The sequence below is a fragment of the Ambystoma mexicanum genome, chromosome 7q, assembly GCF_040938575.1.
Source record: "Ambystoma mexicanum isolate Mex_15411 chromosome 7q, UKY_AmexF1_1, whole genome shotgun sequence".
Lineage (NCBI taxonomy): Eukaryota > Metazoa > Chordata > Amphibia > Caudata > Ambystomatidae > Ambystoma > Ambystoma mexicanum.
In genome coordinates this window covers 697,278,175-697,350,263 of record NC_090941.1, presented here as the reverse complement: position 1 = coordinate 697,350,263, position 72,089 = coordinate 697,278,175, and positions in this window count along the sequence as shown.

Sequence of the window (72,089 nt, the reverse complement as noted above, 5' to 3'; positions counted from 1 at the left end):
AGTTTTACTATCAGAACTACAATGTCCTTTTGTTCTATATCCTTGACCACAGGATACCTCATTGAATGAGATACTGAAATCAGCTTCTGTCCTGATGTAGGCCGTTGAAATGAAAGCGCCTGTCAACTGCTCTATAGGCCGTAACCAGTTGTGTCGACAAGTCTATGAATGGCAGGGTTCATTTATAACTCTGTATAATTGACCAACCTATGTGGTAGTTACATTTACACAAACCCAAGACATTGAGAGTGATTATTTCACATTCACACGAGTCATATACGTTTTTTGATAATTGTTACTGTTATGTACATGTAATGCACTTATTTTTGTCCTATGTAAAATTCATCAATGTATTCATTTGTTTGGTGATTTCTCACTTTTGGTTGTAAATATGTGGTATATGTATTAAACCAGAGTGGGTCACTCTTTACCCGGGCTCGCCTTGCTCATTTTTCAAATATATAAATACATCATTATCTGGCTAGATCAGGGAGTTGCCAGGTGCCCTTTTATATATTCCATTACGGTCACCTGTACATACGTGTGTCTTTAACTTTATCCACATGCATGTACTATAGAACATTGTTGGGCTTCATCCTCGAAGACTTCTTTACAGCTCCTCACCCTTAGCACTGTGATGTGGTCTTCAAGTGCTTTATAAGCAACTAACATATCATACATGTATGTAATGAATGTCGTGACAAAGACTGCAGACTTCCTGTTTTTGCTTTCCAAATTCGTTTCTTTAAACTTTAACAAAACTGGCTAGAAAATGGCAATTACATTGAGTGTGTGTACAAATAAAAACATACAGCAAAAATGTAATCAAACTTGGAATACAACTTGACCTTTGATAAGATCTGATGTTTGCTACATTTGTTTTGAAAAAATGAAGACACAACGAGAAACATTTATATCAGTCCAAACTGACCAACGAACGTTCCTTGTGTTGAAGAGCCGAGTGGTCTGGCATTCCAATGACAGGCTTATTTTGTCCTTCAAGACATAATTAAGCAACCGACCTTTATATCACTACTGAGAACATCTATACACATGTTATGTCTCCCTAAGTACCTCCGCGCATATTGGAGCCTTTACAGAGGGATACCAGACCTCCTCCTTCTTCAATGTTCAAAACAGTCCAACTGAGGCCCTGATACAAAGGACCATTGTTGTAGCAATGTTGGGACTGTAGATACCATTGATCCTTTGAGGGGGTTAGTACCTGCACGTTGGTGACAGTAACGACAATCTCACTTCGTTTGACCTTTTTGTGTTACTAGAGTAAAGTGTGTGGATGGACACAGTTTCAGAAAGATTGACATATTTCATGTCAGATGCCTGTATTCTTTACAGGTGATAAGGAGGTTCCTTTCAAATCAAACTGACTTCTCGTTATATGACCCAGGAAGTTAAACATTCACTACTGGGATGTATGGCCAACCACAAGTCCATATTTAAATCATGGTAGCCATTAATTCTCAAGACGTTGATACATTGTAACACTGTCAATTGCGAAATAATATCACATGCTACTACAGAGCTACACAATGGCAGAAACTGTGGTAACACGCAATACATTAAAACCACATGTCATTATAACATTATTTCACATGGCAATCTCAGCTTTTTTGTAAGAGCATGGGACTGAACTGCTACTGGGGAGGAATTAGTACAAAGCCTTCAGCAGCAGTGGTAGATAGCTGTTCTGGTCAAGAAGAAAGGAATACCTGGCCCGATCAACCTTGTGAAGTCTCAGAGAGGGGGCTAGCAGAGATCCTTAAAACAAGGAGTCCTTTCCTGTAAGAGAAAATCCTAAATAGCTGTGACAAGACTGAGAGCAGCTGATGGGGTAAGAAGTGACTTGCACACCTTCACAAAATAACAGACCAAGGAAACCTTTGTCATTGCTCCTTCCGACCCGAACCAAGTCCACATAAGGCTCCTGCTGTGCCCACCTGTGACCTACTTCAGCTTGTGAGGCCATTCCTTGAGCCAGCCATCTGTGTAAGTACCAACCACAGGAAAGCCACAGAACCTACAGCAACACAACATACTTCTTATTATTCATACTGTTTCTAACCAGGAGCTTTTTTACCTCTCCATGAGTTTATTTCGCTGAGGCATTCTTTCAAGCCAATTGTAGGATGTGTTACATCTTAAGACACTGTGGAGGTTCAGAACACACTTGAGTGAAGTGCTGTCTTAACATTCTTCAAGTTTCAGGATAGCTTTGGTAAATCTTCCATCAACTCCCATCTGGCTTCTCAGGTGCCCTCACAACCCAACTTGGCTCTTGATCATGGTTCTGCTAAGAATACCAGACATAAAGACACTCTTATGTATGTATGAGATATAGAAAAAGAAAACAAGCCGGGAAGCAACAGAGTGCTATATGCAGGGAAGCAACATAGGGGTTACAAGGAGGGTGCAGCTGCAGTAAACATGATTGGATGATTAGAGAGAGTAGTGGTGGGATCAGCTTTACAGGGGAAGAAGCAACACATCTGGACAGTGTTCTTTGCTTTTAAGGAGTTACTTTGGTCCCTTATCCAAATGAAGCAGGCTCTCGGTAAGAGGCTGGTAACTGTTCCCAATGTATTCAGAGCTTATTCATTTATCCACAGTATGATGTGATTGTTAAACGCCGGGATTGCACTGTGCAGTTCAACATGGTCTTCCTGTGAGGAGATTCTGACCAAAATGATCAGGAATTTTGTTTTGAGAATCTATACTTCTTCTCTTCTACTCTTCTATGTTGGACCTGTCAAATGCTACAGTGGCTTCTACGTACTATAAGGATATTGTCAATTTCCTACAGAAATAATCAATTACTCACCTCTGGCAGGGTCAGGGACTCTCACAGTGATGGACATTGGGGGTCGTATGGCATTGGTCTCAGCTACAGATGGGACATGTTCATGCTGGAGCACCAGAGGAGATGGCTTGGCAATGCAAAGCTGACCTTCCAGTCTGGTGAAATGTAGCCCCAACAGCAGCCATCCCAGATTGGTGTGAGCATATCCAGATGTGGTGGAGATGGAAAGTAGGCAATGTCAAGAGTGTTGGCAACATGGTGAGGTGATTCCTGAAAGCAGGTTTGAAAAATGTATATAAACCTGCAGATTTCTGGCCCTGTCACTGAAAAGACATGTAGTCTTGCCTCCTTTTTGTGAGCAACAGTCTCATGTCTTTGACCTGGCGAGCTGAGACTCTGAGATCAAAATGGATGAGGCTTAGAACCGGGTTACTCTTGCAGAGTCAGCAACAGTGAACACCAGTGCTGCTCTCACTCGGATAGAAGCCTGATTCCACAAGCTCGGGTGAGGGTGAGGCTTTTAAACACCAATCAGAGGTTTGCATTTTGTCTTCCACTAATCAGTGGTGGTTGCCACATTTGAGATGTATAGTGTTCTTTCTGCAAAGACAATCAGACAATCAAGGATTGGATTTACTCAAGACTTCAGATATCCCAGTTACAGTGGACAGGTCTCAACTTGAGCTAAGCTAGCTATGGAAATCCCTGGCTTGCTATTTCATTTGACCATATAAGGCCCCATTCATGTCACATAAACTCTGTCCATCTAGAGGAGCAGGACTACACATTTGCAATGTAGGAGGGCCAGATCATAGTTGCATTCTCACACTACAGACTTGCTATCCCAGAACACTTCAACCATTGACTCTATATATGTTTTGGAGAACAGCTCCAATCAGCCATAGCCAGCATAGTCAGTGGTGAGGGAGCCAGGGAGCTGCACACCAAAAGATCTAGCGAGCTGCAGTTTGCAGACCCCAGAGCTATGCTCCCTGAAATTGAAAAGCCCTGCCGCCAACCAGAATGGGTTGCTTCACAGTCAGCTGGGTGAAATAATGCACTTGGGAAAGACCAGTTACATTATGTAACTTCTGCTTCCGCTATTTCTTGTTCTGGGCAAAAATTCCAGGTTTATGTCCTGGTCGAGCTCTACGTTCTACTGGAACAGGTCAGGATACAGACAAACCATACGGGGAAAAAGAAATAAATGCATAGATGCTTTGGCAGAGCTGTCACTTAGAATTCTAAAAGGAACCATTCATTGTTTTAATTATAAAACGCTGAAGTCTCTTTTTTTTTCATTTCGGTGGTCCTGTTTTCGTCCTAGTCTGTATTTCAGATTTGTTTTGTATTTTGATTGAGTGTTTTGTTGTATATCTCGGCTTCTTGGGCTTGAGAACCTTAGCTATAAGGTAGTCATCTTTAGCACACGGATTCTGTGTTTACCTAGGTGCATTAAAGATATTGGCAATGGTGACCCGAGGAGCTGAGGTAAAAGCACACTATGTGCCCGCATTATCTGTTCTTTGTACCGTCACACACTTGTTTGCTTGCACATTTTGACAATTAATTGGTCCACAATATTATGCATTTGAGCCTGTTTTATAAAAATAAAAAAAAATAAAAACATTAAACGAGGCTTGATTTAAATTTGGGAACAGAAGACCATGCTGCAAAAACGAAGGGATACGATAAGTATTTAAGTGACTTGCCCCTAATAACTATGTTGCAATAGTGGATGCCCTTCTTTTACAGAAGTTTATTTCTGATATGTATTTTTTATGAACTACTGTTTCCTTTCTCAGCTCCGAGTGTTGCAATGATTTGTATACACGTCGCCTAGCAGCAAAATATGGATAGATATTAAGAACTCCCATCCAGGGATAGCACACACTTGTGGCTAGTGGGTGTTAGGCATCCATGAGACATGTGCCCTCTACATGTACTGTAAGTGGGGGAAACAACGTGCACACGGAGTCGGGTTTCCCCTCATTTAAAAAAGGGGCAAACTGATATATATATTGTTTTTTATTTGTTACAAAAGCTGCTGCTTAGTTGGCAATTCTACCTTGTTCTTCTGGCTAGGTAAGGTTTGCAGTTATGTCTTTCAGGGATTGTAAAAAGATGTATATTGTTCTGTTTAGAAACAGTTTTGGGATTTTATTTCTCATTGACAATGTACGCAAATAAACCATTCAGAAACACATTTAATTTCTTGCTGTGAATTATAAGTGCGTCATGAGTCCCTGTGATGTGCAGCTTGACTACATAACCTCCAAAAATACCACAGCAACTGGATGATGCCGTTTCGAAAGGCCGAAGAATGTGTAAGTAATTGAATCTTTACCTAGTAGAAACCTGACGCACGGCATGGCACTTCTTTTTTTGTCAGTCGAATTTGCACCTTAAATATAAACTTTGACAGCTCTCGGCTGATAATCCTGCGTGGCCATTGGTTTTAAGCTTAACATTTGATGTCTTCAGTTAGAGTGGGGTGACTAACTGCTTGGGACGGAAGGTCATTTTTTAATAGCCTTAAACTCTCAGGAAAGAGAAATGTAGCACCAGGGCTCTATTCCAAGAACCGTCTCCATGTCTAGGAGGGGTGGCAGGGACAATAATATATGGTGATGGCAATATTTCAAAAGAAAAAGCACTACAGCTTCGTGTTTCCGTCATGACATTCTATTGTTCTTTAGATGATCAGAAACATGTTTTACTTGCATTAATTAATGTGTATAATTAGCGCATGTAGAATTACTAGGTCCTCCATTGTATCTTCCTTGGGCAAGCCGTGGTAGCAACCCACTGTCGCTGCCTGCTGGCATGGAGATCAGCAGACGACACGACACCATCAACTACAAATGAGGGTAACAGCAACTTACAAACCAACCACATGTAACCAGGCCTTGCATGCAACAAACACCGTAATTATTTGACAGATATGCAGATACAAATTTACCAATTACCAGGAAACACATCACAAACACATATCGGGAGGATAGCTCAGCGGCAACGTGTTCACTTTGGAAGCAAGACGACACAAAGCAACACAGGTTAGATCCCCGGGTCTGCGCTTAGAAACCTCTGGGTATTTAAGCGCGTTATATAAATACGCAACTAAGACAAAAAAAACAATTACACATTAAAAAAAAACACAATTCCTGAACATCGCCTCGATGCCTGCGGGCTGTGTGAGCGCTTTAAAAATTCAAATAAATAAATAAATGTTCGAAGAAAACAGAATTCTGAGTGCATCCCACTTCTTAAATCCATTCAAAATAGCGACACCATCCCTCAATGATCAGGTGCTCATAAAACCAGTCAATCCAGGCACAGTTCTCTGTCCTTCTTAGACAAGCTTGTGTAAAAGTTGTAAATAAATGTATGTGCACAATTCAGTCTGCCCCCACTTTCCTTAGAAACGAAGCCTCTCTGCCCTTTCCTCCTTTTGCAGCATAAATAACAGTTAATCGGCGAGGGGTTAACTTCCTGTCTGAAGGAGTCCCCTGTGGGGAACAGTTCTACACCTTGTGCATATGCTAATCCCTGACAGCCTCTCCCTTCCCTGGGAAGGACAGCCCTTGATATCTGGATGAATAAAGCATTGATGTTTTTGTTCTAGTTCCATTATTTAGCTGTGGCTCAAAGTCTTTCACAGACATCATCAGGAGACCCTTACCTAGCAAGGTGCCAGAGTGTCTGAAATCCCGAGGTTGCAGTGTTATTGGAATGTCCATCCATTTCGCCCTCACCCACCCACCCAAATCTCCTTTCTGTCACTTACAGCATGCTCCTCTTGACCTTCCTTCATCCACCACACAACATTTACGCCCAAGGTGCTGCACTTTCGAGGACTCCACATGCCACCTTCTACAATTTCTGTTCCTTGCTTCCTCATGGAGAACCCATTTCATCATTGCAGCATCACTTTGACACCTGAGTACTGGCACCGCCTCAAACCTGGTGATTTGGGGTGGGATGAATTTTGTTTTAACCCATGTGAGAAGAGTTTTGGGGCTTGTGGGAGACAGCAGGGTAGACCCTGAGGAAAATTTACATGGATTCTGTGCCTGCCCTGACCCGAACAAGCAGGGATTCTAGCCTGCCCCAACCAACACCTTATAAATGCCATCTTGAAATGCCCATGTTTGACCCTGCTCTTGATGGGCTTAATTGCTAGCAGGTGACTGAACGTAGCAACTGAGTATGCTAGAGTGAGGTTTGAGAAGTCTCTCAACCTGTCAATAAGCATACTATTCAAGGTGAAATGGCTGACTGCAGCTGACACATTTCAATTAGTCTTCTTTCTGAACCAATGGTTCTTGCCTGATTTAACCCTTAGCAAGTGGATTATGGTAATTGAATGGAGTTTCCGGCCTTCCCATTCCCTTCATCTGCCAGCTCACGGATGTTTGTTTTGTTGCACATGGGATAAAAAGTATCTTTTTGAGAGAGTGAGATTGACAGTGACAATGTGAGGTTGTTTTGCCCTGTAAGGCCTACTCTCCCATCTCCCTACTAACAAACTCTAAGATCTCCTATCACATGACACCACACAGACATACCCCCACATACCACTGTCCCAGGCCTAGCCATTAGCACATCGACTCTAGCAGAATCATGACTATTCAGTCCCCTATTGCCCTTTCAAACTCTCCCACATCAGCAGCTAACCAGGCTCAAAGTGCTATATTCTTTCATGGATGACATACTCCCATATTTTCAGCCAAACCCATAGAAAGCAGATTGGCATGCATTAACCAAGCACTTCCTACCTGCACCAATCAACTCTGCATCTTTCAAATCTGCCTCTCCCACTGTTCCACTATCGACTGCCCCTTTTCTTACATAGCCAAGCACAGCAAGGCCAACACAAGTGGCAGAAGGGCCCTATACAAGGTCACTTACATTATGTTAAATATTATGGATGGACACTCATTCTTTAAATCCAATGAATTAAGAACAATGTGTGAATCAATGGGGGCGTATATATTTACATCCTAAAATCCATCTTTATTTATAACAAAAATTTCTAATAAAAATCACCTTACTTTAAAATTTGTGCACACGTGAGTAGTATACGTACACATTCAAAAACAACACATTTCATCACTGAAATGATCAAGAATTCATCTAGATTCTCACACCATTGGTTCTCATGGAATATTTAACAATAGAGTATCCTGTAAACGATTGAATAGATCATAACCATGTAAACAGACAAGAAGAGAGCTCAGACTCCCCCACCCTAGCAGGCACAATCCGGTGGAATACAGCTTTGGTCAAAAACAGAGAAAAATTACTCAACAAAGCAAGTTAAACGCATTTTATTTAAGAAATAAACACATCATTCCGGTAACATAAAACACATAACCTCCATAAGATGGATGGACTATGGTACACAAAATAGCCACTCCGAATGACTAGACTATGAGAGTTATATGTTTCTTGATACCGCAAGGATGCGTTTGTTTCTTAAATAAAATGTTTTTAACTTGCTTTGACCATGTATACTGTTGAGTAATTTCCCTCAATTTTTGACCAAAGCTGTGTTCCACCCAATTATGCGTGTAAGGGCAGGATAGCCTGACCTCTCTTCTTGTCTGTTAACATAGTCTACTCCCACAGGAGTCAGGCCCCCCTGGCAACAAAAAAGAGGCAATCCACCCACTTTATATTAGATGGATCATAACCAGTGATCAAACATATAAAAGCATCGATAGAATGCGTTTCATTTAACACATTTCGACATTTAAATTTAAATAATCAATGGTGGAAAACCTTCTGCATATAATTAGCACGCGGGGTGGGAAGGTAATAGCGAATGAGATGCCTTGTATTGCGGGCCAACACTGCTAATCTCATCCAGAATTCCATGGAACCCGAAATCTGCTACCCCGTTTACCTCTTCTCTTCAGTGGCGGCAGCACCCTCTGCCACCTCTGCCATTCTTCTGCTGCCGATCCATGGCCGCCATAGAAATGGAATAGGGGTTCCGTATGGGGCCCCACCTTCCATATCCATGGTGGCCACCTTGAGACAGACAGTGTTTTCATTCAATGAATGGGAAACTTGGGGTGTAACAGTGTTGAGCACCTGTTCCAACAGCTGGAATGGGTTTTAACATCCTGGGGCCTCCTAAATGCCTAGTGAGCTCAGCATGCTAGCCTTACCCAATGGCAATTGGACTGCAGGGGAATGGGGAAATTGAAGCACCAGCACAGTTGTTAATAGTGTCAGTGTTTCAGTGAAAACATTGCCGGTAGGGGCCTGAACTCCTGGCAGGTTAGGCCTGCCAGGAGTACTGTGCCCCTGCCGGCTAACTCGTAGTTAGGCGGTCCAGAAAGAGTGCTGGTACGTTACTATCAGCACTCTTATTTCCAGACCGCCAAACTTATAATGAAGCCCATTATTGTGATGAACAAAACTGACAGAACAAAAATGCCCATGAACCACCTCAACACACCAGCTCTAAACCGAAACAGAGTATACTCAATGAGTACACTACAACCATTGGTTCAAAAAAAGGAGCAACACACCTGAGAAGGCCAACAATGTACTTCCTTTCCACAGTACATAAAAGGTATGAAGGAGTACCAGAAGGAAGACCTTTCCAGTGCCATAGGAGGATTCACTGATTCCGACTCGAAATATATCAACAACATCATACAGAAAGAATCTGCAAGCGTACCTTCATATTTAACGGATACAATGCACACCCTACATATCTTTGAAAACATAATCTGGGAGCCAGACTTCTTATTGGTCACCTTAGATGTCAAAGTGCTGTATACATACATTGAGCACAAATTGGCCCTAGATTCCATTGATTTCATTTCTTAAGTAAATCGGCTTCATATTATAGTCACTTACAGATGACTAATCAACTACTCTGATTTTTTTCTTTGGCAAACAATGGGCCTCATTACAAGTTTTCCGGTCCGGTAATAAGTGTACCAGTAAGCTTGCTGGTACCATTCTTACCAGACCGGCAAACTGTGAGTTCTGCTCGTGGGTGCCTTCCCGCCTGCCAGGTCTGACGTGGCGGCATACCGGCACCCACGAGCAGACCATGTCGGATGCAACGGCACCATTCACAAATGGTGCCGGTGCATCCAACCTCCCCATTCCCATTGAGCCCTATGGGAGAATTTGCAAGTTCAGCAGCAGCCTGCTGGTTTTACCAGCAAGGCTACCGCTGAACTTTTAATGAGGCCCAATGTGTTCCTATAAATTGGGGACTTTTTCTATCAGACAAAAGAAATGGCGATGGGTTCTAACTATGCACCAGCTCTAGCAAACATCTTCATGCATCAGTATGAAAGCACACTCACCCTCTCGAACAGGGAATTTGAAAAGAATATCAAACACTGGCATTGATCTATTGATGCTATTATCATTGGCTGGCAAGAAACTCAAGAGAACCTTGAAAAGTTTGTGATGTATTTAAATACCGACCAATTTGCATTGAGCTCACCAGCAGCTCAAGTGCCACTTAAATCCAGTTACCAGACATTACCTTTCAGGTCTCAGATCATGGCCTACTAACACAAACCTACAGAAAACCGACTGAAGACAAATCTGTGTTACACACCTCCAGCTGTCATAGAAGCACAGTAATTAAAAACCTACAAAATGTGAGTTCATAAGAGCGCACAGAATCTGCTACAAACCAGAAGCTTTTAGTAAAGAATGTAAACTGCTTAACCAATGTTTTCAGGATCAGGAATTCAAGTAAACCATCCGTGAGCAGGCAGAGGAAGCAGCATCTACTCTAACAAGACAATCCTTGCCAACCCTGAAACAGAAGACGACATCCAAGGAGAATGTCAGATTCATGACACAATACGATTCAGACAGTTTTAAAATCACAAAAATTCTGATAAAACATTTGCCATTTCTTCTGATGGATAAAGACATCAAAACACAACTTAACCAACATTCATCGCTGTCATTCCACAGAGCACTGACATTACAATCCATACCGAGTCCCTCATTCATGCCACCAGACCCTAGCCCACAATTATGAACAGCTTACAAATGCCCAATTTGTGGGTTTTTCAAAGTGTGGTTCATGCTCAATGTGCAAATTTGCGATGAGTACATAGAAAGTGCATTTATTTATTTATTTTAATGTGATACAGTTTTTAAAACAAAAACTTTACACATAAATCAACAGAATAATATTTTCTTCTTATAATTTAAACAGCAGTTCAATATTTAAAAGTGGAAAAACACTTAAAATCATATTCAGTTTTATTACAAATTTCATAGGCCAATGCATATAAAGTGCATTTTAAAAACTGTAACCAGTTTACCCTCAAGGAACACATACTTTGTCGCACAAAGTATGTGATTTATGATATTGTGTGCGTATGTGAAAAGATATGTGTGGGGAGCACCATAAGTGAACTCAGAATATGAATCCGTAAACATTTGAGCATGCTAGGATCACAGGACTCCAGACTCCCACTTGCAACACACTGGCAAAAAGAACACCAGCTACATGAGAAAAAAAGACATCCGTTTTGTCAGATTTTCCCCTCTGCACTTGCACATTCTGAACACTCACAAGGCATAGTAGGTTTGTCTCCCCTCCCTTTTATTATCATTATTTGTTTATAGTATTACCTCAATTATTCATCTTGCTGTAATTCATTATCTACCTTCCCCTGTTCCCACTCTTTTTGACCTGTGGGCGCCTTGAAACAGTTTTGCTAATTGTATAAGCACCTAACAAGTGACCAATAAATAAATACATAAATTACAGTCACCTGTGGCACCAGAGGGGAAAACCGGGAACTAAAACTCAGACAACAGGAAGCAAGAATAATTAGCTGTATCAGATGTATGACCAACGGCTTGAACTCTGATCATGAAATCAATGTATTTCTATAACATGTATATCAGAATAGGAAGGAGATCTAAATCCCAGGAATGGAATCACCTCCTCTACATTTTCCCCACTTCCATGCCAGCATACATGCCTCCTAAACATTCCACCCCGTCTGTCTCCGCAATCACCCTTAAGTGTGACAACCCCATTATGCAATAATTTGCATGCCCCGACTTCTATTCAGAAGTGTGTGCACCCACCCAATGCTAACCGGACAGTTCAACAATGGAAACAGGTCTCACGATTGACCTCACCCACCCATCTAACTTTCGACAACCAACAGTGCAAACCCACACTCCTCTCTACATCAAGGTGCATGCCCCCCTCTTATTCTGAACAGTCTGCATCGACCATGTGCCAAACTGTATGCCTCAACTCCTGACACATGTTCTACTAACGATCCCTAAGACTGTGGGGCACCACACAGTGCTTCCAAGAGATTTGTGATCCAGACCAGATATGTATTTAGGCACAATTGCACCGTTACCAGCATCCCCAAGCCTTAGCGCTGAATACGTGGTGACATCAGTGGCCCTTCACACGCCATAACATGTATAACATGGAGCAACCAAGTGCACCATCTTTTATCTGCTTATAGAATCAGACACTGACAACTTAGTCAAAACGTCAGTGACACATCAATTCCCTTAAACAATGGACACAAAAGGACAACACAGATAAATGTTAATAGAGATACATGAAGTAAATATACATCTTGGACACAATAAAAGCAGTGCTTTATTGCATAAGAGCATAGATTGGTAAGGACTTTGCAAATTAGCCACACTAGAGAGATCTGAATCTCTCCATCTGTGAGCGCATGTGCACAATCCAGTGACTACTCCCTGAGTCACCATCCGAAAATCAGCCAACATCCATGTGCACCACCCTTAACACTAGTCTCAACACTAGTCTCCTTCACGCATGCACGAGAGAATAGTATCTCACCACGGAACAAGCAGCCAGCCCACAAGGCAAGCTTATAATGACTTTGCAATCTTCCTCTGTGTCATTATCCAGAGACCAGCTGAGGAGACTGTGAGCCGAAAGGCACAGGTAAGCAGACAGCAGAGGCTTTATAAACACTCCATATACCCCAATGACATTAACAAGAAAATTATGGACAGTAGACTGAGACTAACAAGATTTATTTTATTCACAGTTCAGCCAAACCCACTGGGGCCAGTACTTATAGGATTGCCAAGCCACAGATACCAGTGGCTAACCTGATTAACCAAACTGAGTAAAGGAATCCAGCTCTGCTTATGCCAGTCAGGGTAAACCCTCCAATCTCCCTCCTTTCCACGGGGACATATGACTCCAACCACCCACCATTATTAATATAACAGGGGCTTTAACACCAGGTGTAATCACAATAATTACTAGAAACACTAAGCACCCCAGCAACACACAGCCATTACAACCTCTGCAACCTTGTTGCTGAGAGGCACACCAGCCCATATGTAATTCACAGGCAACCTAAATTCAGAAATTCAGTAATCTAACCAAAGCACCCCATGAGGAACAGATCCCACTGCCACCCCCAGACCTCCCGGGGAACGCAGCTGGTTTCTAGCTCTTACAGTCAACAATGAAACATGTATGTAAACAATTTATTTCTACATAGATTATCCCATCGGCAAGCCAACCCACCCAACAACCACAACAGCCAAGAATACATTTAGGCAAGGCACTTTCTGTGCCAGGGCTCTCAGCCTCCTTCTCAAAAAGAAGCAGAAATTGTAACAAATAATTCTAACGAGCTGTCTTTCTCTCTCCTTCTCCACACTCTCGTTCTCTCGTTCTGTTTTTGACACACCTAACTTGTACTCCATATGGATGAAGCAGCCACGTTCTCATTGTGTGCCACAAATTCAAGTGTATTCCAAATGGACATGGGCACATGTAATCAATGTCTTTATCCTCTGTTGTGTATCATTATAACATCACGCATATGTTTTGGCCACCTTATAAATCATGTATTGGATTGTGATGTAAGAAACTTACATTTCTATCTTCTATCAAAATTCTTAAAAATATCTCCTTTTTAAATTGTATTTCAACGACTCATGTATTGATTCAGCTTTGAGAAAGACCTGCATGGGTCGAGACATATGTCGGCTGGCCTACCTAAACCACCAATTAAACCTTTTATATGAACATTTGAAAAACGTTGTTTACTTTGTTACACTTGCCAGCACAAGATGTTCATGGTTCAACCCCTATATGCTAACACCTCTCAATCCTGTTAGCTTGCTGCTAATTCAATTGACCAAAACAATGATTTAAAATAGACCATATTCCTAATCACCCAGTGCTGCGCGAGTTGATTCACCCTTTAGTGCCCACTTCTGTATCTTCTCGCCAATTTATAAGCACGTATCCTGAATAAGTTGATTGTTTTTTGCAAATATGTATTTTAGTATTTACCATGACGTTATTTTCATAAGGATATATTTCATTAATAATTTAATGTTTTGTAAATTACCTCTATCGCTGCTCTTTTGGGTATGCTTTTGGATAGGCAGCCTACCACGCACTATAAAGCAAAGGGACGGCCTAGTGATTCAATCAGAAAGTATGTACAAAAGGACAATAAGACTGAGCGGAGCAGTCCCATCAGTGATGCTTTAAAAAGGGCAACATGGGAGTTGAACAGGTTGATATGTAAGCGCAAGAGGGGAAACATTTATGTTGGAACATTGATTTGTAACATCACAGTCTAACAAAAGTGTGTGTGTGTGTGTGTGTGTGTGTCATTCAGTGAAAAACACTTAATGAAATCATGCTAAGGTGTCAGTGCAACTCAACAAACCCCCTGAACTCCATCAGGTGTTGGACGCTATGCCACCCTAACTGTGAGCCCCAATTGCACAGCACACACAAATGACATAAAGTATGGCATAATCAATGGGCCTCATTACAAGTCCGGCGATAGCCATGCCGGTAAAACTGGCAGGCTGCCGCCAGATTTGTGATTTTTTCCGGCGCCTGGCTTCCCTGAATAACCAGGGGATTACGACCCTGGTGGTCCGGGAAGTCAGGCATGGGAAAAATTAAATAAAAACAGTGCCGGTGCTTCTGTGAGAATCTGCGAATGGGTGCCAAATCAGGCCCGCCAGGTCAGGCCCAATGGGCGGGAGACCTGGCGGGACGGCAGCCGCTCGCAGACTCGTAATGTGCCAGTCCGGTAACAATGGTGTCAGTAGGCTTACGGGCACTGTTGTTACCTGACCGGCACACATGTAATGAGGCCCATTGACATCATTGGAAACTAGAACACACTGATAACACAGATATAACCACTGATGACATTACACATGGCATCACTTATGCCATCACTTATGCTGTCATCGATCACACCAGTCAAGGTGAAACATGTTCATGGTCCAGTCCAAGATATATGGAGCATATGAACAAAGATGTAACATATTCTGTGATTCATTTCATGCATACTTAATTGAATGTCAGAAAATATGTGTCAGCATCATACGTAATGATGGAATAACTTTAGAATGGAGTTCATGTTCATGCAATTCTAAAATGACATATACTCTAGCTAGAAAGATTACAACTTTGGGCATTACAGTATGCTATCTACTGTTGTCCTGATAACGCGTGTCCTTGATATTTAACTGTATTTCCTCCTGGCTGATAATTTCAGGCTACCTTTCACAAGCTTTATTCTTTGTCATATTTAGGGTCTGCCCTTTGCTTGGTTCAACTGAGCGTTAGCTTGTTGTGACATGAAAAAGAAAGGAATTTGGAAAACTGTTAGTTCTCATTTATGTTCCTAACCTTTTCTGTACTGCTGCAAAGTCATTTATTTAAGTGTGCCGGTCTGGAAACAACGGTGCTGGTAAGCTGACCGGCACCGTTGTTTCCGGACCAGCATACTATGGGTTTGCCTGCCAGAGCTGCTGTTCCTGACAGGGCTGACCCTGCTGGGCACAGCGGCCACGGTAGGCAAAGCCATCACGAAAGCACTGGCACCCTTAACAACGGTGCCGGTGCTTCTTTGGTCCTATGGGAATGGGGACTTGCAATTTTCCCGTTCCTAACTTCCCGGACCGCCGGGGTTGTAATGCCCTGGTGTTACCGGGAAGTCAGGTGCCGGTAAATCATTATGGGTCTGGCGGCAATCTGCCGGTAGCAACAGCATGGTTACCACCAGACCAGTAATGAGGCCCAGTGTCTATTTAGTTCTTCACCTGTCGTCCTTGAAAGACTATAATGTTCTCTTTTTAACATTTTACGTCATCCACACAGACCACCTTTCATTATGTCCTAAAAGTTGGAATTACTACTTTGAGAATCTAACCTTCTAGAATTGGTGTCATGCAAAGGGTTCTGATTTAAGGACAGCATGATGAAAATATTTGATTCTCTTTTCATTTTAAATTGTTCATTTTAAATACTCATTCAATACTATCTGACTCTGGTGTACAAGTATACCATTGTTGTAAATTGAGAGTATTTTTTAATGTGATCTCCGACCCAAACTTTGCACTCCCTATGCCCTATTTTAATTCCAACAATACACGTTTTAAATGTTGCATCCTTCATGAATTCAGGTGTGATTACCTGCACCAGTGTGAAATGGTGAGATTAAGCCTTTAGAATACAACATTACAGTTTAAATAGACACTTCTGTCATAGATATATTTTGCATATCTGTGTACCGGATTGGTAATGTAGTGATGATTGTTCTAGTGCAAATAGTGGGAGACAGGTGTAGGCAGGCATATCAATAGACATTTTCTACCACTTTTTCTTATTGTAAATATGTAACCCACCTCTTACCTTTGTCCAACCCCCCACTTACCAGAGCTCATGAAAACTGTAGGTGCACCTCTGTGGGAATCGGACGTGGATAGGGAAAGGCAAAGGTCAGGATTCCCCAAACTCCAAGGAAAGAAATACGAGGATCTAATAACTTTAAACCACACCCAAGGAATGGCAATTAACTAACAAGAGACCTTAAAAAAGAAGAGGTTTTTAAAAATTATGAAGATAAAGTCTTTCCAAAAAAATACAAAATAGTCCTTCAAAATATAAATAGTTCGTATGAAGTACTTTTTAAAACTATATACCAACCCCCTACTTGTCTATAGGTCGTTCTTGGTGCAGTTCTTGTTTTTTCTGATCCAGGTGGTCAGAGGGTCCAAAGTCTTTGTAGGCTGGGCTGAGTATGTCAGGAGAAGTCCAGCAGCTTAGCAGCGTACAGCCTCCTTCTTTAATTTCAAGTGAGGCTGCGTATTCCAGGTGCTGACTGGTGAGAATTGCAACGGGATGCAGGGGGCAGATACTTCTATTCTCCAGACCGCCTCTACCAGCAGGGCCACCTTGACAGGGGGTTTGGCACAGAATCATTCACACAGTGTTCCCCTTCCTCTCATAGTGTGTGGAGCGTCTAACAGATGCAGCCTGGGTGGAACGCAGGTCACGTTGTGCCCTCTCCATCGCCACAGAGTGCCAACAAAAGTATCCAAGGCCTGCAGCAGAGAATGAGAAATACCGGGCTGTGGCAGTGAAAGCAGGCGTGCCACCCCTCGTGGCATCAGCTGTCACATTCTACCAGGTATTTATTTCCTGAGCACAGCACTGAGCAGTACCCTAGCTTGACCCTCCGTCGTGAGGGTTGGGCAAACCTTAACTGTCAATGATGCCCCGCTTATGCCATAAGCACATTTCCTTTTGTTGTGTTTTGAAGCCTCCCCCATCAGGATACACATGCCGGAGGATGATTAACTTTTAGTTTCTCTTTTTGTTCTCCTTCTCCCCCTCTGCAGGGGGTTACAGCAGTTTGCTCAAGCATGCGTTACAGATGTTGAATCCCCCACACATTGCAATCTTCAATGCTTTAATGGTACTGCGTTAAGGGGGGCTGACAAGAAGAGGAACAATCAAACAGCCCACCCTGATGGAGTTTCCTCGGGAAGGAGGAAGATATGGGATAGTGCCACCAAGCCGAGTACCATCGAGTACTGACTGCACGTCTGCACTGGACCCTGCCGCCGGCTGCCTTCGCCTGGATTAATTAATTATCTTTACATTCAATTGCGTGATTTGGACTATTTGGACACTGGGTAAATGTTACACCCCTTATAACTCTTAAGTCACCTGCAAGTTACTCAAATATCTAACATTTGCCCATTTTTTTCTTATTGAAATAGGCTCTGCCCATTTTCCACGCTTCCCCTACAAATTGGACACCCGCGCGCACCAGCATACGCGCACCAAGCGAGTACCATCGAGTACTGACTGCTGACCGCTGCTCTGCGGATCAGCGTCGGCACGTTTCCCTCCCGGCCATATTCAAAGGCTTTTTCACTCAGTCCTCTTTTTGTGTTAGCACCGACACTTTGCTTGTGGTTGCGTACGCTTTGTACATTGCTACGGTGATAAACTATTTTCACTTTGAACCAAAATGTGATTTTAGTACCAAGATGCTTAGATTAACGTCCGGCATGCCACGTGTCCCAAGTTTATTTCTGCAACGGAGGAGTCTCCCAAAGTCCCCCGTAAAGACTCACCCTCCTAAGGTGGGATTGAGTTTAAAAAAAAATGTAGCTTTCTCCCCGGATATTCGTACCTTTTTGAAAAACCCTGATGTAACGGACACAATTAATGGCGACGTCTATACTAAAAGAACCAGCGCCCGAGTAGTAGCTAATTTAGCTCTTTTGGAGCAAGACAAAACTACGGAAATTATTGAATTATCTGGTGTTTCTGCCCGAATTTTCTATTCCGTCACTCCCCGCAGAATGTAATTTACCCATTAAAAAATGTGCACCCTTACTTCTATACTCCCAAATAGTTGATCCGCTATTCACTAAGTCAGCGGAAATTAGGAATTAAGTTGTTCAGGAACAAGAGATATGTAATGATCCTCTCATAATGCTCCTGCCTGACTCGACTTCTACGCAAGCGATTGAGGATGGGGCAAAAGAGTTATCCTCCTCTCCTCCTCCTATTGCTAAAGACTCTAATTCTTCAAACCTATCCAAATCCCCTGAACTTTACACCACGGACGAGCCTGATGATATTATTTTACCTGAGGACTCACAACTGTCAGCAGCCTCGTCATTTTCTAAGCCTCTTCCTCGTCCATCATTCGGATTTCCATCAATTTCGAACCCCGCTCTTGAAGCAGCATTAGCTGCAATTAATACAAGCATATTCTCGATTGTAAAGCTTTTTGAAGTTTTGGACCATAGATCTATGGATCAACAGGAGTCTGTTTTACTGCTTCACAAAAAAATTGACTGGATTGCCTTGTGTGCAAATAATCGCCCTTCCCAAGCAACGGTAGTCGATTCTTCGTATGTGATGCCTTTGGAGAAAACATCAGCTGATGAAGTTATTGATGTGGATTATGCCTTAATTGCTCAATCTCCAACCGCTCTTACAACAGAAGCAATTCTCAACTCTCCTGATGTTCAATTAATAGAGAAACTGTTATATGAGGTATTCACTAACCCTCTGCGCCTTAACAGGTGAAAAAGAAGAGGCAATAAGAAACGTGCATCACAAAATTTTGATACATTGAAATATAACCAGGATATTGAACAAAGACCTCCAAAAAATTCAAAAAAATCTAAAAAAATGTGCCAGCTCCCAAAATCAAAAATTCCAAATCAAAAACGAAAAAATTAATTTCAAATTTGGTTAATGCTGAATTATCAGTTTTAGATGCTGAGAGCATCTCCCCGATGTGAAGCCCAAATGGGCAATCTGTGACTCGCCCCGCTACTTCGATGACTGCAGAGGCTGGTGTTGTCTCCAAAGGTAAGAAGCTTGACCATTTACTATCTGAACCCAATGGCAATGAGGAATTACAGATCTCGCAAAATGAACTCATGAATTTATCTGTTTATCCGATTGACCCTATCATGGATGATGTTTGCTTTGATCTGCACAATGGACCTTCTGTTCAACCGTTGCCAAAAACGAATTTCCATGTGAATTTTGATGTCCCGACTCCCCAATTTAAAACCCTGGATCAAAAGAGGTTGGACATAGTAACTAGTTTAGCGGCCTCTTGTGACAACATGTCATTATCAAACTTGCCCCCTCCGTCCACATCTAATGCCACTGTGAACATGTCTCAACAGCTCTCAAATCTAAAAGTATCTACTATTAAGAGCTCCACTCACAGTGCTCACAACTCATTAGATGTCTCATCGTTTGTGACCCCCCCCTGATATCATATATGAGGAAGTGAGACCAGTGATATATTTGCCCAACCCCCCTATGTTACAGGAGGAGCATATTAAAGCCATCATGCTCGATAGAATTTTTGCGGATCCGTTTCCTAATCGCTCAACTCTTCTGTTAATTCTGAATTCTGTACCATCCCTAAGTCAAGTTACATCTGAAGATATTGATCGTGTTTGGTACCCGATTCCTGCACAGCAAGATATTAGCGTTATAAACATCAACTCAAAAAATTGTTAAGAACTTAATTTGGAATGAAAGGCAGGAATTATATAACAGGGGATTATGTTTGGAAGCGTTTTTGCCTCCACCTACCCTAACAGAAGCTGCACTAAATATCCATAGTCAAAATGATATTCAAGCAAAATCTTGCTGTTCCTGTAAGAATGATATTAGTCTTGTGACTTTACCTCCTTTGTCCAAATGGAATTGGATAGCTCAGAAAATAAATATCAGCCAAACACCTCAGAATCATTAGGATACATACTTGGGCCTATCCCATTCTTGCTCCATGATTTCCTGTAACACTAGAGGTTTCAGTCATTTGCTATTTAATAATTCATCGAACTTAAACAATTATGACATTGTACTTCTCCAGGAAACGTGGCTTCATGCAAAACCAATATGGGAAGATCACCAAATTAATATTGTGCCGGCATCTAATCCCATGAAAGGACGACCAGCTGCTGGTCTGTTGATAGCCATACGCATGGATGCCCAATTATCACTTGACGCGCGGCCTTCCCCTGATGCTGGGATACAAGCAGTTGTTCTATCCACTAATAACATTAATCATCCTCTATATCCAAGCTGCTTAATAATTAATATATATTGGAACCCACTGTCGCCATCTGAAGCCCAATTCATAGATAAAATTGACAATCTATTAAATCTGGCATTATCCAGACCTAATATTGGGTCTGTACTAATAGCGGGTGACTTTAATCTGAATTGCCTCAACCTGAACATTAAATATGATTCTAGAGCTTATCAATGGAGTAAGCATGTTGCAACAAGGAAGCTTACAATGTTGAATGGTTCAAAACCAGATGATTTTCCCCCGAATCCAACTTGGTCTAGGATGGAAAGTAATTCTATTTTAGATTATATATTCATTTCTGAGGAGGGCAATAAGTTGATAGCCACCTTCAAGGTAATTCCAACCAAACTTAGTGATCACAATATACTACAAGTCTCGTGGCTTTCCCACCCTGTTGAGGATCAAATCTATTATCAATCTTCTATCGACATTAATAATACTGGTAATCACCTAAAATGGTACACTGCAATGGTCACTAGATTGCACACCAAAATATCTAAATGAAAGCATACAACCTCTTGTCCATCGGAGACTTTTTATAGTGATTGTATCCAAATATTGAAATTAGAAAACCACAGAACATCTCAATCACTTGTCGTTCATAAATACCCCCGACTGATTCTGATTTCCGATTTGAAAAAATAATTAAAAGCCAACTTACGGAATCCAGTAGCCAGAGGGTCCAAGGTACTGACAAATCAACTGAAGAGACAATATAAAAACCAAATTAGACAAATTATCCAAAACTTTAAACAAGAAAGTGCAGAAAAGATGCTAAAAGCAATTATGTTAAAATCATCTGGGGAGATATGGAAAATACTTAATTCTACGTCCACCTTAACTCATAGATCTATGTTACTGAGCCCAATCTCCGAAGCAGTGTTGACAATTCATTATCAAGAACTTTTATATAAACCTGTTGAAGGTAATGACGAAATAAATAGTATGCCTAGTTTAGCAGAATTTAAATTCGATGAATTGGACATCTTGATTTTAATAAAGAAATTGAGCTCTTCAAGAGCTCCTGGTCCCGACCAGCTCACAAATGTAATTCTTAAACAAAACCCTGAAATGTGGGCGTCTGTGCTCCATATGATTTTCACTCAAGTCATAAAGTCAGGACAAATTCCTCACTCGTGGCAACAAGCTATACTAATTCCTATATTTAAAAAAGGTGATCGGTCGAATCCGAACAACTATAGGCCGATTGCCCTCTTAGATGCCCCGGGGAAGATATTTGCAAAGACTTTGCAAAATGGCTCATTGACAACAATCGTTTAGACATTAATCAATCGGGTTTTGTGTCAGGCATTGGGACCTTGCAAAATTTATTCATTTTATCTATTTTAAAAGAACAAGCTATTTTATCCAAACGTCCACTTTTTATTGCTTTTATAGATTTTAAACAAGCATTTGATTTGGTATCGAGACAGATTTTATGGAGAAAACGTCTTGATGTTGGATGTCCATCTTATATTAGTTTTTTAATACATACATTTTATACAAACACATCTATAAGGGTCAAACTAACATCCAAGGGCCTGTTATCACAACCAATCTCGACTAACACATGTTTAAAACAAGGATGCCCCTTTGCCTCGATTCTGTTTAATTTCTATATCAACAATGTTTACAGTGCTTTTAGTACAATGCGTTCTTTTCCGCCAAAATTGGCCAATCAGGAAATTGCATACCTCTTGTATGCTGATGACCTTATGATATTAGATCAGACCCCAATTGGCCTGCAAAGGAAATTATCAGCCCTTCATGAATATGCCCAAGTGAATGAAATGATAATCAATTCATCAAAATCAAATATTCTAGTTTTTCAACATAACCGCACAACTAGTGAATTTAAATTTACATTGTATCTGGGACATACTAGTTTAAAGCAAGTATTCGAATATAAATACCTGGGTGTAAATATAAATGGCCATTATGTTGATTCTCCTTATAAAACAGAACTTATTGCGCGTATGAAATCACTTTCAATACAGGGTAAAGCATTACAGAGAAAATATGGAAATTTCTCTATCATCCCTGCAAGAACCTTTTATCTACAAAAAGTTCTACCGATAATAGTCTATGGCAGTCAGAATAAGATAATCCAATGGCAACCACATGGGACACACTAGAAGGTATATACTGGAAACATATCCTTCCGGTCCCACGTTCTACCCCAATCTTGCTGATAAAACATGAATTAGGGCTTATATCTTTGAAGACATCAGTTGCTTGGCTGATGTTAGCATTGTATAGAAAGATTATAATGTCTACGGACCAAAGTGAAAACATGTTCCCAATAATCAAAAAGGCATTTAACAAACTGATATTTGTTCCCTTGCGGGAATGGAAAGAGTCATTCACCCAATATATGCATCAAGCTAACATTTCAGTTGAGCAATTGATAGAATCACCAGATAAAGCAAAACTGAAACTATGGAGATACGATTGGATCAATACAACGGAACAAATTAAAAAATACCAAGTGGTTAATTTAGGTGCCTTTGAAATACGTGCCATGAATGTGTTACCACAATATCTGGTTAAATTTCTGGATAGAAAATACACGGATGCATTCTTGCGATTTAGGTTTAATTTGTTGCCTACGAAAGCAAAATTGGCTTCTCTGGATAGAACTGCAAAACTATCCAAGATATGCACCTACTGTGAAGTTTTTGATTCAGTTCAAACTATGAGACATCTTCTAATAGATTGTACCAAACTGGTTGACATGAGAAAGAAATATCTTTATAGACATTTTAAACATCGACAAATACTGACCCACGATGAACTACGGGTAACAATCTTCAACACCTCTAATACGTCCTTGATTATTGACATCATTCAATTTATAAAGGAACTTAACTTGATACAAACAGATGGAAGTTGTAAGTGGAAGTAGAAAATGCTTAAAGTAAGATGACTGCCCTAACATTGTAAAGAAATTGGTAAAACAAACCCATGATTATAATTTATTAGTGATATTGCAAGCTGTAAACAAGCTAAACTAAACTACTGTCTAGTACCTGTATATTACTCGATGTAAATGAGAGATAATTGTAATTTTCAGATGCCTGTATTTATTATCACAGTAATTATGTATACAATTGAAAAAGTTGTTTATTCAACTGAAACAATTTCTTGAATAAAAAAAAAAATAGTGCCAGTCATGGAAGGTGCAGTCCAGTTAAAGCTTGGTATATGACAGGCCGGAACCATTACAAGATCAGTTGTGGAAAATATCCCACATATCAAACTTGTGCCTCTAGAAAATTGATAGGTAGAAGGCACAGGCAGACACGTGTTATGCCTTTGATTCATGGGGCCCAGTGTGATAGTTTAATGTGAAATATAATTTTGGGATAATGTTTCATCACATTCATGAGGAAAGGGAGGGGTTTTTCATAAGAAAGGGGTCCTCACAGGCCTCTGGAAGCTTGTAGAGCCGGGGCTTTTTGAGGGATAATAGGGCTGGGCATGAGAGAGTCTAGCAAGGAGCCATTGTTGGTAGGGCTGTTGCAGGGTCAATTAGATGACAGTGAAGGGCTTTATTTAGAAACAAAATAAACTGTCAGGTCTGAATGTCGTGATCCCTGCATCACTATGGGAGGAAGGAAAGAGTAAGAGTATGTCAGTTGGGATAGTGACTCATTAATCAGTGATGTATGTTCAACCCCTCTGTCAGTGTGTTGACAATGTGCATGAATTTGAATTCAATAGTCTTCCTGGCTTTGCCAATCCTTAAACAACATCAGAGTACAGACATTTTAAGATCATCAAGCTTATGATTTTATCTTGTTGCAGAATGGGTTGTGTAGTTCCTTAGCAATCTTGAAGCAGGCTTCCAACTATGGACTATATGTGATTACCAGTGGCACCCGGGTTTGGGCCACTTTTTCTCTGCTTTCTAATAGCTTGCTCCATGGGATCATAGTTCACATTTTTCAGTACCATACAAAAGGAATTATGCCATAGCATTAAATGTTAACAGGGTCCGACTGGGCCATCACTTGGAGGCCCTGGGGAGCCGGTTTCTGAAGCCACCACCCCTGGGCCGGTTTGGGTTTACTATTTGTAACTTATGTTACTTTACATAATGTAAATTACATGGCTCTGCTTTGCGGCCCGCTCCACTGACTCCAGCAGCCAGCTAGCGGATGTCATCATCAAAGAAAGGTAAAACGTAGGTGCTACCTTTCCTTGATGAATGCATGCATTATCAGAGTAGGCCAGGGGGTGGGCCCGGCCAATCGTGCGCAGAGTGTTCTGTAGCCCTGAGCAAACTGCCAAGATGCCGACACCATGGCACCAGGCCAATGGCGGAGGCACTGACTGTGGTGAAAAGAAGTGTTACAAGTGTTACTATTTTACAATTCACACTGGGAGCAGCCAGGCTGGGCAGGGCTGGGGCTGCCTTGGCAGCCCACCCCCCTCCCAATGAATTGTAAGTTACATGAGTCCTGTCCGCATTTGCAAGTTGCAAATTGCTTCAGTTCCTCCAAGTGCATTAAGGGTCTGGGGCTGGGGGTGAGGGGTGGACTGGATGGGCCGAAACTGAGGCAGGGTGATGTGTGAGCTGCTTAGTCTGGGTTACCTCAAGTGAAGGAGGAAAAAAGTGTACTGACGTACTGTCTACTTCAAATATTTCCACTTTCAGTCGCACGACGGATGCTGCACGTCTGGATACAAGGAGGCAGGTAACAAGCTTTACTTACTTTCTGAAGTTTCAAACTCTCCATGCATATTTTAAGGGCTGACTGTAGTCTGCACAGCTTCATGCTGGGGGATTTTTTGTGGGTTATAAGTGGACCTTGGGGTGATTAGAGAGTAAAATATAAGCAGAGGGGCTGCAGGCAATGGAGATACAATGCACTGTAGTGCAACCTTTCACAATCTGCCCATCCAGTATTAGACTGGAGAGAGAAATAGAATCTGAGGGGATACGGGTAAAGCAGATGCAATGCCAAAGTGTTTCTACTCTCAATGGGCCTCATTAGGACCCAGGCGGATTTCGCGGTGCTAAATGCACCGCGAAGCATGGCGGAAAGCCGCCGATAGCGCCATGGGGGTTGGCGGATTTACCGCCCCATTCCGACCTTGGCGGGGCGGTAAATCCCCAATCCCCATTCTGCCCTTCCCCATTCCCATTTTTGCCCCATAGGGTATAATGGGAGTGGGGAAGGAGTTAATTACGCCACCGTAAAATACGGTGGCGTAATTAACAACGAGGTCCCGTAGCGCCATGGTTTTCTCCGCCTGGTAAAACCAGGCGGAAAAGGCCGCCATGGCGCTACGGGAACTCGTAGTATGGCGGAGAGGTACGCCATGCACTACGCTGGCGTAAAACCCTCTCCGCCAGGGTCCTAATGAGGCCCAATGTGTGGCACATTTTCTCTGTAGGACCAGCATATGCTGGTTAGAGTGGATCTCCACTGTTTTGCTTGTGTGTCACTGTTGATTTGTGGTTGATGTAGCGCAGCATGCAAGCAAAACTGTTTTTGTATAGACATTTCTGGCAAATCCTACTTTTTAACAAGTGAGTAGGCATGTTTCTTCTTGTAAATGTGGTTAATTGATGTTCTCAGAGCCTTAGTCTCGCATATCTCGATTTATTCCTCATCTTGTCACTTTTACATTTTCAAGCAGGGACCGGCCAGGGAAAAAAAAGTGCTGGTGATTGGCCAGTTAAGTGTCTGCACACACATGTGGGCCAACTTTCGAATGGGGTGCCGGCCATTGACAAAAAAATCCCTTATTCTCTACCATCCACCCCAACCCTTCATTTAGGCATGGCAGTGCTGTGGAACAATTATCACAGTGCAGAGAGATGATAATTTGGGAGATGGGAGCATTCTTAAACAAATATTGGTAATACCAACAGTTTGGGCTTTTGTGTTTGGTATGGGAAAGGCCATGTCGTAGTGATATTAACTAGCTGTTGATGGTATCAGCAAAGTGGTGCGGCATGGGCATATAACAGCAGTGCCTGGCAAATGCCTAATACTTAACAGGACTTCAGTGAAGGACACACGTAGGGGCTTAAGGCAGACCTGTCTAAGACATTTTTATTACACCATTAGCAGCTTTACAGCTCCAATTAAGTCCTTAATTAAGTCCTTAACTCTTGAAGGCTGCTCTGAGAAAACACTGTAAAGTTTGATGGTAAGGCTTGATTAAAGCAAGCTCAAAAAATTCCCATGAAGAGGTGTTTTGGACGGGCATGGGCAGGAACTGGGTGGATATGGCCATAGGGATTAGCATGGCCATGGGCAGTTAATGGGTGGGCAAACAATCAAACAACACCCGCAAGCTTTGTGTCCCACCTCATTTACCATTCTCCCTATCGGTACTCTAAAGCAATAGTTTGGGCTTAAAGTGGCACCTAATAGCCAAAACTAAAAATAAACAGTGAGCAATGTATTAAGCTATTGTCTGCTAAATGGGGGTAGATGAATTTGGGCAGGGCAGGCTATTGGGTCTTTAATACTGGCTTGAAGGCACAGGGGTATTAACACTTTAAAAGCAGAGTCGTGCACAGTGGTCGAAACCTTACCCTAACACCCCCAACCTATCCATAACCGGTCCCTAAACCTCATTCCGGTTTCCCTACTCCCCCCCTTCCTATCCAACCATCGTCACCCTAATCCTCCTTCCCTGTTGGGGTTGCAGAGCCCTGTATGAGCTTCGACTTGCAGCAGGTCCCAAAACCGCATAGACAGCGGTCAGTTCATGCCACTCCTGCGCCTCAGAGCTGTGGACCCTGTCACAGAACTGTATGCAAAGTTATTTTATTTTATGAGTTGTGTTGTAATGTAATATTTAAGCAGAAATACAACTGGCAATGTACTTTCCAGTGTAATCATTTGGCTATACTGCTTATTAAATGAAACTCTATTTTCATTACTGGTGGCAACAAGTAGACATGCCTGGAGTCTGGTACTGCAAAATAAGTATTTAATTATGTGATGATGTTGTTTGTTTTAAAAAAGAACAAAAGGAATGTTATCACTTTCTCAAGCGTTTACAACAAAATATAAAATGCAACAGACACATGAAGCCTTCATAAGTAGCATGTTCTGCAAAGTCGTGAATTGACGCGATTCACGGATGATGGTTTGAGGTCCACTTTTTTTGAGGCGAAGGGTGGGACACTTTTTTTGGGGTGTCTGGGCCAGTTTTTTGTCCCAGTCCGACCCCGAATGGTAAATGGATTCTATTCATCCAATCTTTTAAAGCAGATAAGTAACACACCAAGATATGTACATAATCTTGGGTTGTTACAGATAGATAGAGGTTAGTGTCGTCAGCACACTGATATATTGAAATACCAAACCCAAAGCATCGCAGTCTTCAAGGTTTTAATGGTGCACTGTGTTAAATCAGGCAGGGGTTAGTGAACTAAAAAGAAGGGTGAAAGGGGAAAAACACACAGGCCACCCTGTTAGAGTGTTCCGTTAAACAGTGACATTTCCAGGAATCAAATTTAGGGGGCAGAAGGGCCTACAGGCCAAAGAAGGGGGCAACCTCTAAAAGTTGCATTAGTATGCTTTCCGAAATTGATGTGGGTTCCACACGGGGCAACCTTCCCCCCCACCAACGAACCCAGGCCCTATACCTGGCATCCTGTCTCGCCTCCACCAGAGCCCCGGCACCATACGTAGCCTCCTGCCTCCCCACCACCAGAACCCAATCACCATACCTGGCATCCTGCCTCCCTACTGCCAGAGCCCAGACCCCTTACCTGGCATCCTTCTACCCCCACAATGCAGAGCCCAGGCCCATACCTGGCATCCTGCCTCCCTAGAGCCCAGGACCCCCATCTGGCTTCCTTTCATCCCCACCACCAAGAGCCCAGGCCCCATACCTGCTATCCTGCCTCCCACCGCCAGAGCCCAGGACCCATGCCTGGTCTATTTGCCCCCCCCCCATTACTCAGGGCCCAGGCCCTATACCAGTCATTGTGCCTCCCCATTTCCATAGAGCAGGCCTAATGCCTAGAATTCTGCCTCCTCAACATCCAGAGGCCAGAACGCAAGCCCCACACCTGCCATCCTGCTTCATTACCACCAGAGCCCAAGTCCCATACCTGGCATCCTTCCCCCTACATCTAGAACCCAAGCACCATACCAGGCATCCTACCTCACCACCACCAGAGGTCAGAACACCAACGCCCCCCCATCATCCTTTGCCCCAAAACACCAGAGCCTAAGCCCCATAATAATGTTTTCCATTGATATCAGCAAATAAATAACAAACTGTGATTTTTCCAAAGTTCTTATCAGGTGGTCTGTTGAGCAATGTATGGTAACTGTAACTACCTGAAAATCATTCTACACTCACCAACAAACAACCCATCTTCACATACAGTTCCTCACTGAATCAATACGGATTACACAATAGAACGCATACTACCTGAAGAAATTCCCAAAATAGCACACTAACTTACCACAGATACACCAACACAGTTCCCCACACTCCTTAACCATGACAAGGACAGACACAATAATCACATAATCAATTTAAGTTACCAACCCGGAGCAAGCTTTAACCACTGCTCCAGACAACTCACAAAATATATACACTTGCACACCACAAAAAATCCTTCCTTTTCAGATCATGCACACATCAACATTTCAACAAAGCAACCTTCCCCAGCTTCTGCATTGGTCTCCTATCCCGCCTCTTGAAGATCCTGAAAACCCAAGAAACCGTAAAAGCGGTGGACTGTGTACTATACAAAACTCAATAACATACCGTAACAGAGCATAGCAAAATGTTTCACTCATTCTCCTGTTGGGCCATAGTATGGTTGGCCCACACCATTTTGGTGACTGGCAGCAATGGAGGAGGAAATAATTGTTGGCTCTGCTGAGGTCCGTCCACTACACACACTGATGTAGCTGGTGCACCCACAGCCAATGTGGTGTGGTGGGACCCACACATGTCCTAGGAGGGGTCGCCACAGACTAAAAAATAAAACATATAAAAAAATGTTCTTTAAAAATTAAAAAGCAGAAAAAATAAATTATGTACTTCATTACAGCATAAGAGAAATTATTTCTTTATGAAGGCAGAGTGACTAGAAAAATATACTATTTCTTTATGAGGTCCAAGGACTCCTCCACCCCATGACATGGAAGCCTACAGGCTGGAGGCCTCCATGTCATGTGGCTGAATGAACCCTATGACTTCAAAAAGAAATTGTTTCTGTTTGAAGTCACTCTGTCTGCACAAAGACATTATTTCTGTTGCGGTTCAGTCCTTTAACAGAAAACATTTCTTTTGAAGTCAGAGTGACTTAAAAAAGAAACAATTTATTTTTGAAGTAATTGGGCTCCCCTCCGCCCCATGAAACAGAGGCCGCCAGATCCTCTGCAGATGAAGGGAACAAGCATTCCTGGCTGCTGCAGGGAGATGAAGGTCTTGTTGCCAGGACCATGGATTAACGATAAGAAAATGTATTTTCTTTAAATGTGTGTGCATGCATATAAGTGTGTGTATATATGTGTATAATGTAATGTGCATTAATGAGTGAGTGCATGATGGTTATGCCTGTGTGAGTGTACGGTGAAAGGGTGCACACTGAAATGTATGGGTGGCTGGGTGTACGTGTGTGAATGTATGGTGAAAAGGTGCACACTTAAATGTATGGCTGGCTACTTTGGTGCGCCTGTATGGTGAAAGGGTATACACTTAAATGTATGGGTGTCTGGGTGTGCATGTGTGTGTGTGTATGTGTATGGTGAATGGTGTGTGTGCTTGTGTTGAGGGACTCAACAAAACCTAAATTATGGGGGGCTAACCCTTCAAATGTTGGGAGAGGCGCTAAATTCACGGGCGGTGGGGTAGGGGAAAACTTATTTGTGTGGGGGCATCTAACTTCTTTACGCATTCTAATGAGACTATTCTAGTGCAGCTTCAATGTTACAACCAGTTAACTTTCTCCTTTAAGTTTGAAAGCACCCACTTATGGACTGCTGTGAGATTGAGCAATCTCCTGTCCCCTATCTGCCTTTCCAATCACTCCAATGGCATGTAAGTACTAAACTCACATCACGATTTCAACTGCCTAAAAACTAACAGTGAAATGCTTTATGTTAGTATTTGCTGGCCGATTCTTACTGGCGAAACACATGTACCGTTTAACATCTGTGTCTTGTTCTGTCTGGCAACGGCTTTGTAGGTCAGCCAGGTCGGGTTAACATAGCCCAAAATTTCAGGGAGTGGGAAGAGAACTGAAGCCCAGTCAGATCAATGGTGTTGTGCCGCTGCTTGTGTTTAATGCCATGATTACTTATTGGTAATCTTCATTACTGTAGCCCCATTATTCCTCATCCCAGTACTTGTGTTTGAGGCACTTTGCCTCATGCACTAGTACTGGGATGAGATAGCGGGACATGGAGGTAATGTCTGGCTTAGTTACCTGTAATCTTTATCACTCCTAGCCCCACTCTTCCTCGTCCTAGTACTTACCTAAACCTGTTAGGTTTAGGTAGCCTCATACTTCAGCACTGGGACAAGGAGAAGGGACGTGTAGGTAATTCTGGGCTGATGTGCTGATTTTGGTGGTTGGGGAAGGGAGTTGAAGAGCGAGGGGATGTAGGGGGGTAGGGATTGTGTCATAAATGGTAATGGCAATCCATCTTGAGGCTAAACAGGCATAATAAGTGGCATTACTGGATAGAGAGGCATTTTGGTGCAGCCAGTCTAGTCATTTCTTAGTTTGGCTTTTTTAACTGGGAATTCTGATAAAGCAGTCCTGCTCAGTGTAATCACCTGGCTTGACTGGAATTTGGGTGCTGCCAGTCTAGCTGTTTCCTACTTTGGCATTGTATTTTTTTCTGGGCATCTGTGATAAAAAACAACCATGATAAGTGTTATTGCTTCTGGCATGTTGGTGGTCTATAATGTGCAGCCAGTTGGACATGTTTTCATTGTGGCATGGAATTTTTAATAGCGAAGAATTAACTTAATTAAAGCATTGTTCCTGTGCTCTGTTGGTGACTTGCATATATTGGATTTTTGGACTGGTTTTTACCTACAAAACAACTGCATTTGCACTGGCTTTTTAGTCAATTTTCCCAGAAAGTGTACGTATAATGCATTAAAACACATCTAAATATATATATGCATCTCCTAGTTCAGTGTGCAGTGTATCTCTGAAGCACCACATTTGTGTGTATTGCACAAGTGTGATCATCTAGGATGGTCCAGAGTGTGGCGTGACCCGTGATTTGTTGCCGAGCTGGAGGCGGGCATCAGCATGGCTCACGGGGGGACCCCCATATTTTGTGCTACGCCACTGACTATACATGAAGAGATTACATTATTTGCACAGGATCAGACACTTTGGTTAAACAGTAAAACTAGGATTGTAAGCCAATCTACAGTTTAGGCATTTGAACACATAACTTTCAAGCTCAACTTGCTACAAATATGTACATTATGGATTTCAAAGCCTACAATAATACTACCGGATACAGAAGAGTGCTCAAGATTCCCATAGACAAGCGTGAGAAGACGACCCAGTCCTGTTTATGCTTGTAATTGTGAGATATGTAGTTTTCCTAAATGTCAAACGGGATAGAAAAAAATGCAAGGCCCAAAATCCAGGACTGGATGGCCTTGTCATGCCTGGCCACTGAAATTTAAGAGTTCTGATAGTTTACTTACAAAATACACATATCTCGAATGAAACAACCTTAACATATATAAATCCTTAGTGAAACATGTTAAGCCAAAAGAATATTATTGTAGTTTTATTTTCCACATCCTGAATGCAAAATAATGCAAGCCTGAAAAAGCACACTGTACTTTTCTCGCTTTAAGAATCACTAAAACATGTTTTGTAGTAAAGTCACAAAGATAAGGATGACATTCGTCACAAACTTCCTCCTTGTGCAACTTTTTAAGAACATTTAACTATCCCTATAAAGCAATCAGATTTGTCCATGTTAAAGTAGTAGACTTAATAACTTTGAAGCTTGCGTGTGTAACTTTACATTTCTTGTGAGTATACACCCATGTACTAGGCAAGCCAGCTGTTAGGTTTCTCTCAGAGGGAATACAGAACTCATCAGATAAGACATAGGACCAAGGAGTAATTGCAGGCCTTGAAGGCCACAATAAAGGGCAAGACTTTGTGGCTTAGTGCAAGCCAGTCAAGGAATTTTGTTCAGCTGCAAGATCTAATGGGCTTTGCTGCAAAGTCAACAAACCGACTTTAAGGAGGCTTGGCAACACACCCAGGGCAGGTCTTTACCTGTCCCTTGGGGGAGGGGCAGAAAGGGGGACACAACATTTTTCACAGGAGGCCAGTGCCATTATGAATGCCATATCATATCATATCAGTGCCCCTCCACCCCCGCCCTACCCTAGCAATGTTGCTGCTTGTAAATGCAGGAGACGGTAGAAAAGTGTCAGTCATGGTAGGTGCGGTTTAGTTGCAGCCCGGTATATGTAAATGAATGGTGGAACAGTCATCCACATATCACACCTTTACTTCTAGAAGGATGATAGGCAGAAGGCACAACCAGTCCTGTGTTAAGCCTTTCACTCGAGGAGCCAAATGTGGTTGTTTTGTGTCAAAAAACGTATTGGGATTGTGTTTCATCAAATTCAAGAGTAAAGGGTGGGCTCTGCAATGAAACAGGGGCCAAAATTAAATCTGTCAGCAATGTCACTAGGGTTCATTTTAAATTGAAGCTAGCTGTGAAACTTCATGTCTCTGAAAAGTTTCCACAAGTTAGCAGACAACCACCTATATTCTGCAAAATTAAGCATTTCATTCCTGTGTCATTCTTTTTTTCATTTGTGCAAGCTCCTGATGGTGGGAAGGGTGTGTTGATTGGAGTACCAAGCTCTACGTTAAGACCTTTAAAAGTAGAGTTTCATGTGACAGCCAAACTCATTATTAGAGCCAATAATTCTGTATTCCAAATGTTCAATTCTTTTCATTGGCTCCTGCAGGAATTTGTACTATAATTAAGGCATTAGACCATGGTCATCCCTTTTACTTTGCTTCAGAACCTCACCTTTTAAGAAAAAATGGAAACTCCTGCAATCAATACAAATGTATCTTGGAGATGCTACATCCCTCCATTCAAGTTCATTAAATGTAATGATCAATAATAATCAATATCACCTTTAACTGTCTCAAAATTAGTTCACTGTCATCTTATCATGGACATGAATTAGCTGAGCTCTGACCTACCGATCTATGCCTATCTTGACAATAGGCAACATTTGTAGCAAATGGGTAAACAGGTTCACCATTTTTAAAGGCCCTAAATTGTTCTTCTAATACTCAGACCTTCCATTTTTTACTGAACCTGCCAATGTAAAGTGTTGAACAGGAGCAAATTAGACCATAATGCAAATTCCACATTACAATCAATGTGGTTTCTTATAAAATGTTTCCACTCAGTGGCCTCAAATTCAAAAGCAGATAATTTCAGATCCATGTTAGATACACCACAGGAGTCAAATGGAAAAAGCCTGGCTCTCTACTCAACCAAGCTCCCATAAAGTTTGGGGTCACGTATTACTGTCTTTGAAAATCACTTAATTGGATGTGTCTGGTACATTTGTGAAAAAGCACCCAGGTGCCAGAGATGACTAAATTAATTCAATTGCTGTGCCAATTATTGTGTGTGAAAAGAAAAATCAGCTGTGGAAGAAATGTGCTCCTAGAGAGGGTCCGAGAGAGGGAATGCAGGATTCCATTGTCAGAACGGACCTACACTGTGTGTGTGGGTGGGTGCCTTATTGCTTGCTAATCTGTGTCTGAGAGCCAGCACTAACACACCAGTGTATTATCCCCAACTGAGAATGTTATGGCCAGATGCCAAGCCTTTGCCCCTTTTACCAATTGATGAGGTATGTATGTTGTATTTTTTGGGATCAACTACTGTGTTGATGTCTTCTCAGATCCATGACACCTGGCCGGAAGGAACAAAAGCAAGCACCAGAATTTCAGAGGTCTGTGCTAAGTCACAGTTGTGCAGTGACCAGTGCCGGAGGTTCTCTATCCATGCTCTACATTCTGGTGATTAAAATTGTTTTGCTGGCTGACACTTGCTACATTGTTTAATCATTGCAAGCGAGTGAAGGCTCTTCACTCAACTACTGTGCCTGAGAGCCTGGGAGCTTTCTCTGCTCGGTGCTCTCTTGGATCCGCGATTCAGTTTGACTTTGCTTCAAAAGCACCTTGCATGTGCAAAGCACGTGTGAAGTCCCTGCTAAGTCACAGTTGTGCAGTTGCCACCAGTTGGATGCGGGGGAAGTGTATTACGAATCAGAGTCTTTTGTTTCTTACGAAGTAAGTGCTTTTTTTAGGAGACCTAGCCTTGCACCAAATCTTATTTCACAAAGTTTGCTTTGACTGTGTTCAGGAGGTCTCACTGCTTGAGTGTTGATCGAAGATTATGTCTCATTCGTACAACCTCCTTAGCATAGCCCTCATTGACGATCTTTTTGCTCCGGAACCCGACATTGGTGCTGGGAGGGGGGGGCAAGTCATAAAGGTGTGACAAGCTTGATATTTAAGCACTGTCCGGTGGGAGGGGGACATTTCTGCCCACCAGAGAGTGAATATGTGCAAGACTGTCAAGTGCCCATGGTTTCAAAATCTAGCAAATATGCCAATACTGAGCTGAGGGTCTCAGCTGCTTCTACACCCTCCCACCATCTGATGAAAGTGGTACTGGCCACAAATATGGAATACACTTTTACAGCTAATACCCTAAAAGAGACAATTGCTGAATTATTTCCAGAAAATGACATGGCAGGTTTAGCTCAGGCACTATTGCCTATGAGAGGAAGACCTGCTCCCCAAATAGACTAAGGGGCGCCGTCATACAGAAAGGTGAGGTAAATGTGTTGGGGCAAGCAGACCTCAGATATCTCAGGAATCATCCTTTGAACTAAATGCGATCTCGGCCATGCTTGAGGTATCTAAAATGTTCATGGAGCGACACACGAAGGAAAGAGATGGGTGTGCCTCCCCAAATCATAAGACCACACAGACTACTCAGACCCCAGTGGGTGAGTCAATACAAACACTGACAGCACTACATTTTGTGCTAAATTCGTTGATGAAAGTGTTTGAAGCACTGAAATTTGAAGTGCACCAGCATTCAGACGTTTTGATGGAAATCACTAAAGATCTGGAGATCAATGAGTCCTCACTGGTGGCTCTGAAAGTAGTAATAAATGGTACGGTGGGAGCATCCATGAAAGAGTTCTGGCTTGAAACAAAAAAGCTATCTGAAAAGCGGGATCTCCTGCAAGGGCATTGGGAGGGGCCGATGGAGGACATTGGCCAGCTAAATCAGAACTTGGATAATGAAAGGAGGGCTACACATGATATGTCAAACATGTCCTGCTTAGGTAGACAAGAAGGTGTGCCCCAAGAGCAGCAAATCATCCCATTGGATGATGCTCCTTTATCGACCTCTGCCCTGGAAGAATGTGTCTGTCTAGCTCAGCTGGCTGATGATCTAGAGTCTTGTTCTCCCAGTGAAAACTCTAGTCTCCCAATTGTGGCCAGAGACGAGAGTTTACGAGATACTTAACAGGCGAAGGTAAACGGCAAAACTAAGAAAAAAGGGAAAAGCCATCTTCTGGGTTCTAACTTTGAAATACAAGAAATGCCAGCAGTGTCTAAGAAAACAAAGCTCCAGAAAACTAAAAAGAATAAAAACAGGGACAGAAATCAGTTTTTCAAAAAACTGAAGTTAGCCGAAAATCTGAAGTCAAAGGCTCCAAATCTGTTTACAGCGGCAAGATAAAGTAAGCAAAAGTCATTCACACTCCCCCACCTAAAAACTGCAAAAAATGAATAAAACAACAGTCGGGAATCAGACAGAGGAACCATGTCAGCCCAGGAAGATTGCTCCGATATTCTTAAGAGGGAAACAGCTGAGGGATACTCCAAAAGTACCTGGAGGGGAAGTCATATCAGTGCCTGCAGTGGATGATATATCAACTATCGTTAATGGTCAAACACAGTCTCATCCGGCAATACAGCATCCAATGCTTAATATGCCCACAGAGAAGAGACAACTCGGGACATGCACAGTGAACGTGTTCAACGTCTGGAATCTGGAGGGTGAGTTAAGCCTACAAACGCTTTGGTTGATATGCATTTGCAGTGTGTTTGTATGAAGGATGCCATTGGGTCTGTCCCATAAGAAGTCATTGAAGGTTTATATTTCTAGATCAGATGTGACAAATCCAAGGCGCAGCCATCTAAATAGATCTACGATCTTAGCAATCATGAATGAAATCCCGGATCTGCGTTTCTTCACCACAGCAGACATTGAATATATTAGATTCCACTTTATACCTTCGTCTGATGTGGTGGAGGTGGGCCCAAAGTCCAGATTGGGGGTGGATGCAGTCTGGAGAGCAGGACTGGAATGGAGAAAGAGAGAGTTTGAAGTCTATATGGATTGCCAGCAATTACCTTAACTGCTCCGGACTTGGCTCTGAAGGGAGAGATTGGTCAGTCCAGGTCTTTGATCCCCCAAAAAGTGGAATCAACCCCTGTTGAATGGTCAATGGTACCGGACATTGTTTCTCAGGTATTCCATAAATTGGGCTTGCCAGGGAAGCATCTCTAGTAAAAGATTCCATTGACGCCACAAAAAGTGGACTTAACCCTCGAGGTACGGTTAACGACACCAGAACTTGTTTCTCAGGTATGTCTCAAGCTGGGTTTGCCAGGGAAGCATCTCTAGTAAAAGACTCCATTGTCCTGCTGACTTGGAACACAAGCGGTCACAAATTCTTTAGAGTTGTCAGCAGAGGAGCCTACATCTTTAAATCCTTCAATCTGGTTCTTCTGCAGGAAAGGTGGCTTCAGGCAAAATTTGGGTTGGACGGCTTCACAGTCTTTCAACAACTGGCAGTGTGTGAGGGTGTGGGCTGTCAATCGGGCGGATTGTGTATTAACTGTAGGAATGATGTGTTTTCTCATTCTGTTCTTTTGTCAAATGAGGAGTTGGGTATTCTGGCCGTAAGGGTGGATTCCAGTATTGAAAAGGGTAATCTGAAATGGATTATTGTGAACATTTACTGGAACCCCACAATGGCTGATCTGCTGAGCTTTCATCGAGCTTTGTCCGACCTTTTTCTTCTTTGGTCGGAACAACACCCAGGTTATGAACTGCTGATAATGGCTGATTTCAATGCTCATTGTATAAAGAACTCAGCATCAGGATCCTTGATCGCTAAATTACCTTAGAGTAATGGAGTTTTGTGGAAGAATTTCCTAGTGGGCTTGGACCGCAGGGTGGCTAATGGCTCGATTGAAGGGGATATTCCCCCTGTTCCTAGTTGGCATAGGGAGACCAGCTTCTCGACAATTGACTATTTGTTTTTTCTGGGCCTCTATTTAGGTGTTGTTCCCAATTTATTATTACAAATAGGTCTCCCAGTGATCATGATGTCTTGGAAGCAGTCTTCAGGACAGAACCAGTGGGGATACCCCATAGATATGATGAATATCTGTTTGGGAACAAGGGGGTGGAATAGAGTCTTGAGATTTAAAAACAATGGTCGGGTGATGACAGATTGGCTGGGTCGGGTGAGAGAACCCATGTCAGAAGGTGAACTTATGAGGAATTGCCAACCCCATGTATTTGTGGATTTTCTTTGGGATATTTATCCCCCAGATAAATCGCTGGCTGCTGTCCCGGTTAAGCATCCACATCAGTTTGCCACACAAACTTGGGGACAAAGGGAAAAAGAAGAGAGATGAGACATGCAATAAGAAAGTCTAAGTGGGGGGGAGGGGCTCCACGAATAGTGAACAGTGAGATTAGAGCCATAACAAATTTCTACAGAAACGGGCCCAGATCTCATTGGATTGAACAATCTCAACTTGAAGGAGAAATTATGCTGAAGGCCATCTGGCAAAATAACTCCCATAATTTCTGGTCAATAGTGGGATCCTTTGATAAGCCGTATAATTTTGAAAAGGATGGAATTATCCAAGAACAGGTGTGGATCGAGCATTTCTCTGGGGGGCTCTATGGTTTTGTCCCTTTAGCTAATATGAAGATCGAAAACAATTTTAAGTGGTCCTTGTTTTATATGGAAGACAATGTAAAAGGCTTACTAATGAAGTCTTCCTCTTCGAGCCCCAGGTCCCAAAGATCTGAGTAGTATGATTTTTAGGTCAGACTCGGATACTTGGGCCCGTGTCCTGGGTGCCTTATTTAAAGGCTTTAAAGATTCTAAGCAAATGCCCAGCTCCTAGAGGAGGGTGTTTGCCATTCCTATCTTTAAGAGGGAGATCGATTGGACCCTACAAATTATCATCCAATATCGTTATTGGACGCCGATGGGAAAATCTTTGCGGGTTAGTCCTCAGAGATTTAGAAACCTGGGCTAATTTGCAGGGCATTATCGTGAGACACCAAACAGGCTTTAGAAGAGGTCTGTCAACATCTTTAAATGGTCTTGTCCTAAATACTGTCAGCAGAAAAGCACACTCCAGGGGCAGACAACCTTTGTTTGGGGCATGGATTGACCTGTCCCAGGCATTTGACACCATCAATCTGGACCACCCCTGGGAAAAGCTGAGAAAATGGGGTATCCCTGAAAACCTATTGGCAATTTTGATTAAACTACATAAAAATACTGACATGCAGGTCAGAGTGGATAGATTAGGGAACCTCTCCAAATCATTCGTAATAACCAGGGGTGTCAGGCAGTGCTGTTTACTAGCCCCTTTTTTATTTAATTTGTATTTGGCCGACCTGGTGAAATGGCTATAGGAATCGGCATTGGCCGGCCCAAAATGAGGATCTACCCTCATTAGCTGGCTGGCCTATGCAGATGCCATTGTGTTATTGTATAGGACCCCTATAGGCCTGCAGAGAGGCTGCTTGCAGCATTTCAGTTGTATGCTGAGGTGAATGGTCTAAAGACTAACCCGGAGAAATCTGTGGTGAAGGAGATCAAGTACCTGGGCTCGGTGGTTAGAGCTTTCCCGAATAAGGGGTTGGTTACATCCAGCCTGGATGATAAGATTTTGCAATCAGGGTCTCATATGAAAAGAATTTTAAACAAATGTAAATTCTCTATGACCCTGCAAATCAAATATTGCATTGTTAGGATTGTTCTGGGTTTCATATATGGCTTAGAGACTAATCTCCAATCATATAATATCAATTGGGAGAGGTTGGAGGGACATTTATGGAGGTGTGTTTTGAGTTTGCCTAATTGTGTGGCTATAGCATGAGTTGGGCCTGGAGTCTTTGAGGGCCTGCCTCGAATCGAATTGGATTTCTCAATAAAGGTTGATCTTGATTCCCCCCCTTAGTTCTCTATATGAAGATCTTTTAGTAACATTGAGCGGTTTGTCTAATCGCTACCTGAAAAACCTAGAAAATATATGTGTTAACATCTTAGCTGAAGTAGAATGTGTGGAAGCTATTTTGATCCAAAATCCAGATAAGGCTCATGAGAACAATGGATTGGATAAGAACAATAGAGTGAATGAGAAAATCCTGGTTGTTTGCCTCTTTAACATTGACGGATAAATATAGGTCCAGGATGGCCACATATCTGACTACATTTCCCAACCCAGTCATGAGAGGCACATTTTTGACATGTAGGTTAAACCTATTACCAACTCTGGTGATTAAGTACATTAGAGACCCTACAGGGACCCCCAATTTGGGCTCCAAAAAATATTGTAGGTTAGCTACTCAGACTCTGAGACATCAGTTGAGTGATTGTCCTGGGACTTTAGAGACGAGGGTTCTAAGGCTGGCGAGATTCACCCATCTGGGAAGGTGGCTGGAAACAGATTGTTTCTGGATTAGACTGGCCTCAGGCTACAAAGTCTACTTAACGGTAGAAGTAGTAAAACTATCGAGGGAGTGGAAGTCATTGACACCACCTAAATAATTGAATTCATATGTTTCTGTACTTTTTTTTATTTAACTGATTGGAGGTGTTGTTAGTTTTTTATTTGCTCCCTCGTAGTTTTCTCAATACTAGTCTATGTATGTTTTCTTCGGGTACATGTGTTCTTGTGCTGTACATTTTCTGTTTCTTTTATTGTTTTTGTTTCTAAATTGTATGATGCCAAATTTTAACTTTTGCATTAGCTATATCACAATAATAACATTTTTTTTAAATTAGCAACAACAAAAAAAGAATTGTCTTCAACCATGCAAGGGGGAGTCAGTCCTGTCTTGATACTGATGCCACTCCACACATCAGTAAAGTCACTGCCATCATGTTATCCCCACCAAGGCATCTAGAGGCCGAACAAAGAGACCTTTCCAGCCTCTAGCAGCAACTCTAGACCTCACATTTCGTTTCATGGGCTTTATCTCTTAAGCCAACATTCTCGGGATTCTAAATATATCAAAGAAATACATCTGCCTGTCTAGAGAGGGATCTGACATAGATTTTGATCACTTTACAAAGCTAACCAGACCCCAGGCTGAGCTATATTGGGAGATAGCCACGTGCACTTAACCCGTCTTTATGCCACCCAGACCAATATCACAGACTAAGAATTGTGTTTCCTCTGTGATTGGGAGTCCTTAAATGCGCCCACTCCACATTTTCAGAGATTGAGGTTCTGCCTGGCACCAGGGCTTAAGAACCAGCACTATCAAGCATTGTTCAAATAACACCTGTGTTCTCTTCCAGCATGTGATCTCTGTTCCTGTGCTACCCAATCATGTGAGCTAAATACCTGCCACTTTTCAAGTCATAGTTGCTGTCCCTGTCTCTCTGATATGAGGGTAAGCTGTATTGTGTACCCTGGTGTTGTGGGCAACCCGTGCCTTGGGCTGGGCCGCCCCGCACACACACTCGCTCACACGCATCCACACAAGGAGACACGGGACACGCATGTGTGCCTTACGGCGTCCCGGCAGCAACTGCCCGCACGGACGTTCTTTATTATCAACGCGCATGCACAGACCTGAACGAGGCTTGCGCATGTGTCATTCGTGCTTGCAACGTCACATCCCTTTTTTTCTTCAACAAAAACAATCTAACATCAACAAGGAGGAACAGTATAACCGGTAAACATAAAGCATGTATCCCCAACGTGGGTTGGCCGGCTGCTGTAACCTCGGCTCAGTCTCCCGAGTCCAGGACATAGTCCTTGAGGCGAGCCGGCAGTCTGCGGTTTCCTCGCACAGGGTACCGAGGGGTGCTTTGCAAAGTCGAGCTGGGACCATCTGCATGCGGAACGGCTTCCCTCTGGGCGTCCTCCGCCTGACCTTCGGGGACAGCCTCGGAGGAGGTGCTTTCGTCCGGTTCACTGGCCCTCGTTGAAGTGTCCACTTTTTAGAAAAAGGACCTGTTGCGGGTGACGGTCCCCCGGTTGCATGCTGCCGTGACCATGGTCCCTTTCAGGTGCGTGATTGTCCACGGGTGAGGCTTGTAAGGCAGTGACAGTTTGCCTTCTGGGTGGCGATTCCAAACTAGCACGGAATCACCTACAGCCACTTCCTTGTCTTGGAGACCTCTCCTCTCGCTCTCTCTCTGATTGCGGGCTGCCCGATCCTCCCTCACTTTTTCATTGTCAATGACCCTGGACACTCTTCCTTCTATCTCTGGTATCATGCCACGAGGGCAGCGCCCGAATAGCGCTTCAGCAGGGGCTACGCCCGTCGATTGATGCGGGGTGGTCCGATACTCTCGCAGGAATTCCACAACCTTCTTCGGGTGGTCCTCCCCACCGCTTGTGGATATTCTCAGCACCTTGTTTAGCGTGCGCATGAGCCTTTCAGCTTCCCCGTTCACACACGGCCACAACCGGGATACTCTCCTGTGATGGATGCCCCTCGCTTTGAGATACTGTGCGAACTGGCTGCCCGTAAACGGGGGACCATTGTCTGAGCATAGTATTTCGGGGAAGCCATGGGTCGCAAAAGTTTTGTCCAAGGCCCTGGTGGTGGACTCTACGACCTCCACCTCGGGATATTTGGACCATTGGTCTGCCACTGCTAAAAAATACATGCCCGGACCCCTTGATCCAAAATCCACATGGACAGTTCCCCAGGGCTTTTCGCTCCGTTCCATTGAGCTGATCGATGGAGCTTTATCCCGGGGATTCGCCGCCTGACACGGCAGACACGTTTTTATAAACAGCGCGACCATTCCCTCGAGGTCAGGGAACCACACCTTGAGTCAAAGCCGCGCTTTGGTCTTGGCTACCCCTTGGTGCCCTATGTGAGCTAACTCCAACAAACTATTTCTCAGGGCCTGTGGGATCACAATTTGCCTCCCCCTCAGCAGTAGGCGGTTTTCAGAAATGGATAGCTCATCCCTCACCCTCCAAATCACCTGAAGGTCTTTCTGGGCGTCAGCCTGTCGCCTTGAATTGTTCTGAAGCACCTCCCTCCAGCCGCTGCTTCTAACCGCCGTTTTGATGATGTGGAACACTTCATCCTTGGATGATTCTGTCGATATGGTGAGTCTGGACAGCGCCACCGGCAACGCACCTTCCACCACATGACACAGCAGCCCTCGACAGTCAGACACCTCCTTGGTCTTTTCCACATTCTCTGGGTTTGGGTGTCGCGACAGATAGTCCGCCGGATTATTGGTCCCCGGTCTGTACACCAGTCGAACCCCATATTCCATAAGGGCCAGCATCCATCGCTCAAGTCTGGGTGGAGGTTTTGATGACACACCCGCAAGGATGGGCAGCAGGGGCTTATGATCGGTCACGACTACGACCGCCTTGCCCAGGATGTAGAGACGAAAATGGCGACAGCCCCACAGTATGGCCAAGGCCTCTCTTTCTATTTGTGAGTAACGCTTTTCTGTGTCTGTGAGCGCCTTGCTCGCGTACGCAATGGGTCGCATGTCCCCTCTCTTGTCCGCTTGCATCAGCACCGCGCCTACACCCACCGGGCTGGCGTCAACAACGATCTTGGACTCAGCGGTGGGGTCGAAGTACGCCATGGTCTCTCCGTCGGACAGGGCATTTTTGATGACCTGAAATGCCTCTTGCTCCTTCCTTCCCAACACCCAGACAGCGTCATTCTTGGTCAGCGCTCTGAGGGCTTCCGACAAGGAGGCCAAACCCTTAATGAAGCGCGCTGTAAGGTTTTCAAACACTAACCTTATGGTGCAGCAATCAACGAGGCAGTTGGGGAGCCCCCTAGGGACCCTGACACCTCCCCTCTCCTGAATAGGAAACAAGTGGTGGTGTAAGGGATCCCAGGGAAACCCTCCTGGGGGAGAAAACCCTGCCGGAACGGAGATGGATCCAATCGTCCTCGGTACGTCGATCTTCAACGTGGGAAGGATTCTATTTGCAGGACTCTGTCTGCTTCTGTATTCTAATTTAAACAAAACAGGGTATGAGCTGGGATATAATCATGGAGAAGACAGACAGAAGTGAGAAAAGAGCAGTACCGATCGAGTTGGATGGAGGAGGAGTCTCGAGGAGTCTCGGAGGTCGGGAGAGGGAGGCTGGATACGGACACAAGTCTGTAGATATGTAGATAGGTAGGTAAAGAGAAAAGGTAAGCTTAAGGACAAGGATGTAGGTAACATGCACCCTAGCTGCGAACTTACGGAGCGTCTGAGGAAAGAAGCGACGCGCTGAGCTGTGGTTCTGCTGCACCATATCCGGGATCCTTGGAACAGCGCGGTGACGTCAGAGGACGTCTGACTGAAGACGTGAACACTGCAACGCTACCCGTAGTAACAGGAGCCATGCTGGGAGAATGAAACAAGGACAAAGTCCGCATTCTCCAGCGCCGCCAAAGGGAGCCGCGGCGCCAGCGAGACATGACAGTATGCCCCCCTCCAAGGGTCCCCCCACCGGGTTTGTCGGGGTGCAACCTATGAAAGTGGCGAACAAGCAAAGGTGCGTGGACAGCAGAGGCTGGTTCCCACGAACGGTCCGCTATAGTATACCCCTTCCAGTGGATCAGATATTGAAGTCGACCATGATGATAACGAGAATCACAAACACCGGAGACTTCGAATTCGGGACCATCTTCGGTTGACACAGGTGGGGGACAGTTCTTAGAACGACCGAATCGATCTGGGACATGGAGCTTGAGTTGGGACACATGAAATACTGGGTGAATTCGTGACCAAGATGGAGGAAGTTGCAATTCAAAGGCTAGAGAGCCCTTCGACCTTAAAACAGTGAAAGGCCCAAAGAATTTAGGGGACAATTTAGATGGAATCAAGTGTCTAGGAAGGAATCTTGCCGAGAGCCAAACCAAATCCCCCGGAGTAATCTTGGGTGATGGTGAACGATGCAAATCCGCAAAGCGTTTGGAGCTTTCCTGAGCTTCTTGCAAAGCAGTCCTGGCCAAAAGATGTCCCTGTTGGATGTCCCCCATAAGGGCGTCGGCATCTGGAAATGCCGAAGATCGGAGAAGAGAGGAAGGAGAACAGGAGGGATGGTATCCATAGGTACAGTGGAATGGACTTGTCTTAATGGATGCATGAGGAGCGTTGTTATAGGCAAACTCTGCCATGGGTAACAGTTCCCTCCAGTTATCTTGAGCCGCAGACACAAAGCAACGCAGGTAGGTTTCCAGGGTTTGATTCAAACGTTCGGTCTGTCCGTTAGTTTGAGGATGGTAGCCTGAACTTAAAGCTCTTTTAATCCCCAAAGCGGAACAGACCTGCTTCCAGTATCGGGAGATATACTGCGAACCTCGATCGGACACTATACTGTCTGGAAGACCATGCTGAGAAAATATGGTATTGATGAAGCGTCTGGCCATTTGTGAGGCAGTTGGTATGGAGGGTAAAGCCAGAAAATGGGCCAATTTGGTAAAATAATCGACCGTTACCATAATGGTGGTACAACCTGTAGACGGAGGCAAGTCGACAATGAAGTCCGTAGAAATCAGTTGCCAGGGACGAGTAGGTATTTGTACCATTGCCAATTTCCCAAAAGGTTTGCTGCGAGGGGTTTTGGCTTGGAGGCAAACCACGCACGATGAAACATAGTTTTTCACGTCCTTACCCAGGGTTTCCCACCAAAAATGCCTTAAAACAAGCTCCCGGGTACTGGCTATACCGCGATGTCCGGCCATGACAGAATCATGACACATATGCAGCACTTCAGTACGGAGTTGGAGAGTAGGGATATAGACTCGATGGTTCTGATAATAGCATCCGTCTTCAAAGGAGAGACCCCACTTTCCCATTTGAAGACTGATAGAATCCTTGATGTGACAGGTTTGGGATGCAATCGAGTGAAGGAAATCTTGGACTACAGTAATAAACGTAGCTCGAGGAAACAATTTTTCGGTCTGAAAACCAGGTTTGCATGATGGATCTCTGCGTGATAATGCATCGGCTTGTAGATTGGTGTTCCCCGGAATGATTGTGAATGTTATGTTGTAGGGAGAAAAGAAATGTGCCCATCTAGCTTGCCGACTGTTACGTGTTTCTGCGTACTGGAGGCTTTTAAGATTTTGATGGTCCGTGCGTACTTCAATAGGATGTTGGGAACCCAATAGGAGATGTCTCCATTCCTGAAATGCTCGTTTTATGGCTAATAGTTCCTTCTCTAATACTGTGTAGTTGATTTCCGAGGGAGAGAAGGTTTTAGAAAGATAGGCCACAGGATATTCTAACCCAAGTGCCTGAGTCTGTTTCAACACGGCTCCCAAGGCGAAGTGAGAGGCGTCTGTTTCTACAATAAAGGGTAGGCTCTGGTCTGGAGTTCGTAAGATTGGGGCTGACGTAAAAAGGGTCTTCAAAGTGTCAAAGGCGGACTGAGCTTCTATTGTCCATTCGAAAGTCTTCCCCTTCTTAAGCAGCCTAGTTAGTGGTAGAACAACAGAAGAAAACCCTGCAATAAACTTCCTGTAAAAGTTTGAGAATCCCAGAAAACTTTGGAGTTCTCTGACGGTACGAGGTGGAGACCACTCCAGAATTGCTGTTACTTTGCTGGGATCCATTGAAATCCCAGAGGAGGACAGGACGAACCCTAGATAAGTAACTGTAGTCTGATGAAATTTGCACTTTTCTAGTTTACAGAATAGGTGGTTATTCCGTAATCTGTGTAAAACTTGACTCACATGTTGGTGATGTTCCTTTGGGTCCTTGGAGTACACCAGGATGTCATCGAGATATATAACCGTTGTGTGGAGAAGGAGATCAGAAAATATATGGTCGATAAATCTCTGGAAAACAGCAGGAGCATTTGATAAACCAAAGGGCATCACCCGGTACTCGAAATGACCAAAAGGGGTGCGAAAGGCTGTTTTCCACTCATCCCCTTCCCTAATCCTGATGAGGTGATAGGCTCCTCTGAGATCTAGTTTAGTGTAGATGGTGGCTCCCTTTACGGCCTCCAGAATATCAGGGATGAGCGGCATAGGATAACGATCCGGAATGGTGATTTTGTTAAGACCCCGATAATCTATGCAGGGCCTTAATTCGTCTGTGTCCTTCTTCGCTATGAAAAACAATGATGCCCCTGCAGGAGAGATTGATTCCGTTATCAGACCGTTCTTGAGGTTGGTATCCAGATACTGTCTTAAGACCGATTTTTCTTTCTCCGAAAGGATGTACATTTTACCGAAGGGTATGGGTTGTGAAGATACAAGTCGAATCGAACAATCGTCTCTTCTATGAGGCGGAAGGTCCGAGAACTGAGGAGAAGAAAAAATGTCTTGGAACTCCTCATATTCGGGAGGGAGAAGACTGATCTGGTCCACTATTTTATGGGATCTGTCAGGAGGTGAAGGAGGAGTAGAGAACCCTATAGAGCCGACTGCAAGACAGTGTTGAACACAGTGTTCTGACCCCAAGAAAATAGAACCAGCTGACCAATTTATGAAGGGATTGTGTAGCTTTAACCAGGGTAACCCCAAAATAATGGGATAGTGGGCGGCCTTAATAATGTCGAATATGATCTCTTCTCTGTGGGAACCGATAGACATCTTTAAGGCGAACGTTTGTTCCCGTATAGGTCCTGAAACTAGAGGCGTGCCATCCACCCCTTCAACTGGTATGGCAAAGGCTTTGGGAGAGCGAGGTAAATTCTGTGATTTAGCCCACATATCGTCTATGAACAATCCCGCTGCACCGCAATCTATCAAGGCGGGTACCGTTACTACGGTTCTATCTGGTAAGGAAAGAGAGACCCGTAAAACTACCATGTCCAATGATGGAGGAATCAGGGTTGGAGAGTGGGAATCAGCACCCGTTGCCCCGACCGTTGTTCCCTTTGCGGTTGGGGTCTGGCATTTCCCGAACGTGATTGCCGTCTAAGAGGAGCAATAGGGCAATCTTGTACTGTATGAGAGGAAGAGCCGCAGTACATACATAGCCCTTGGCTTTTCCTGCGAGCCCGTTCCTCTGGAGTAAGAGGTCCCCGAGTAATCCCCACTTGCATAGGTTCATCTGAATTAGTGGTTTTGGGAACTGAAACTATGTCTGGCCCAAAGCGATGACTTCTCCCTTTCTTCCTTTCCGCTTGTCGTTCTTGTAGCCGATAGTCTAACTGCATGGTGAGGGAGACCAATTCCGCAAGAGTACTGGGTCTAGAAACCCGCGCGAGTTCGTCTTTTAACTCTTCATGAAGCCCCCTTCTGAACAAAGTTATCAGAGCGTCATCAGCCCACGAGGTGCCGGCCGCCATTTGTTTGAATCGAGTGATGTATTCTAGAATACCTAAGGATCCTTGCTTGATGTCTAGCAGTTTCTCCTGAGTGGAGACATGATACTCTTTTCTTGAAAACATAGCCTTCAGGCTGGCAGTAAAAGCGGGCACTGAATCAAGAATGGCGTTATTAGAAGTTACAATAGGGGTGGCCCAGGCTAGAGCAGGTCCTGTTAGATGGGTAATCATATATCCTACTCTATCTCTATCTGAGGGGAAAAAAGATGTTTTGAATGCAAATTGCACTGTGCATGCGTCCAGATATTCCCTTAGTGATTGAGGATTCCCGTCATATTTCCCTCCTGGTAATGGACCCGGAGGGATTTCCGAACTTGTGGGAGGCCTCACTAACATTTGCTGTTTCAGATAAGCGTTTTCATGTTTCAAGGCTTGTACCTCATGGGACAAACCTTGTACCACAGTCGTTAACTGCTGCACCTGGTCTAACGCTGCTTGCAGCGTTGTCATAATTAGATTTCTCTTTTACAGGCGTCGCTTGCTGTAAGGTTTTCAAACACTAACCTTATGGTGCAGCAATCAACGAGGCAGTTGGGGAGCCCCCTAGGGACCCTGACACCTCCCCTCTCCTGAATAGGAAACAAGTGGTGGTGTAAGGGATCCCAGGGAAACCCTCCTGGGGGAGAAAACCCTGCCGGAACGGAGATGGATCCAATCGTCCTCGGTACGTCGATCTTCAACGTGGGAAGGATTCTATTTGCAGGACTCTGTCTGCTTCTGTATTCTAATTTAAACAAAACAGGGTATGAGCTGGGATATAATCATGGAGAAGACAGACAGAAGTGAGAAAAGAGCAGTACCGATCGAGTTGGATGGAGGAGGAGTCTCGAGGAGTCTCGGAGGTCGGGAGAGGGAGGCTGGATACGGACACAAGTCTGTAGATATGTAGATAGGTAGGTAAAGAGAAAAGGTAAGCTTAAGGACAAGGATGTAGGTAACATGCACCCTAGCTGCGAACTTACGGAGCGTCTGAGGAAAGAAGCGACGCGCTGAGCTGTGGTTCTGCTGCACCATATCCGGGATCCTTGGAACAGCGCGGTGACGTCAGAGGACGTCTGACTGAAGACGTGAACACTGCAACGCTACCCGTAGTAACAGGAGCCATGCTGGGAGAATGAAACAAGGACAAAGTCCGCATTCTCCAGCGCCGCCAAAGGGAGCCGCGGCGCCAGCGAGACATGACACGCCCACAGTAGTTTACCATCCCCAAGAAGCTCCTAACCTCCGTTGGGGACTGGGGTGCTGCAGCCTCCCGAATGTCCTTGATCTTTGCAGGATCGGGCGACACGCCGCTGGCATGAAAGATGAAGCCAAAAAACCCAATTCTGTCTTTGAAAAACTCACATTTTTCACGGTGTAGGGTAAGCCCCAAATCTTCTAGCCTCTTCAGCGTGCACTCCAACCTCTTCATGTGTTCTGCCTCTGAGTCTGCAAACACCAAAATGTCATCGCTCATATTTAAAACACCTTTCAGTCCTGCCAGCGCCCCCTGATGGTATTTAGAAAAACTTCTGCAGCAGATGAAATGCCGAAACTCAGGCGCTTAAACTGATAGAGGCCATCATGCATCATAAAAGTCGTGATATAACTTGAGTCCGGGTGGAGCTCGAGCTGATGAAAGCCCGCCCTCAAGTCTAACTTCGAAAAGACTCTCGCTCCTTGCAGTTCTCCTATGATATCATCGAGAGTGGGCGCAATGTGTCTCTCCCTTTTGATAGCCGCATTCGGGAGGCACATATCGACGCAAATGCGCACCGCTCCCGGCTGTTTTGGCTTGGGGGCCAGCACTATGGGCGAGACCCAGGGTGTCGGGCCTTCCACCCTTTCGATGATGTCCATTCGGACCAGTGAGCGGAGTTCTTCCTCCACCTGCTCCCGGAGATGGAACGGGATCCGTCGATGTTTGAGAGCCGTAGGCCTGATGGTGTCGTCAATGTGGAGACGCACAGGAGGAGCTCTCAACTTTCCCACTCCTTCAAAAATGCCTGAGAATCTGGGCAGTAGTTGCTCAATATCAACTTGATAGACTGCGAACGCAAAATGCACAAGGTCCAATGCCTCCGACGCCGCACAGGTAAGTAGGGAGTGGGGGCTCACGTCAGTGATGAAAAATCATGCTTTTATGGACTTGCCGCCCTTTGAAACACGCGCCACGAAGACGCCCTTGATGGGGAGTGGTGTGTCGCCGCCGAATGTGAAGATCTTTGCCCTCAAGACATCCAACGGTGGTGGTCCCGGAATCAACTGGTAGTGATCTGAGGCCAGCACACATACCGAGGCTCCCGTGTCAATCATCACTTGTGTAGGGACCCCTTGAATGTCCACGATGCATTTGGGCTGCCTCTTTTGCCTTGCCCCTGTGGCTATGCTCGAAATGAAGAACACCTCATCTTCCTCTTCTTCCTCCTCAGCCATGTTCATCCTTAGCATATCCTGTTCAACTGTCGCAATGCTCTTTTGTCCCCTCGACCCGCTGCCAAAAACCTGGCGCAGGAGCGCGGCACATCTGGGCATAGTGTCCAAGTCTGTTGCATCTGCCACAGGATCTGGATTTGGCGGGACATTCTTCCGAGTGCGACAAATCGTATCCGCAATACTGACAAATGGACGCCACTCCATGCGTCAGACTTGCTTCTTGGCGTTTCTGGCTCCACTTGTGGCACCCCTCGATTCTGCCAGTTCATATATTCTTCCACTGTCCAGGATCTGTGTCAGAGTCCACCCTGGCTCCCTTAACACCTGTCTGCAGAGTTTGCCTGAGCCACAGCCTTGGATGACTTGATTTCTAATCATGGCCTCCTCATTGTCCCATCTGCACGTCGTGGCCATTTGTCTTAGGCGAGCGCAGAATTGATCAAGCGACTCTTCTTCCCGCTGTTTTTCACTATTGAACAGGAACCTCTCATAGTCCATGTTGGACAGCGGAATAAAATGATTCTTTAAGGCAGTCTTGACCGCATCATAGGTGACTACTTGCAGGTTAAGGGACTCATGAAGGCGTAGGACGTCCATACCCGCGGAGTACAGTAGAGTTGCCCTTTTTGCGTCATCATTAGTTTCTCCTGTTGCAGTGAAGTACATGTCCAATTTTCTTATCCACAGCAGCCATCTTGGGCCCAATTTTGAGGGTGGACCCGACGTGTCGAATTCTTGCATGGGTAGCAGAGATCCCTGTTGTCTCCTCCTTACCACCACCTGCGCTGTCCATGCATCTTCGTCACTCTCCACCATGTTCACAGGTCGCACTGGCACCTCCTCAGGGTTTAGAGGCTGCAAACCTGACTTGTGCAGACAGTCGACGTACCTCAGGCCGCTGCGTGGTGGGGATCAACGTGGCCGTGGACCCCTCCAATTACCACTGCTTGAAGGACAGTCCTCTTGTATGTCGAGAACTGTCAGGATTCCAAAAATGTGTTCACTGTAGTTTCTATTGAACGTGAGCAGCGCACGAGCACCTTTTCAGGCCGCTACTGCCACCTGTCCTGCGTAGAAACCCATCCGCTTTGCTCGCGCTGGATTCGGGGGTTGCTGCGGTATAACGTTGCTGCCGTGTACATGCAGCGTTATGTCAGCTGAACGCTCCGTTTGCAGCCCGCCTCGTCGCCAGATATTGTGGGCAACCCGTGCCTTGGGCCGCCCCGCACACACACTCGCTCACACGCATCCACACAAGGAGACACGGGACACGCGTGTGTGCCTTATTGCATCCCGGCGGCAACTGCCCGAACGGACGTTCTTTATTATCAACGCGCTTGCGCGGACAGGAATGAGGCTCGCGCATGCGTCGTTCGTGCTTCCAACGTCACACCTGGGATGAAAGGCTATTAGCACAGGCAATGGGTGCCCCCTGCAGGGAGGCCTATACACAGACTGTATCTCCTGCTCTGGCCTCATTCGTTATCAGACATCAGACACTGTTAAAAGGCACCCATCCCATTCCGGGGGTAAGAGTGTACCTGTCTAAGGCATGTTTGTACGCTTGATACATGCCCACAATAGCCAAACTGTAACGAAATACCCACGCAAGAAAATATTATCCCTGTTGCTCCCCTTCTGTTGGGTCCAGAGAAGCACTATGGCACCTGCTGTACCCAACCTTTCAATTTTTTGTTCCATCTAGATAACTCATAAACCCTTGGCAGGCACATCGCTTAACTGAAGGCACTCATACAGAGGGGAATAGATACCCCTTCCTGTGCCTCCTCTCACCATTCTGTGCATGTTATTTTGATCTACGCCGATCCTCGTTCATACATCCAGCCTACTTTAAAGCCTCTGATTCTTAGGGCAAAATCCAACAGGCCCTTGGTGTGCGCTCTGCCCAGGGCTGGGAGCGGGGCTGGGAACAGAGATGAGCTTGGACACGTCTTCTTATCAGCAGGCTTTTGTAGCAATATTTTCCACCTCTCTGCTTGTTGTGCCATGGGAACCTGTAAGATTGTAATTGTATTAACTGTCTCAGCTGCTATCTGGAAAGGTTGGGAAATTGAATGGTCAGGCAATGAGTTTAGAACCTGTCAGCTACTATTGCCTAAACCTATAACCTAAGCAACGTATTGGTTTGTGAGAATTGTCCTTAACACCACAAGCAATGACTGCCCATCATACCCCATCCGTCAGAACCCTGTATATGGGGACGGCCATTTTGCGCAGGCAGCAGGGGACAAAGTGAAACACCCATGTGGAGAATGGCACCCCTGAGCATGTACCACTCAAGGTGAGCTCCTCTTTGCATATGTGACAACACAGCCTGTACCGGAGCCGCACCAGTGGGACATTTCTCACCTTGTGATGAGACCCTGATCCATATTAATGAGAACCTATTTGCCATCTGGATATTTCTCAATGGACTTAGGTCTAATAATGCTGACCAAGAAGATTCAGATCATGACAGTCACACAGTGGCTCTTCCTCCCTATATACTGTCAACAATATGGCTGACCCATTTTTTGGGAACATGTCTTATTGCTTGATCATAGTACCACTGGCAATGTTGATGTTGAGCAACTTCATGCCCGTTCTTATGCCATCCAGGGTAATTTTGGTTGTGTGGACAGAATGTGTACCAGATATTGCCTCTTAACTGAACAGGCACATGCAGAGTGGGAATGCTACCCTTTCATCATATATATATATATATATATAATATATTTTTTATAACATGTTTTGCCTTAGATTATTTGCTAGGCCTCGAAAGGTGGGGTGTGCCACCTAATATATACTTCTTACTCTTTCGACAGAAACAGAAATTTCCCTTATGCAAGCTCATAGCTGATTATGTGGGGCAATTGTTAAGTTGGGTGTTCACGACTAAGAGAATATATTGAACTGTTAAGATAATTTGCTGTATACTACCTGATGAAGGGGGTTGCAGCAAGTAGTTTATCACACTTTCCCTAGTCATTCTAATGGTGACAGTGAGTGTATCAGTGATGGTAAAATGCTGTCTACACAGTAGCAAGCCTGACATGATCTAGAAAATACCTACATCCCTCTCCCCTCCTGATGCCCTGTCATTTACTACTATCTGATATTTCACCCAGGCATGAAGCCATTATCCAAGAGTTTCTCAGGCTCTGAAGTCTGTAGAGAAACCACTAGGGACAGCATATAAATCGCTTCTGGCATTTAAGGGTGGGTTTACTGAGCCTGTAATGGTTTATTGATAAGCCACCCTCAACAGGGGAAGTTCCTTCCCTCCACACTCAAGTGTATATGCAACAAACTATTTAACAGATTCTTTTTTTAGCCCTATCTCAGACACATATCATGCCCCTTGGATCCCTCTCCACCTGAGCTAACAATGAGCCAAGAACCATGGCAGTCTATGGGAAATATAGTGGTATTTATTTAAATTAAAAGTAATTGAAATTATCACAAAATTTCCAAAACCACTTTATCTGTGGTATAACACAATCAACTTCTCTCAGCATAAATACATCACAAATGTGAGATAAAAAGAACACAATCACAATTAACTTTCTGCAAATTTCACTTCATGAAATAATTACACTGATTATTAACAAAAGCACTTATGTAAAGTTGTGCTTTTTTGATTTTCCTGCAAGCTTACAAGGGTAGCAGTAGGATTTCAAGATTCTTAAAAATACATATGGCAATCATAATTTCGCCCACACTTTTGGTTTAAAATAAACACAGGGTGATTTATAGCTTTGATTTTCAGACCCCCTCCTGCTTTGGTCTATGTTGGAAAGTCAGACAAAAGAATTTGAATTATTGGGCGAATTTTGGATTTCAGACCCCCCCTTACTGAAAGGCCTGTGTTGGGGAAGCTGGATAAAAAGGTTGGACTGATTGAAGAACAAAGACACCCTTCTTCCTTAAAGAAGTCGGGGTCAGCTGGACAACAAGGATTACTCAATTAATGTATAGGCTATAGGTTTCAGCACACACTGGGAAATGAGCTTTGTTCATTTTAAATTTTAACAAAATTCCCCCTGTAGTGTTCTGCCAAATGGGGAATTAATTAAATTAATATTTTTGGTTAAATACGCTAAGAATCTAAACAGTTTTTGCCCCCCACCCCACTATAAAGGAAAAGGATTCAAGGCAAGCAGACTCCCCCACCTTTTGGTTTCCCAGGGCTCAGTTCTACTTACATAGCAAGCCTCTGTTCAAGGTTCAGGGAAGCAAGCTGCATCTCAGGACACTCTGGAAAGATAGGGCGTGGGTCTGGTCACTCCACTCTCAGAGATGGCCTCTCGCTCTCCAACATAGGACCCAGTCCGCTTGGAGGCCTTCCTAGAGCTAGACAGCTCCACCCAGATGCATGCTCAGCAATCTCCTCTGGTGTCTCCTTACAGCTGTCAGATGGTAAGTTCCAGCAGCCTTCTTGATGGTCTGTCTATTCTCTCTGTCCTCCTGTCTTTCTTCGTTTTCTCTGTGTATCCCCTGTCCTAGTGCAGCTCCCCTTATATGGCAGCAATGACACCACCAATTTTACAATCTTGGGGAAGTACCCTGCAATAATCCCTGCCACTCGGATTGGACAGTTACCCTTCTCTCTCCTCCCAAACCCAGCCTCCAAGTCATGATTGGTTTAAGGGTCTGGAGCAACATATGGCCATTCCCATTTGTCGTCATCTTTGTTCACCATTACCACCACATTTGGGCGACCAGCCAACTCGTAATCAGACCCTGAGAATGTTTTTTGTAATATTATTTATTTCCATTCACCACATTGCACATTTTTAATGACCAGGTCATCATGGTGTTAGACACACAATCATTCTAATTCTACATGCCGCAGTTCCATGGGACAATGCTTGGTTAAGATTAGAAGATACGTTATCCACTAAACTTCACAGATCATGAATGTGCACATCCAGGACATGGGAAGACAGATCCTCACAGCACCCGCTTCAAGTGTTGGCACGCAGTTCAAGGTGAAACATCTGCACTGGCGACAAATCTGGTCAATTCATCCCTTCTCCCCAAAGAGTAGCCACCCCCTGTGAAGATGAGCCTGCTCTAGAAGACCCTCTGTAAGGCTCTGGGCAAGTAGGACCTCACTGGGAGTGACTCCCTCTTGGGAACAAGGGCTCCCAGTCTGATAAGGAACTCACAGTCTGGAATACATTGTCTGCCTACATGGGACTCTGAAAGACTACTTTTACTCCTAGTTTGACTTCACCAACCAGTGACAGTTTTACCATCTCTATGGCGTAAGATAATGTTGGAGTTCATCTGAGCACCATAGTCAAAGAAGAAGGACACACCCGTTTTGTATGTGATGACGTACATAGAAACAGGAAGAACTGTGAATGGGAAGAAAACACCTACAGGGAGGAGAGTTACTACTATGCAGAGGTGAGCCTCTTTAGAGATGACATCCTTGAGGGATGGAGCCATGCAAGACGGAAGAACCATCAGTGACGTGGAGGGTGAGGAAACCGCTAGTCGGACACTGGAATGCTGGCGTCCATAACAACTGGGAGGCTGGGTTGGGAACGAGGCAGAGATGGAAGAGGAACCATTTCATCTGGTGGCACAACCACAAGGGAGCTGTGGTGGTCCTGGGACCCAGTAAAAAACACTGAGACCAGACTGCAGAGGGTATCCCAGATCCAGGAGCTCTGCATGTGAAGTGCATTTGCGGCTGAGATGCACAACAGCAGGTAAGAGAATGTTCCCTGTGAGAAAACTAAATTCAGAGGTATACATTTGAATGTCAAGGCTGGGGAAGCTGAGTAGGAACCTTATACTTGAAGCAACAACTCCTCAATCCACAATCAAGCCCAGAATCATCGATATAAACTTCATAGATAAAATAGACAAAAGTAAGTGCCACACTGGAAGCTTCCACCATGGACATCCCACCCATCCCCCTAAGTAGCACCCCTAAATGATTGGTTTTGTATCCATTAGACAGGAAGACTGGACCTACGCTTTGGAAGTCTTCAAATATACCTCCTGTGAAGATGAAATCCTCTTCTCTTACTTCATCTCTGAGCAGGCACTAATATGACTCTTACATGGAATCAATGCCCCTCATTTGTAAGGCAGCATCCCTGCTGCACTAAAGACAGACCAGATTCTCTCACTACTATTAAAATCGGCTGCACTAAAGACAGACCAGATTCTCCCACTACTATTAAAATCTACATCCGACCCAGAAGACTTAACCAATTGCCATCCCATCACACTTCTTCGCATCATTGGGAAGACCAACAAGAGCACTGTAAGTCTCCATCTACACAAAACAATCTACCGTCAATGATATTCTACATATTCTGAATATGGGTATCTTACAGTCCTCCACTCCCGTCATCACAGTGAGCCATAACACACTCATGAATATACCAGCATTCTCTGTGGGAGTTTATACTGGCTAGCCTCCAATATCACTGATCTGATCATCCTATGCTTGCAAACATATGCCACTGTGACCATGTAATATTTTGAGTTCCTCAAGGATCCATCCTATCCAATCATGTCCATGTTCTATATGGAGCTAATGTGGGTGTCTCCTAGTCAAACACAACATTAAGGTAGACCAACATCCTAATGGTACACCGCCTGCATTCAAATCGATTGGGACAATTAAATCCAGCATATAGGCTTATATGTCAAGGTACTACTTATTGTTGAGCCCAGCACAGCTACAAATACCCATGTGAAATGACGATAGATGGGTTTTCTCAATTCGAAATGCAACTTCACTTGGATTGTCTATTGGGGGGGCCCTCTCTGGCAAGGCTGATATCTCCACAAATGGGAAAGGAGCCGGGTACTGCTAAAATGTCACGGCAAAATAAACCCCTTTACTCATCGTTGCCTTATACCTCTAATGTGGAAAACCTGGAGAAAAAATCTTCACAGAGGCATACTTGAAATGTATCCTTTATGTATTCATTTACTGAATATATTGATCAGCCTCATGCCCCTGCTTTAATTTATTGTGTGTGTGCTCATCTTTTTCAGGATCTCCTATGACTTGTGGGTTAATTGTTTACCCCTAAGTAACACATCTCTGCAGGGCCATGAAAGGGAAATCTGAACTCGCGACTAATGCGTCCAATTGTAAAAAGTCCTGCACGCTAATAAATGTTTTGAAAATGTGTATTAGTTGCAGTCCTTCATTAAAAAGTTTGGTATTTCTGCTTCAGCATGTTTTCATGCTGATTGGTGTCCTGGAAGAAACTGATATGTAATGATTGGACGAGAAGTGAGGCTCAATTTGCAGTGCACTTCTTTCTCCTTGTGTGCACGTTTTGTGAGGTGACCCACACATTGAGCAGTGTTTTAATGTCCATGGCTGAACTCTGCCGTGCATGCCTTCTTTCTAGACTTTGAGAACTGATCGTTTCTTTACTAGATTGTGCCAACCCAATAATTTGAGTTTAATAAGTGCTGTCAGTTTGACCTTCAAAACGAACTTTGAAATTGGAAGAATCTGACTACGCTGGTTAATGTTGTTGCAAACTTTTGTTTTCATGATAAATGGATTAATGCAAAGTGTTTAAAGACTGTCATTTATACACGTGTTTAAAGTTAGGACAGCTCGTGTTCATCTCGGAAAGCTCTCCTTAATAAGAAAATGGTGTAGGCCTGTAAATGATTTCTTAGATATAACAGCATGCATGTCTTTCCAACACTGTTATTTGCGGATTGTGAAACAGAGCATTCTAGGGTCATTAATAGTATCGCTATGCGGTGCAATTGTATTTACTTGTATTTTGTATCTCTTCGTCCCAATAATAAACGACACATGATTGCGATCAAACATGAGACGCAAGAACATTTTTCATTTCATACATCTTTTACTTTATATATCGCCTTTATATGACGCTGGCATTGAGTATTTCCAAAGTTAACCATTTTGATTTTCCTAAAGCAGGTCTCCTCCCAGCCCCCATGCTAGAAGACCGGAGATGCATCCTGCATAACCAACCGAAGGAGTGCCACCATAAGAGAAGATTACACTGCTACAGCTCTCCACCTGCTCCATCCTCCCCCATGGCCCCGCTGCTCATACTCCATTTATCTGTTGCAATACCTCTGGCTGCCTCTTTCTGGTGCCAGAGAGCCAACAAGGAGTCACACGTCGGTAGCATCACTAAGTAACCCCGGGCCTCATTACGGGTCCAGCGGTCACCCTGCCATTATGAGTCCGGTGGCCCGGGAAGTCAGACACTGGCAAATTGTAAGTCGCCATTCATATGGGAGTGCGGGCAAAGGAGCACCGGCACCATTACGGTGCTTCCGTAAACAGTCTGCCTACTGTGGCCATAGCGGCCAGCAGGGTCAGATCTGTCGGGCACAGCAGCCACGGCAGGCAGACTCAGAGTTTGCCGATCTGGAAATAAGGGAGCCGGTGAGCTTACCTGCACCCATGTTTCCGGACTGGCAAACTCCTAATGACGCCCCCTGTGTTGCTACAAATAAGTTAATATTGATGGTGGGACCAAATCACCACCTATGAACCAAAACTAAAACGTCAGTAAACCACCAGAAGAGCGAAAACTGATAGTTATAGAAATGGGCTCACTGCAAAGCAAAATTAATGGTGGGGATAAAACATGAATGAAAATAAAACTGCTAAGCCTACCCTTTACCAGTTTCTCTCCATCTGTTAACACCGTAGTCTATAAAACAAAGATCCAAAGATGAAGGGCAACATAAAAGTAAGTTCAAACCTGTTCTTGACAATTAATGTTGTCAAAACCTTATGCTTCCAAACATAAATATATATATATATGTTTTGATAGGGCATGTAGACAACTACCATTTGCAACTTTTTTATGACTGGTTAAACAGTATGAACCCCAACTTGAAATGTCTCTCTCACAAAGCAAAGAAGCATTGCCCTTTCTTGACATTATGATTACGTACGAAGATAAATTACACACCACATTATATCTTAAAGATACAGACAAAAATAGCTTTTTACAATTCCAAAGCCAACACACTAAGGCTTTGCGTGAGAATCTCCCTTATGTACACTTTCTAAGAATCAACAGGAATTGCAAAAATAGAACAGACTACGTCTCTGAAACCATGATACTGAAACAGAAACTGATTGACAAGTGTTACCCCAAAAAACGAGTTACTCATTCGGTTAAAAGAGCATGGTTCTGTGACAGGAAACAACTTCTAGTAACTGAAACTATGGCAAGTGTGCCTCCAAACAAGATGACATGTGTGACTACTTAATAAAAATGTAGCACTAAGATACGGGCTAATATTCTAAAAATCTGGCGTATCTTAGAGATCTTTCCTGTTTTAAAGAGAAACCAAGATTCACCTTTAGAAAAGGGAAAAATCTTGAGAACCGACTAGTGCATGCATCACGCAACAATGAACCAACAAATGGTAGCACACTCAAATGGAGCCCATTGAAATTAAAAGGTCAGTTCCCATGTGGTAATTGAGTGGAGTGCAAGTTCACCAATAAAAGTGAGGGAGTTTCGAACTGTACAACAACTAATGTAATCTATGCACTTAAATGTCCATGCCAAAAGATACACATTGGCAAGACCAACAGGAACAAGAGAATTTCGGAACATAGATCCCGAATTTGCACAAAATCAGGAAATGCTTCTTTAGTGGATCATTACACAAAGCAAGCAAATAAAGCTGATGACCTGGAACGGACCATTATAGAAGTTAAGACTAGACCACGCAACAAAATGGGCACTCTCTTTGTTCCTTTCTAAGGGTGAGACGTGCAGGAATCTGGCCTGGGAAAAGGAATCAAAGGGCACACTCATTCATAAAGGGCTATGCCTCATACTAGGATACTGCAAGTCCAAAGGTCTTTGATTCTATTGAAAAAAGGATGGGGGGTAGAGTAGCCAGGGAGACATCTGTACCTTTGGTGAACATTCTGCCATTTTGTTTCTCTCTGCCTCTCTCACTCCTTCCACTTCCTCTGGATCAAGGCACTTTGGGTGTGATGTCAGAAAAGCAAAGTCAACTCATTTCAAGAGCAGGGACTGAATCCCTAAACAGCCTAACTTTTGCCCAATTACCTGTGGGCTTGCACCTTTAAAAGAATGGGTCACACATTACTTCTTTGAATTGTCCTTTGGACTCCAACCCTAAAAGAAGATTTTGCTGGACACTGCAAGGAGGGAAGTCCTTTTCAGAGTCTTTCATTTGTGAGGTGAATGCAGTTGTTCCAAGGAAGAGGTGGGCTCTGTCCCCTATCAAGCCCCATGGACCATTAGGGGTGACATCTGGCCCACATCTCTGCCAACTACCTTGTTGCCTGGGACTTCATTGTATTGCAGGAACTCTGAAGGTGTGGGAGCCTGGGAAAGGACTCACCTTGGCCTTTGAGACCCTGGAGTGGGACTCACAGCACCTGGATGCTAGAACAGCTGAGATTCCTGTATACAGCGTCAGCCCAGTGTGAGCCATGATTCAAGTGTGATCGACACCAAACTATCAGGACCCTTTGACTATGCCTTTCGCGTTCATAGTTCTTCAAACCATCTTTTGCCTATTTGACTCTGTTCGCCACTGCTCCATGCCCAATGAAGCTTGTCATTGCCTGGGCTTGAACCAATTCAGTAGTGCTGCCTTGGATTTCTCAAGTCATCATTCAAAGACTGTGTCTTCATCACCACTCATGTAAGTTAGTCGATCTGACTCTGGTGTCTCCCAAACAGCAACCTCTGCATCTCTGAAAAGAATTGACTAGTTTGCGCATCACCACCATCGAACCTGGACCGCCAACCGATCCTGGTAACCACCTGATCCGCATAACTTGAGTAGACGTTCCAAGACCACAAGCCACCTTCCGCTCGACCCCGACTCGACATCCGCTTGCTTCTCGACCACCACGACTGCCACACCTTTGAACAGAAGAGAACTTGCGATTGGCACAGAGATGCCTAGTGTTGAAGAACCAAGATCTTTGCAAAAGTATTCTTGACTAGTATATGCCCCCTTGGTCCATCTTTGGGACATAGAGACTGAAAAAGTAATTATAATCCATTTGCAAACACAAGAACATATCCTTTAAGCATTGAAGTCTTTCAACTGCCTTTCCTCCTTTGTCTCATTACCTAGAGTGCTGCATCTATTCTATATTTTCATGTTCTGTGTGCCTTTTACAGAAGTGGGGTTTTACAGTTGTTTCTAGTTAGTTATTATTGTACATGTTGTGTTTGATTAAAGTATATATTTTTAAAGAACATGATGGGACATTCCTTCATTCTGGACTTTTATATGTCACTGTTTGGATTGTTTCTGGACACAGTCACACCCCCTATTGAGAGCATAGCCTTCTCTCCATGCACATTTCCACAAAAGGCAAAGGAGGTATATCTCTTTGGTGTGGCTCTTTTGCCTTTATGATTGTGTTGGTACTTGGTTTGTAGACGTGTGAGGGCTGAGTAGGCGTGTTAGCCTCTTAAGTATCCTTTTATCCCTACAGGGCAGAAGTCAATAAGTCAAATTGTGTTTAACTAATCCTTGAGACATTTATCTAAATATGGAGGGGGTGTTTTATTTCCTTTTGGTTTGTCTTTTTAAAGCCACAGGACAAGTAGGAATATTAACATCTCCAAGCAGTTATGCCAAAAATGTACTGTTGCAAATCAGTCCCCTGATTTTGAAGTCCCTCTCAGGCAATCTGGTTCTGCCTTGGCAACAGATTCTACATTTGGCATCCTAAGGAAAATATCATCTTAAAGGTTATTTCCATCAGCTATATCCAGGTGGAACCCCAATCAGAACTTCTCCTGTCAGAAAGGTTCCCTTGTCTGCAGTCTTCACAAGAGCTCTCTCAGCTTCCTGTGTTTGAAATACTCGATAAACCCCACCCATGCAGCAGTGTATGATGCAGTGATTTCGGATTGGATGGAGCCCTGCAGACAATGACCCACCCAACAATACTAACCCTTATTTTGATTGTTCAAATGCATTTTTCCATCTGACAAGGGGAGGTAGTTCTCTCCTCCCCTCCAGCATTACGATCAAATTGGAATGAAACAGATCTTTCCCTTATAATTTCTTGCATGGACCTGCACCATTTTTGAAGCTCATAAATTTGGAATCACGAGAAATTCTGAATTTGTGAACATCCTTCATGCTCTATTAGCTGGTAATATGTGAGATTGACATATGTACATTTATTGAACATTCAGACATATTCATGTTTCATGTTTGTAGGCAGATGATGTGGATTGCTTTTTTGAATTCAAATCTATTTTAATTTTTTGAATCAAGCAATGTGTTCAAATGGTAAAGCAGACAATATGGTTTCATCATTTGAAGAATTTCAAACGAAAACATTCACTTAATTCCCAAATCTGTGCATTGCATGTTTATTGGAGTTTATTGTTAACAGAATAATTTGCTGAACAAGTATTCTGAAACCAAAGGCCAGGAGACAGACACATGTCGGCCTCATCATGAGTTGGGCAGTAACCTGGTGCTTATTGTACCAGGACACAGCTCAATGCAATTAGCGTTACCACAACTCGGTCTGGAAAAATGTGCACCAGATGCCGGGTTGCAGGGGGGGATGGGGGGGTGGTAAGGACCCAATGGGGTTGGAGGCGTAATGATTGCCCTTGGTAATAGCACAGCAGTATTAGCTCTGAAAATGTTCTTGAAGCCGGTGCATTTACCTTCAGCTCAGAGCTGGTGGTAAATGCCCCAGAACACATGATTGGGCACAACATTACCGTCACATTTTACTGCTTTGCCCAAATTTTGATGAGGCTCAATTCAAATGTTCAGGGTGTTCATGGGGATCTTTGAAGCATCCTTTTACAAAAGAAGCAGCTATATGACTTCTGACCCTACTTCCCTCATGAACAGCCCTATTGACATTCAGTTTACAGTATGTGATGGGTTTAATTCCATATTTTATAAGACCAGAACATATGCTCTGAATACCCAGAGCTGTCTCTGTTCAACTCAGCTAATGGATTACTTACTGATTAATGGTGGATCTGATTTACTAGAAAGCTGACCTCTGGTACTTCTGCCTTGAGAACTGAGCTCTGAATAAACACAGACCATTTGTACAAGGTTCCAGCTGTAATAACCATTTTAAAGTTGCATGCATGTAGAAAACAATGGACACGTTGTAATGTTCACTTAATAATAACTTAATAATGTGTTAATTATCCATGAATTTAACTCAGTCTGCATAATACATACTGCACATCGACTTGTCAACTTTTCGAAGACTATTAGAATACACTTAATGGTTAACAGTTTTCTTCAGATGTTTGCTTGGAAAACACTTTGTTTTGTGACATTTAACTTTATAGGGATGAAAAGTCATGCACAATGTCCATTATTTTGACAAATGTGTTGCATGTATGTTAAATGAACTTGACAGTCTTGATATGATTATTATTGTCCTTGACATATTTCATAAATTGAACATGTGCTTCATTGCTCTTATTTACTGACAATGCATCTTTAAATGTGTCATGCCAGTTGTGCTATCTTGGAATTCCCTATTTTTGTGATTGTGCTTCTGTGGTGCTCTGTGCCTGCATTCGCTGGCCAATGGGTGAGCTGTTCATGCCTGACCACAAAGTCCTCATTCGAGTTGGAATACTTCCTCTTCTCAGGGACGTGGTTAAATTGTTTCCATTAAGCATGTGAGGTTCTGATTCAAATTCACTACACACATTTCCCCACTCAGGAGCAAGAGCTGCTGTGTGTGAAGTCCCATTATGCTGTTTGAAATTCTAGTGTTTCCTGAAGGCACAATCTAGAACAGTGTCTTGGAAGGGGTGACAACCACCAGGGAATCCCATTCCGTCCACCCACTGGGAGGCTCATCAGGTACCATTCGGACTACTGCTGTCCCCCGTGGCTTGTCCGCCTCAGAACAAAGCATGTGGAGTGTCTCTAACCCAACACATAAGCTGTTTAAAAATGAGGGTATGAACCTATGACACACCACTAAAAATGGCATTGCCGACAATTTGATACAAGACATACACAAAAATATGTATTATTGTTCACAAAGACACATAAGGATTACTTAAGCAGAATATACTGTTTCGCATTTTAAATATGCTGATCTAAAATAAACGAGAGCTTTCTGAAAATGTTCGAGCATACTTGTGCATAAACATTACAGCCGAGTGTTGATTGCAAAACATTTGACTTGTTAGAATATCTCAGAACAGCAGCAAACGGTGCACATAACATTTGGTACAACATTTGCCTTGTTGTTCCCCAATGGTATGTGTGAATTCAAATACAGATCTGCTCTTGGAGAGCAAATGGTAAAAAAAAAAAATGTTTCAATTGTTCCTGTGTATTTAATTAACTGTATTTGTTGCTTTGTAAGAGCAAAACTATTTCAGATGATAGGATACGATAGGTTATTTATAACGCGCTTAATACCCAGTGGTTTCAAAGTGCGGGCTATCCTCCCAAGACACTTTGACACTTTTAAAGAAACAGCACTTTATTCATGGGGGTGTATTTTCAACTGAAATAAATGAAACATAATTTCTATGCTGGGAACGCATAGCAAAAGCACACCAATGATCATAAACAATGTCAAATATCTTCTTTACTTTAGCATAGTGGATACCTTTGGTTTAACAATAGATATATCGCACAAAGTCCCAATCCACTTATGCTTTAAGGGACTACGCGATTCCATTTTTTGTATGGGCGTAGTGGGCTGCCATATGTGACATGTCATGAAACGCTAACTATCATGTCACTGCTTTAATGACGCATCCATCCACAGTACCCAATCACATGCTCCAATATCTCTCCCCCTTGCAGGTGACTCTGGATATCCACAACTTCCATGATTGATGACTCCTCTGAGGAATCCCCCAACACAACAGGAGGTGGCATACAATCAGGCCCACATCCAGACCAGGGGGCAATTGAACATAAATTTGGTCTGTGGAAGGCACGCTTCCGATGTGTACATCCCACGGGTGATGCTCTAATGTACAGGCTGGACAAGGTGGGCATGAATGTGCTTGCATGCGCATGCATCCGCGGAACATAGCCCTGCACCCAGATGTGGACATGCCCCGCCACTATGCCTGTGGGTGGTATACATGAACATACTGTGCAAGCAGAGACAGACTTGGTGGACTTGCTTGGCAGGAGGTCATTGAGAACTTCCTCTGATGTTGACAACCCCTATCACTACCCATGCACCCATCACTAGTAAATTCACACAAAACAGAAATGCACCTAATTACGAATGTCCACTTATTGCTGCAACTGATAACTATTTATGTAAGTAAGTGATCTTCGTACTGTATATGGAATGAACATCACATCCAACCCCAATCACCCACCCCAACAGCACCGTCTCCAATCACCCACCCCAACAACAAACTCCCCAATCACCCACCCAAGAAGAAGACAACTACACCCTAAATGTGTCCATGCTTCACTTACATGCACACTTTGGTTTTAGGTCCTGTTCCTGCATTCTTGTGGTGAGGTGGCGCAGTGAACAAATCCTTGGTGTGCTCATGAGTGAGCCCTCAGTGGGTGTAGGTGAGGTGGAGGTCTCTGGTCCTTGCGCATGTATGTACTGCTGGGTCAACTGTAGCAAATGTATGTTCATGGACCCTTAGGCCAATTGTCACCATATCAGCAGTGGCATGTCCCAGGGAGATGTGCCATGTGCCAAGCACATCTCTGCATGCAATGCCCACATTTGACAGAGTTCTCGTGCCATGCCGTGTATTTTTGCCTGCTGGCGCTCAATCTGCTCCATCAATGAACTTATTTCCCATCGGTTTCCTTCCATCAGTGGTCGTGACATATGCGGACCTTGGGGTGGGGCTTGGCTGAACCCACATGTTGTGCTCCCTCATTTGCCTCATACTCCTCCCAGTCCCCCTCCTCTTCCTCCTCTGCATAGGACACATTGGCTATGCCCAAATGTGCCATGGGACGGGGTGCATGCTGCAAAGGAGTGCTAGTGCATCTCATGGCAATTTCCACAGGCACGTGTGTGATGTCACCACCAGTGCTGCTCTGGGACTCCTCAACAGTGGGGGTGGCTGGGAAGCTGCAGGCAATGATGGTGGGAGCTGGGCAGCTCAGGTGTTGGTGGTGGCTGGGCAGCTGCAGGCAGTGGTGATGGTGACTGGACAGCTGCAAGTACTACAGCAGGTCGATGGGCTGGGCCCCCAGCACTGCCATGCTACTTGCTTTGGCTTGTCGTTGCTTTGCTATGTGCAGGTGTGGGGGCTGTTGTGGCTGATGCGTGGGAGGGTCCTGCCTCATCACTGTCCGTGGAGAGGGTATCTGTTGGGGAATTGAGATAGGTTGTTAATAATGTTGGTATTATGGGTCTCACATGGGTTGTATTGCTCAGATGGGTGACCATGCAGAGGGGGCAGGGGTTTCATGCTGTGTGTGTACACTGTGCATGTATGTGCATTGTTTTGGGCTATCACTGGAATTGCACATGTTCCTGCAGTTGTGCTTACTGTCGTCTCTGTGGGTCCCTGCTCCAACCTGTGCCATCCGATGCCCTCTATTCCCTCCATGTGGAGTATGCTGCTGAGTCACTCCTCCCATAGCATTATTCGTAGGGGGTCCACAGTGCCTACACCAATGGCTGCACACTCCCTCCTGTGCTTGGCAATGGCACTGCGGAACATGGCTTTGAGGTCATCCTACCTCTTACATCAGTTCTTCCTTGCACAGGGATGGTTCCCACAGCTATCACACTAGCCACCACCTCTCCCCATATGGCGGTCTTCCATTGTGTGCTAGTTTTCTGCTGCCTGGTCCCAAATAGTTCCTCTGCTTGATGCAGTGCACTGTCCACTAGAGCGGTCAGCTCTGCATCAGAGAACGTCAGTTTTCTTAGCCGGCAATCTTTCCTGGGATGTGGTTGTGGCTTCTAGGCATGGGTAGCTGAGGGAACAGGTAGATTGAGTTGGATTCTGTTTTCAAGGATGGCTGCCACAGGTCTTCCAGTTTTGGTGGTGTTTCTTTTTCCGCTGCTGGTATTACTGGTACTGCACATTTTTTCCGGTGTTTCCAGTATTTATTTGGTGGAGGCATTATTTAGGGCAATTTCCTGCCAAAATTGATGGCAATTTGAGATTCCCATCTGCTAATACCGACATGACGGTTTTGCCGCTTCTGGCAGGGGCTTATGTACGTGCCTGTGTACTCATAGTATGCCGGAGAATCCGGCGCATGTTCTGCCGGAAACGGTAATAACGGCATGCCGGCATTGATGCAGTGTAGGGGAAAACTCAGAATAAGGCCCAGTGTCTCTATTCGTCATCTACTTGTGTTGGATAGCAGTGATTTTCGGGTCTTGATGCAGTTTGTTCTGTCTGTGGAGTGTTATGAATATAACATTCAAATTCAAATAATTCACATGCACATGCTATGTCACATTTATGCCAGCATGCTTCTTAAAGATCCTCAGCTTATGCGCTTACTCTTCTATCTATTTTTACTTTTTTCATTTAATTTAAGAACTTCAGTTTATTGTGCACCACTCTCACTGCCAAGCTTTTCTTAACTTGCGCCCTTTCACATCCTGCTTTCTGTTTCAATTTGCTTTGCCTTTAAGTAGATCTATATTCCGGTTGTTTCTTATCGCTTTACACAGATGACTGTTTATACTCCCCCCATCCTATCAGCCTTTTAGAATTGCTTACATCTCTCTCATTTGTAATATGTGCCACATCTGTTTCACACTCTATTCAACCTCTTGCTTAAAACTTTGGAATTCCGTTCTCCTATCCAATCTACTCATATACTTACTTGCATCTATTCCCTCCTGAAAGCAGACACTTAGTTTCAATTCAGCTCAAAAAGGCCCACTATTGAACAAGGTTGAACTGAAGCTGGGAAAAGAATCTGGCAGAGTCTGGAGGATGCACCTCACTTGCTCTCACCTCTCTCATGCTGCAACAGCTGAAGAAGGCACCTTGATTGATCTCATGATGCATAGAGCTGGAGGAGGGACACTGATGGCTCTCTGCTGCATGTAGCTGCAGTCTTCTCCGCCATTTGCGGGTATGAGGTGGATAGGCTCTCCTAGGCTGGCTTACACCAGTAGCAGTGTTTTTATCAACTACCTTTACTAGAAGTGCTGTTTTGTGCTCATGTGGTTAACATTTTGAACTTTTCCTGTATTTTATTCTGAATTTTGCCTGCTGTGGCTGTATTGTGCACCATGTGTGATGTCTGGGCTTCTAGTTCACTGTCTTTCTTTGAGCTTTCCTCCATCACAGACTTCATTTGAACTATAAGTGTAGTTTGTTCTCTTTTTTCCCCTATAGTTCGAATGTCTTGCTTTCCAGTCTTTTCTCTGCTGTTCACCCTCTCAATATAATTGCTAAGTTGGCAGTCTCAGACCAGTTGTCAAAAGTCAGGCGGCCAAGAGGCACTTAGCAACTAGTGTGAAGCATACAATCCTATCAGCTGGATGGCCTGTCACGTGTTGGCCACAGTGCAATGCCTACAATCCCAAACAGTGGGGATTTAATGTCACGATTGTGGCGATGCACCAATCATATTACACCATTCTATCATGCCCAAAACACCGCAGAATTAAAGATGCAGTGTTCCGAGCATGGAGCAGTTCTCAATAGCATTTTACGTGAGTGACATGATGGCTGATACACTGTCAGTTTCTTCTGTTTTTGAGACCTATGGTTGCCTCTCTGACTAACCAATTGGACTCCTATTCTCCTTGAATATTTGAAGTTGGGTAGTAGTCTGTAATACCTCCCTTCCATTCCCTCGGTACGTGAAACACTAGAAGCGGAGTCTGCTCAACATCTTTTGTGTGTTTAGCACTACATGATATGCCTTAATACATTATGCATTCTATTACCCATTTTGGAGCTCCAATCCATCTGTCCACTTCTGGTTTGATGTCTCTGCTTCAGAAGCAAGTGTCTGCTCTCCAACTGAGTTTCTTTGCTTTATCTTGCAATCTGTGACTCTGCAATCTGTGCCTTAATCATCTACCTCCTGTAGCTGACTTTTCGGAATACCGACCATCCTACTCCTATTCCACGTGGATTATGAACATGTCTAAATGAGCCTCATTGAAAGTCGCCCGGTCTAGTATTAAAGTGCTGGTATTAAATTAACGTATACCGCCACTTTACGGGACAGTCTGACAACAGTTTTTCCGGTGGGGCACCTGAGTCACCTCACACAAAAAGCTTGAGGTAAGGCAGGCTTACCGGCTGGAAATGCTGTGATTAGCAGCATCACAATTGCCGGTGCCGGTAATGATGGCAAATCCTCCCATGGAGTCCTATGGGGATTTACATTGTCAATCCGGCACCCACAATCCAGCGCTAATGCCACCAGACTGGTATCTAGACTTTTCATCGAAATCAGATGCATCTAATTCATTTCCATCACATTATTTTCATTGAAAATCATTTCCATCGATGGTAGTTCGATTGATTTTTTTTTAAATTTAATTTAAGGATTAGGGTTAGTGTAAGGGGTAAGGCAAAAGTTAGATTTAGGGTTAGAGTTAGTGTAAGGGGAAGGGCAGGGGTTAGAATTAGGGTTAGGGTTAGTGAACAGGGTTAGATTTAGGGTTAGTGTAAGGGGTAGGGCAGGGGTTAGAATTAGGGTTAGGGTTAGTCGAAAGTGTAGGGCAGGGGTTAGAATTGGGGATAGAGTTGGGTTAGGGTTGGGGGGGTGCCTTGGGGGTTGGGGAGGAAGCCACCACAAAAAATATGAAACATTACATGAAGCTAGCCGGTGCTGAAATACTTTGAAGATTTTAGCACTCGACAGCTCCATGTAACGTTTTAATCTGAAAAATAAATGCATCGAAATGCTATCTTTTACATTTGAAAGTACATATCCATTGAAACGTGTCCAATCCTATATTTGATGGACAAGTTTCAGTGAATATGTACCTTTACATGTTAAAGATAGCCTTTCGACATATTTACATTCGATGCATTTCCATCGATGGAAAGACGATAAACCCACCGGACTGAGTGCCGGAAAAGGTAATAGCATTTGCTGGTAGCCTGGTGGGTTTACCGCCAGGATACCGGCAAGGTCGTAGTGAGGCCCATTGTGTGGAGCAAAGTGTTGTTATTCTTCCTCTGATCTAGACACTATCTTGGAGATATCCCTTATCTTGCATCCTCGTGGTGCCTGGGTTAGGGCCCATATGTGAAAGAGACAGGGTTCTCTTGTCTGTGTAATCAGGCATCACAGGTGGATCTATCTCTCACATAGCTTTAAGGTCTCCATTTGATGCTCTTTAAGGCATGCTGCCTGGGGTCAGGGAGAGGTTAAAAGGGTAGTAAGGGTATGTACTATGAGATTTAAGCTTAGTCTCTTTTGTTTGCATTACTCTACATTTGCACTCAACTCCTACACATAAACCTTTCGTTGATTTGGCAGAACACGTCTAATTTGTCTGAGAGTAGTGCCTTGAGTGTCCTGAAATTCCCAAAGCCAGGATTCTCATTTCCTGTGCCTGCCCTCACTGCCGTATTAGTTCCTGATGTCTTATCCTGATTCTTGATTCAAATAATGTATTTAAAACAGACCCATTAGTATTGGTCCCAGCATTGATTCTCATGCTGAACTCATTTGCTCTCAGTGTCAAACCATTGAGATCATAGGGAGCAGCTGCGATTGTTCCTATTTTTAAAAGGGGTGTCCAGAATGATCCACCTTATTATTGCCCATTATCCCTTCTGGACGGTCTTAGAAAGACCTGTGAGAAATAATTTGTGAATAGATTAAATCAATGGACAGCAGCAAACAGGATTTTAACAAATGCACAGTCTGGCTTTTGTAAAGGGTTGGGAACCATTGAACTGGCTTTTAGGTTCACTTTAATCACAGAGAAGCATGTTGTTCAAAAACGTGATACTTAGTACTTAATATTTATAGACCTAAAAGCAGCATTGGACAATGTCAACGGAGGGAGAGGTAATATGGGGAACCATCCCCAAACAGGGTATCCCCTTAGAATTGCTGACTGCTATGAGATCCCTTTATTCTGAGAAAAAAGTAGTGGTTAGAAGGGAACAAATGGGTGAGAAAACGACCCCCTACCCGTGGAGCTAAGGGAGTTCGAAAAGGATGTGTTATGGCCCACTGTTATTTTCTCTTTTTATTAATGAGACTGCAGTCAACTCATTGAACTCATAGGTAAATGCACCGATCATCAACAGCGAAAAATAAAGCATTCGTTTTTTTGCCATTG